Below are 71350 nucleotides of genomic sequence, written 5' to 3' on the forward strand. Positions count from 1 at the left end.
AACAAAGGCAACAACCCTATAACGTGTGGCTTGGCATCACAAGCGGCTTGCCTAGGTGTAACAACTATAGCTTGAGGGGGCTCGCCGTCGGAATGAGCATTCAGCGGCCCAATCTCTGGATCGTCATCAATGTTGTCGGCCATGTTAGTTGGCTCTTCTTCTGTCCTCGTCACTGCTCGAGCCTAGATCAACAGGTAGTGCGGTTGTCAGGCCAGAACGAGTGGTGACAGGCTCTATCACTTCTCTCCTTAACCAACTTGATAGGGTTCCTAGTGGAAGGATTGTTGGTCTCCAATGCTCGAGATTCGAGCTCCTTCTCATAAACTGAAAAACACAAGAAAAGAAAAACTATTAATAATATATACACCAAATTAAAGTGTCATGCAACAAATGTATGCAAAAACGGCATCCATCTCCGGCAACGGTGCCATTTGAAAGAACATGAGAATAGACTCCGACTCTGCAGTGTGTCAACTGGCTAGGAGGATACCTATACCTAGTTGTGTCGTTGGGTCTGTGTCTATCTTCCCTATCAAAAACCTCAACCCACTTCTACTGGCTAGTATAATGGAGTAAAGGATCGATCCCATAGAGATACACTTGCGATGATAATCTAAGAGGGTTGGTTAGCTACCACGCTTTTGGGGTTGAGTTCTACCTAGGCGTAAAATAAAATGGGACTCTATCTATCCTAACCAGTAAGTAACTAAATGTTGAATGCTGTGGAATGTGTTCGTGAAAGTAAGGGTTGGACAACTTATGTGCACGTGAAAAGTGAAACTTTACCCTAAATGGATAGACAAAAGCAAAAAGGAATAACGGACTCACTGGCTAACTGCTACTTGGACTGACAGAAAAAGGTTGAAAAAGCAAAGGACAAACAGAAAAAGCAACTAAAGCAAAAGGTTGTCCTAGACTAGAATGCGACGTTCTCTGCTTCACCAAGCAAACGAAAAATGATCAGCAAACTAAACTTCCATGGATGAATGCTTGAGGTCAAAATCAAACAACTCAGATCTACCCCGAAACATACACTAATACTAGATCTAGCGAAAATCAACATATGCAACCAGGCAATGCAGAAATCAACACATATGCATTCAGATCAGCATGCAAGGTGGCGGGAAACATCAGATCTATGCATTTTAAGGAAAAAAACAACCGATTAAAAACTTAAGAAACTTGAATAAAAACTAGATCTAACTTAACTAAGACGGATCTGAACGCTTGAATAATAGAAATGCATGTAAAGCTACCAGATATATCTACCTAGGCTGAAGGAAAGCAATAAACAGGCTGAAACTCAAATAAAGCCATAAAAGATGTTTCCAACAATGTAGCTTCTAAAATCCAAGTCAAAAGTAAGTAAAACAAGTTCTTAAACTAAGAAAGCATGTAAAATAAAGTATGTAAATAGGGCAGGTAATTCGGTCGGTTCGGTTAGAACCGAACCGACAACACGGTTAACCGAGCATAAAAGTAACCGAGATTGAAGCACCGGAACCGAAACCGAATTGACCTCGGTTCGGTTCGGTTCCTAACCGAATAGGGTCGGTTCGGTTCCGGTTAATCGAACCGGTAAAAAAATGCTGGGAGGAGGGAGCAACTAGTGTGGTGGAGAGGAGGTTGCGGTCGCTGGTCGGGGTAGGCTAGGAGTTGCCGGGCGGTGAGAAGGAGGAGTCGTCGGGCAGTGGGTGTGATGTGGAGGAGGAGGTTGCGTCTGCGTGAACTAAAGAAAATAAGGGCTCTCTCTATTTTTGAATCTTTTACAATAATGAATAAAAGAAAAGATTAGTTTTTTAATAATAATAATTATATAAATATGTAATTGGTCGGTTCTTTCGGTTAACCGATCGGTTATCGGGTAGAACCAATATAACAGATAACCGGTGCGATGCCTTGTTCCCAAAACCGAACTGAACCGTTTATCGGTTCACCGAAATTCAAGATTTTCGGTTCGGTCATCGGTTAACCGACTAACCAATGACCGAATTCCCAGCCCTACATGTAAATATGATGTTCTTCTTCGGATACTGGAACTTCTGAAACTGCGGTGGTATTATGGCTGGAACGGACGTTAGACTCCCTCTCCCGGCAGGTGGCCGAAACTTCAGGTGGGACACTAGCTACGTTAAGCTAAGAGAATGCAGTAAATTTTATCTAAAGGAAAGCATGTAAAGCTATCTAGGAAGTGGTCTAAGCGTGGACAAGGTTTCTTCATTGTTAATCTTCTATTTATAGGGTTGCTTGCTCCAAATCCTAGGGCTGCTCCTTCTCTTGAAATACCGATCTTCCCCTTCTACATAGATCATCATTTGCAACAATTCGATCCTTCTTGTGCTTCAGCTTTATAGCCTGCATCCTGGTTAGTATAGCATTTTTTTACGTTCTTTTCACCTGAATCTCTTCCAACCCTTTCCTCCTGATTAGTACCTCATCCTGCATACTTTACCAACTATTTTTTCAGATATTATCCAATAAAACACATTATACTGACCAGTAACCAAGGCCTAGCGAACTCCGCAACCCGCTGGTTCTGTTGGGGGAGGTCCAACTTCAACGATTCATCGGGTTCAGGCCATTTACGAACCCGATGACCCATCGATTCCAGGCCGACTTCACTAGAGGTATACATAGCCTCAGGATGCATGCCATAATGATTGAAGGTGGATGGAGCTCGAGTTTAGAGAGGGAAAGAAGACCTTAACCCACTTTTGGAAAGAGATATTGAAGACTACAAGTTTAATTCCATCTTAGAGCTAGCACCAAATGGTAGTATGGTTTTTTATCATGTTTTCATTCCACCTGGTAGGCTAGACTATAGGATTGTGCTTAGTTAGTTAGGGTATCTGTAAATATGGTTTCATAAGCATATATATTGAATAATTTTGTTGTTTATTGTCTTTATTTATATGTTTATTACTATCGGGGTGGAGTTAGACTAGGTAAAGAAATATGGCAATGGCTCTAACTTAGGCATCTCTTTAATTCAGGATAGGGATCAAAATAATAGGAATGAAACGGGTAGGATTGATTCTGGATGGATCTTAGATGTCGAATGTGCTTAGAAGCCTATCTCGAGCCTACTATGCATCTTGTAAAGGTGAAGAATAGGTGTTTGAGCCTATGGGACGTGATCAGTCGAATCTAGGTGTTTCAATCGGTGATATGCCGCGTGCGAGTGTAAAGCTACATGATCCTAATGTTAACAAAATATTACTCTCTCCGTCTCACAAGAGTATGCACTATTTTCTTTTTAGTTCGTCCGACAAGAGTTTGTACATTCTAATTTTGGAAATTATATTCTCTCTATTGAGGTGAGACCCTGATATGAGCATATCCCGAGAAATATCCCTCATATCCTATTATTTAGTTTAGCATTGATTTAGCATATCTTTTCTGTATTTACTTAGATATTATTAGATAATGCTTTCTTGTTCGATAAGTTATGACTAGTATTATAAATAGGATCGATCGCTACCATTTTAATTATTGAAGAAATACAATTATCTTTTATCTTTTCGGTCTTTTACTTTTCTGTAATTTACTTTTCCATCTTTGTTCATTTGTTGCTTTACAGAAACTCCTCCATGAACGGACCTTCAATATCTGGAGAATTCTCTCCAATTATCATTGATACGGGTTTCTCTGTATCATACCCATTCTCCACTAACATACTTTAATTACCTTTTCTTTCTGCCATTCTTAATTTACAAATTGTGCATTAAAACTCATATCCAAACAAAAGTGCATACTCTTATGGGACGGAGAAAGTATTAGAAAATAGGATTCATGGGATGATGGGAATGAATAACCCAAAACGAGCTAAGAAAAATCTTCTCTCATTTGTGTTCTCTTATTGTGTTTTGTTTACTTGTTGCACCTTGTACTTTTCCATTTTCAAAACCAAATTTTGTTTGCTTGTTACTTCTAGTTAGATTAACTTGGTTTTAGCAATCATCATTTCCTTGTGGGATTGATACCTTTTGTACTACTTTTTGCCGTTTGCTTGCAATCGAAGTGGTTATAAGGAATTTGATCTGTGTTTTAAGAGAATTAATTGATCACTATTTGACTTAACAAGCACCTCTATTCATAAACAAGAGAATCCTAATTCTAATCATTCCCTAACATAGGTATCTCACAAAGAAATATACACAAATCATATATATCGAGGAGATATTTTAGGCTCCATAATTAACCGATCCTTGAATTATAAAAATCCCATGAAACAAATTTTGAATCTGTGTTGAGACACCCTCGGAAGAAAAAGGTTGCGCTGAAGAAAACTCACTTTCTGTTATATTTCTTAAAATTCGTGCCGAGTCAAATTATGACAAATATTTAGGAACGGAGGGAATAGTAAAATCTAGTTATCAAAATATTAGTTATGATTATCAATTTTGTAATAAAATGATTATCTCAAAAATACGTGACCCTTATTTTTTTTTTAATATTTGTAGTTAATTATTCATATGATTGATGATTTCATCAACATTTAATTAGGGAACATATTTATCATTGAATTTTGAATCTTTCGAGTTGATCATTTTATTTCAAAAATGAAACATAATATTTTTATAACTGGACAATATTTTTTAGTATTTAAAATTATAAAATAAGAATGAAAATATTAAAGAGAAAAAAAGGAATTCAGGTTGTGTTTAATTAGATTTTACAATTTTTTTAGTATTCAAAATTTTTAATACTACTGTTAAATAAGAATGGAAATATTAAAGAAAAAGACAATGTAATGAAGCTGCATTTAATGCCTATAATTGTGTGTTTGATTCACAACAAAATATATTGTACTTTTATGGACAACAGCAGGGGATTAATTTATAGGTTGTTGTTCTCATATAGAGGATTAGGTTTTCGGTAGATCAAATTGCATTCTGTGTATTCTTTAAATGATTTAGATTTACGAAACTTATTGCACAAAGAATGTTTAGTTTCGAAATTAAAGGTCACATTTTTGGTCAATTTACAATATTTGCTATCAACCTTTAATATTATTGACAGTTATGATCAAATTTCTCAAGTGTATAAGAAAAATAATATGTCAGCTTGAAGTAACTGTGAGAATAGTGTGTTCCAAAAACACCAAATGATATTTTATAATTTAAACGAGTACCATATAGTGTGCCTATTAATAATTTAGGAAGAAATCATGCTTGAATGGATCTCCACACCAAACAAATAGATAAAACAAAGTATTATTGATAACAGGAACAAAGTTACATGAGTAAATCATGACATTACATGCTGAATCTAGAATCTATTTATTCAACAACCAACAACAAGAAGAAATCCTAGATCAGCACAAATTGAAACCAGATGAAAAACACATCAAATAGAGGTACTATTAGGAATCCCTCTACCCGTTAATCCCTCATCACTCGTGGGATACAGCAAGGTATAAGGCAGCTTTGCAGGCCCAACTCTGTTCTTCCACTTCTCATCACCATTCATCTCCATGATATTCCTCTCCACGCCACCCAACTCCTTTCCAAACCTCTCAAACGCCGCCAGCGCCTCCTCATCCTTGGTCCACACCGGGGTGTCTCTCTGCCCGAGATATATCTCATCCGAGGTATGCCTCGATAGGATCTCGATCAGGGCAACCCCCAGTAGCGTCTGTAGCCTCGCCGTGATGGTCTTCAAGAAAACCTTGTCGGGGTCCGTCTTCAGCAACTCGTAGTCCTTGCTGCCTGGCTCAGGCATGAACTGTCGGCTCACGGTGGGGCGGTTGGGCATGTACCCGGCATAGGGGTACTGCCCGAAGTTGAGCGCAGCATGCAGCGCAGATGCAATCCATATTATGATGGTGCAGCTGTCGATGAGGTCCTTGCGGGTCTGCATTTTAGGCCACCACGGGGCGTCCTTCTTGTCACCGTGCCCCTCCTCTCGGAGCTCCTTCCACCATGATTGTAGCTCGGTGTCACCCTTCACAGCCTCGTCTGAGGGATAGTAGAGGTTGCAGTAGTCATTCACCCATGTGCTTATAGCCGACCAGATTTGGAGGCCGTCTACTGCGTACGGATAATCCTCCATCACTAGGCGGATTCCATGTGGGGAGTTTGGATCTTCCACAGCCATACCTCTGCAGAGTAATATATCATATGATGAATCAACTTACTACACAAACAAGAATTGGAATAATGATGGTGTTTGATTACTACCTCTTGAGTAGGTCAGCTGGGAGTGCCTGATCCGCGAAATTCCAGTCCTTGTAGATAAAGGAAGACAACTCCATGGCATATCGACCAGGGAAGACAGTCGCCTCAAGAATTCCTCCGGCATTGATCAAGATTTGTCGTGCAAAAGCATTGATGTTCATTGTGTCGCGGAAGTGGGGATAGAGAAGCTTATGAATAGGGTGCATCACACTCAGTTGTCTGTTCGTTGCAATAACCACCGGCTCTATCGCAGCATGAGTATTCAACCTACATATAAGAAACCATATTAAATTTAATTATTAATTGCACCGAATTATATGAAAAAATAATTGGTGAAGATGGTGTGTTAGTTACCAATGGCTGATGAGCTGATGAACTCCAGAATCACTGACTCCAACAAATGCCTTGGCCAGCTGCCAAATCGAACCCTCAACGCCATCTTGAGCAGGAGTGTACACCTGACTCACTGCTCCGTGTTCATCCCCATCCGGATGCGGGAGGCTGAGCTCAATAGCCAAGGGCCTCAAACTCCCATCATTCTGCAAGAAAAGCACAGTCCTTGTAGCGTACATTTTCGTAGTAGTGGTATTGATCCTCCTCAGATACGGCATCAACGAGTCGTGATGGTTTAATATGAACAGCCGGTTCGTCTCCAATGCCTGCAGATCAGTCAGAATCACTGATCATTGCATACCATCAATAGTACTGTGGCAGCAATCATAAATTAGTACAACCCTAAATACCTCTTCAAGAGTGAGCCCATCGACTCCATTCTTGATATGATCCCATGTTATCTTGCTACCCTGGTTCCCATACAGTTGAGTGTCAAGATTGCTCTTGGGAGGAAACTCCTGCAAGTTCATATGTTTAGACAACATCATCATATAAATCAAATCAATGCAACCGTATTGGGATTTGAACATACCTGCAGACGACTAATTATGACAGGGTTCATCCCTGCAACCATCTCTTTGGTAAACTCTTCGTCAGTCCTCCACGCAGTCTTGCTCTCTGTCAAGACATTTTCACATTAGTCAATCATCAAATTCTACTTCTGACTGTGCTTTGGTAATTCAGATTTGAAGATGTACCTTTGATGATATCAGGCATTGGGTACTTGAAGAAGCCCTTAGCATCTCTATGAAAAACATCGTTGAGCAGCTCCATAGGGACATTGTCATATATGTTCTGAAGCAGAGCCCCTTCCGGCAGCTTGAACCCCTCCTCGTAGATCTTAAGGACGTCTTCAAAGCTCTCGAACTCGTTGCTGAGGGTGGCACACAAATCCGTTAACACAGGGAGAAGGAACTGGAAGACGGATTTGAGGCCATAGCCAAGAAAATCAGACATCTTCAGATGCCCAAAACGCTCGTCTCTTGGAACGTAGATGTTCAAGCTCATAATCAATGGGATCCTACTCTCAGTGTTCGGATCTACACATCACAAAGACAAACTCCATTATTCAATCTTCTCACACAATAATAATGCTAATTTATTTATATTGAGAAGGAATTGAATTACATTACCTGTGCGAGTAGGAGGCCTGCCAGTTCTCCCACGACGAGGATAAGGGTACTGAGAGGATCCGCCAAGAACGGGTCGGGCGGAATCCTCACCTCTATCAGGGTCGCCCAAATCATTGTAATAAGCGTAGTCATAGACTCGGTCCCATTCCTTCAACTCTCCAGTGCCATCTCCTCGCAAGACGAGGAGCTCCTCCTCTCTATAGGCCAAAAGTGGAGGCGGGGTTTGGGAAGGGAGATAGGCCTGATTGGCGAAGAAGATGCGGTCGGATTTGTACTTGTCAGAAGGGTAGACCCATGAGTTGCAGACGAAGTGCATGGGGGCATGCTCGTGGCCGGGGACGCCCTCCAGAGTTAGGGTTTTGAGGAAGAACTCGCTGTGGTGGTTGTTCTTGATAAGGAATGCGCCCGGGATTCCGATGTCTATTTCATGATCGAATGTCACCTCGTATGCTGAATCTTCTGGTTTCAGAGATGGGATTTTTGTGATCCATCTTTCTAGCTCTGCTCCTTTTCCCACCTTCCCCTTGTTTCCTGCTTTTTTATTACATCACAAAAACCCTGAGTAAATCTTACATTGTTGCCGCTGACAATAGTGTTTTCTGTAAAAACCGTTGGAATTTTGTAATATGTTCCAATTTCGATGCTGACAAACCAATATTATTTTTATCACGTGGCTATTTTTGGGCCTTATTTAGTTGGTTTAATGGGGACCCCACTCATTATTATTTTACTCCCTTCATCCTAAAAAAAAATGAGTTCGACACGAGTTTTAATGTAGATTAGTAAAATAAGAGAGAGGTAGAGAGAAAAATTAATTAAAATATTGTTATTGGAAAATGAGTTCCACCTCATTAGAGAGAAAAAACTTTTTAAAATTAGAAAATGCATATTCTTGTGGGACGGACTAAAAAGGAAATAGTGTATATTCTTGTGGGACAGAGGGAGTATAAAATACTGTATACTGGTTCTGTCCTTATAAGTATTCTATGAATATGAAAATACAAAGCAAGAAGTGTCTATGTATAAAGATATATAACGTATCTAATTTAATGTAAATTTTATATATTGTACAAACTCCAAATATGATTTGGAACGTTAGAAAATGTCGATAGAAAATGTTAACACAGTGTCACTGGTTGATGCTATCTTGACAATGTGTTGACATCAAAATCTTGAAATTTTACAATGTGTTGACATTGTGTTAAGAAGTTTGGAGTTTGTAAAATATATAGAGTTTACATTTTATCACTACCGTAGCTGATTAATTAAGAGCAAAATATATATAGTACTCCCTTCGTTCCATAAATTTTGTCACACTTTGACCGGGCACAAATTTTAAGAAATGTAATGGAAAGTGAGTTGAAAAAGTTAGTGGAGAGTGGTGGGTCCTACTTTTATATGTATTAGGTTTGAGAATGAGGTAGTGGAATATGAGGTTCCCTGCTCAAAACTGATAAAAAATGAAATGTGACAAATTTTGTAGGACGGACAAAAATAGAAAAATGTGATAAAATTTTAAGGGGCGGAGGGACTATTACACAGTGAAATGTTTTGGCGTTATTAATATTGGTTGGTTGAAAAATCATGAGGAATAAAGTTCATGCATAGACATTGATGTTTACTAACACATATATACAAGCATAACTGAGGGAGAGAAAGCACCTTCAGAGTCGGAATGGACGGAACTGATGAGATGAAGAGTAACGGTTTGACCGACCAATTCGTGAAGACGATCGAGAAGCGATGCTCCTACATCGTTGAAGTCTAGAACACTCTTCCTTGTCAGCACCACTCTTCCTTTTATCTTCTTCACCTCCTCATGATGTTTCCCGTTCCCGTTCAGCGCATTCACTATGCCGTTCAACATCTCTCACTCGAAATAATGAAAAAGTAGTGTTTTGCAATGAACGGATGAATGAAGAAGAATCGGAAGGCGGATGTATTTATAGAGAAGGGTCGATGCGCGCGTTTTTAATCATCAACTACTCATTTTCCATATTTTGGCTCTATTTACAATTTATCTAACCATTTTTATGGGCTGCATGTTTCTGTATATTTTTGTTTTATCCTTTCCCATAAATGCATCGAATTGAATTGATAACGTGTTTGTGGGGCTGCCCCTCCCATAATGTTAGACTTCTAAGGTATATAAAAAATTGCACGAGGTAAATGTATAGAAATGTGTTAAGTAACATATTTCCCAAAAATATCATAATGTTCAAAATTTGATATTTTTGAATAAAAAAGGCAAAAGTATCCTATATATGTGAATTTTTTGAGCGAGGTAAATGTGGTGAAATGTGCATCAGGCCGAATAATTGTTGGTTGTATTCTAGGGTTTGCATGAAAGGATGGCCAATATTTAATTTCAAATATCTAAAAATTGATTCGGAATTATGTTACATTATTTAAAGATTGGGTACTAAGATGTGATTGTTTAAAGGTTGGGATATCTTAAACATTAGGATAATTTCGTATGTTTTCTATATATATGGGTGCAGACTCAAGCTCAATATACATTGGATAAACTAGAGTATTTAAGTAGTAATTTGTTAGTAAATTTCAAAATATATGCAAAATTTTAGTTTTGTATACCAATTTTAAAATTTCCTTGTAAATCATCAAATTGATTGGTTTATTCTAATTTTGCAGTCAAACAATATATAGATTTTGTTGTACTTTTGCATCTAATTATATAACTTGTTGACTTATTTACATGAAACCAAACAATATAACGTTTGCTGCAGCAAAACACCATCTTATTACACTAAGTTGAAAAAAAATCTTGTTTAATTAAATTTTGTATTAAGGCAGGTAATAGTAAATATATTGATTAGTTCAGAATATGTCATTAATAGTTGGTAATTTATGGTATACGGAAGCACAAAAATAGAATTCTATTAAAGTTTAGAAATTCAGAGACAAATAAGTTTATAATAGTGGCACAGAGTACTAATTCATCCGTCGAAAAATAACATTATTTTATGCAAGTGACTTGAGAAAATCTTATTCAATCATTGGCGACGAAGAACATACAAATATACAATATGAAGTGTTGGCTAATGCAAAAGTAGATGAACGAAGAGGATAAAATTAAAAAGTACAGCTAATGTAAAAATGTGTTCTAATTTTATATACTCCATTTTTTGTTTGCTCTATAGGAGTATACTGTATAACTTATGACAAAAATAATATGTATCAATTAAATTTAAATTTAGGGGTATTATATAGTACGTGTATAATTTACATATTATTTATATTTTTTTCATAAAATCCAAGATTGTTGATTTTAATATATGTGATAATATCTCACTGAAAATTATGGCCGGATTTGGTATTATAAAAACAATCGACAAAAATAATTAATGATATGTTATGCATAATGACACGTAATAATAGATACAAAGTGAATATCATTAATTAAAACATGGTATTCCCCCGTCTCCCATTATTTATAAAAATTTTTGCTATTTTGTTCGTCTCTTATTAATTCTCTATATTTTTTTACCATAAATATTAAATATGTTCCATATTCCACTAATTCATTTCACTTATATTTTTTTATAAAACTAATATATAAAACTGAGATTCATATTTCACTGACTTGTTCAACTCACTTTCTCTTACATTTCTTAAAATTCGTGATGGAACTAAAGTCGACAATAGTTAAGGGGTGGAGGAAGTTTACAACACATACACATTTTTCAAATTTTGCACTTTTTGAAATATGAAAATAAATACTAATATTCCTAAATTTGCGATTAGGGTTTCCTCTATATTTTTGGGTGACGGAAAAATGAGTCCACGTGATCTAAAAAGAAAAACAGACTTACATAACAGGGACGAAGTCGAAGTAATAATAGTAGTGGTATTATTATTACTATTACTATTACTATTACTATTACTATTACTTTTATTACTTTTCCAATCCCCTAATATGTTTCATTATGATTTAGCATGGATTTTAGAAAATAGTATAAGAAAAATAAGTTGAAAAAGTTATTAGCAGATTGATACTATATTTCATGGTTAAAATTGGAAAATATTTCACGGATAGAGAAAGTAATAGAATGTGAATAAGAATGAATTAATTTAATGTGAGATCTATTATTAAAAATAATAAAAATAAATTGGAATAATTAATTAATAAATGACGAACAAAAACGAAGGGGTATGAATTTATTATTACCTCAATTTGTTTGACTTACGAAAACAACTGTGAAATTTATCATGGCAGGCCACCACACAATCATTCATTCCCCATACTTTCTGCCTTTCTGGAGATGTATGGATAGTTAAGTATAATACTCTCTGCCTTTCTGGAGATGTATGGATAGTTAAGTATAAACGCAATTAATTACTAGTTGCGACTAATAAATTCTGACAATCTTTATCTCATCTTATCTCATCTCTATCTCTGCAAAATCCGTCGTTCATTAATTTATTTTATCTCCTTACATGCTCAATGTGACAATACTTTATTTGCATTGTGCGCATTTCAAGGATTATTTTATTTTATTACATGGATCAACTTTTACATGTGGAATATTTTCCCGCAATTTTGAGCATTTTATGAATATATTTACGTAAATGCTTTATTAATTCAAATAGAAATCAACATTTCTAACTGCCCATATTAAACGTAAATTAATTATTCCAGTGGTAGCAAGAAGAAATTACTCCCTCTATCCATAATTAATGATTTATTTTTTCTGTCTCTCCGCCTAAATGTTTCGTTTCACTTTTATACTATATTTTGTAAGTGGATCCTACATTCCATCAACTCATTCCACCACATTTTACTATAAAACTCATTCCACCACATTTTACTATAAAATTAATATATAAAAGTAGACTCCATATTCCACTAACTATTTCTATCCAATTATTTTGTTAAGTTAGTTTTTTTTAAAAAATCCGCACTGATAAGATATGAGACATTTAATCACGGATAGAGGAAGACAAAGTACAATTTTAGACTAGTCTTGAAAGCCAAAAGCTACTCCTTATTTAAGTCTTTTAAAATTCTCTATTTACGAAATAATAATATGGTGTTAATAATTAAATAGGTGAACATATTCCAAAAGACTAGTTTGTTAGGAAAGAGAGTTTATTTAGTCTTTAAATTTCACACCAGCTGTTCTCACAACTGATGCGGAAAACGTTAAGTCCACAACAATCAACCCCCCTTTAGGGCAAACGTCCTTGCTGATCATGACCACGTTGGTCACAGTTGGTTCTTTGTCAGGCCATCACTCTGAGTTCTCGTTGCTCACGATGAGTTCTTTGCATGGCCACCACTACGAGTCGGCCTCTAACATACTCATTGGTCGCAACAAGTTCTTTTGCCTTGGATTCCGAGCGATTTGGGCTCTCAATGAAAACACCAATGTTATGGACTAAATAGAAGGACTCGTCCCAAAAGGTTAGTCTATTAGGAGATATAGCTCATTTAGTCTATAAGCCCCATACCGATTGTTCTCACAACCGATATGGGACATTGAATTCTTAGCATATGGTTTCATTATTTTATTGCATGGCTAGTACTATAGAAAGACTATTTAAACAAGTATAACCATTCGATTGGAATAAATATATCTTATGATTGAATATGTATTAAGTTTGATTCATGAGATCAGCGGTGGATCCATGTGGGGTTGGGTGGGGTCGGCCGACCCCACCACCAGCCCCGAAGTGCCGCGGGAAAGTTCCATTCTTGCCCTCCGGCCCCATGATGTTCGAGTCTCCACCACACATCACACAGTGTAGATGATGAGGAGACTAAGCAGAGAGAAAGGAAGGAAGAGAGACAAGGAGACCTTTGGAATCCAACGGCGGCATTGTGGTAGGGAAGGAGGTTATCGGAAAAGAAGAGATAGATATAATTCAGATGAGGCCTTTCAGTTTTATTCCAAAGATAGAGAAATAAAATGGGTTAGTCGCATGCAGTGTGTGAGGAGAGAGAACGGAGATTGGAATACGAAAAGTCTCTAGTCATTATTGTTTTCTCTTTCATATATTTACCTATTGCATAAGAATTGCTCCTTCTGTCTCATAAAAAGAAACTTGGTGAAGAAAAAATAAATTGAATTATTATTAGTGGAGAATGAGACTAACTTTGTAAGATAGAAAAGACTTGCCAAAAAAATTACTGATTGTATAGAACGGACCAAAATAAAAAAAAAAAACTATTTTTGTGGACCGAACACATGCATTAAGAAAGATATATGCCTGCTAGAAAATTTGATTAATACTATTACAAAACGATATATCTAGGATACTAATTGTGAGATAATGACTAGAACTTTATTTTGTTTTATTTTCACCAATTCTCATTCAGTAAAAATATATTCACATCTATTTTAAGTCAATGTAGACATAAATAAATTAAATTAATTTCAAATATATTACTCTCTTTGTACGCTAAAATGTCTCATATTTGACCGACACGGATTTTAAGAAATTGGTTGACTTTATGAAGTAAAGTGATAGAAAAGTTGGTGGAACGTGGAGCTACTTTTATATATTGATTTTATAATAAAATGTGAGTGGAGTGAGTTAGTGGAATGTAAGGTTCACTTACCAAATATGGTAAAGAATGAGACACTTATTGGCAGACGGGCGAAAAAGGAAAAATGGAACATTTAATGGTGGACGGAGGGAGTAGGCTTGCATTAATATGACAATTCTTCTTAAAATGACAACGTGACAACAACGTAGCATGCAATAGTATAAACGCTACAATGCAATATTATAAACGCTACACTGCAGTATACTCCATCCGTCTCACTCTAAGTGAACCATTTTCCTTTTTAGGATGTCCCACTCTAAATGACACATTTCTAAAAATAGAAACATCACTCTCTCTACTTTTTCCCTCTCTCTTACTTTATTCTCTCCACTTAACTCACAAAACAACACTATATAAAATTCTGTGCCGAAATACAAATGCTCCACTTAGAGTGGAACGAATGAAGTATATTATAATGCTATAATGCAATATTATGAACGCTACAAAGCAAAATATTCATACTGCAAACCTAAACAATCTATACTGCAATATTATGAATGTTACAATGCAAAATATCTATAATGCAAACCCAAACAATCAATACTACAATACGTTCATATTGTAGTGTAGCATTTATATTATTGCATTGTAGCGCTTATAATATTGCATGCTACCCTAATGCACCCCTATGTATATATGTCTTTAGAGGTTTGATCATTTGCTAACTCTCCCTAAATTGCTAAGTCGCTAAAAATAATATCATACCAACTACTTTTAATTTTCCATATGATTAAGGTTAGCTTGATGGTATCGTCTAGCACTCCATTCTGTTTGGTAGAATTGGTCATCTCCAAGAACTTATTGATATGTCGGTTCGGGTCCTCAGAGTCCTTCCAAAGAAGGGATTTTGCAACACCATTTGGATTAGTGCAGTCTTCAGCTTGAACGTGTTGGTGTAGACCCTCGTATTCGGGTTTTACAACCGAAATTCTAAATTTCCAAATATTATTTGAAACCAAGTACTTGATAGTGAATCTATGAAATTATTACTCATGTTTGATATTTGGTACAAGATCTATTCTATATACTTGCAGATTTATTTAGTGCTAATAAAAATTACTCCCTCCGTCCCAAGGTATTAGACCAACTTTCCCTTTTGGGATGTCCCAACATATTAGACTCATTTCCTTTTTTAGTAAAAAGCATCTATCTTATTTTATTCTCCACCTACTTTTTTCTCTCTTCTCTCCCCTACTTTTTCCCTCTCTCATACTTTACTCTCTCCACTTTAACTATTTAAATATCAATTCCTTAAATCATGTGCCCAAAAGAAGTGAGTCTAATACTCCGGGACGAAGGGAGTACATCATAGATTCACAGTTGTTTTGATATGTAATAATGGAACTATCATGATGGGGGATCCATGTGCATTCTAACCAATTATAGATGTTCCATGGCAGGCATGTCATGATAATCGTAGTATGTCTCGATTCAATCGATCCAATCCTTTGTCTTCTCTCTGTTAGGAGGGTGGTCGCAGATGTGGTGATTGCGGTCGACGTTTCCTTCACCAGTATCGTTCTTCATCTTTTTCGTCAATATTATGGGTGTGCATTCCAATGTGATCACGGACGGCCGCTCGAAAGGTGACATGATTAGCCCTCGTGTCCGCTAGAACCTTATTCATAATGTTGAGCTCAAATGTTAGGCATGCAAGCACGTCAAAGATCTCGGCCATCCGATTTGAAAGCTCATCTCTAGAAGATTACGACGGCTCAATTATTGGGGGCATGGGCCATGGTGGGTGGGGGTTAAGAACTGTCACACCCCAACCACTCTAACATATATATTTATAATAAAGAAATATCACTTGAAATAAAGTAATTACATATCTATATGCATATACCACTTTTTCCAAATTATTATTCTGTGACAAATCAAGTCTGGTATATGTCCGGGATTTTCAATATGCCAATGATTGACCCGAAGGTCCCAATATGATTTGACCCGTAGGTCCCAATATGATTTGACCCGAAGGTGCTACCATGATTCGACCCGTAGGTCCCAATATGATTTGACCTGAAGGTCCCAATATGATTTGACTCGAAGGTCCCAATATGTCCCCCGTGATTTTCAGATCCAGGGCAAGACCGTCACAGATCCTCTTTAATCCAATGATTCAAAATAATTCCAATACCATATGCAAAACATATCTATTGCACGAATCACATATCCATATCATATTCAACTAAATAATTCGAATATAATATACCATTAGTATATTTATCGTACCAAGCATATACCCCTATCATCACCATCAAACACATAGCAATTAACCATTGACAGGTCTCTAGAGTGCAGTGCAGGTGCGGTGTGATATGTGTCACTCGATCTAACAGGTCCAGAGGATTCGACTAGACTTCAGAGGCTAGAAGATCATGAAACTATCAGAAAGGGGTCGTTGGGTGCACTCTATTCCTTCAAAAACCTCAACCCACTATACTACAACTTAGCACAGGGAAGTAAAGGATCGATCCCACGAGGGCGAAGGTGCTACGAAACTGCATTTGAGGATGTTTTGGGAAAAAAGGGGTTGGCTGCTGCCACGCAATTTTGTGGGTCGAGAACTTAAAACTACTGGTTAAGCAAAACTTTACTCTACCTATTGGGTCTAATAGATCAAAAGAACTTTACTCTACCTACTGGGTCTAAGAACTGAGAACGTACGGAACATACATGACTTAGAGAAACTGAGATATTTTAAAGTTCTAAGACAACTGGAGTAAACTTAACTAGACAGACTTTCCTAATTTGGACAGACAAGCATAAAGCGAAAAGTAAAGACAAATTTCCTTAAACTACCAGGGTCTGGCAAGCATGCAGAAAAGTAAAAAGACAAGCAGATCGTACTGACAGGTCTAGGGGACATGCAGGAAAAGCAAAGTACATGCTGAAAAGTACTGACATAAAGCAGATCTGGTTCTAACTACCAACAACTTCATCTTCTTCGGGAGTCAAACGAGAATAGCAGGTAAAACAGAGTTTTAAACACCATGAAAACAGAGCAAACTTTAGATCTAGACTTAAAACGAGAAATTAAAGCCTAAAATAACAGATCTACGCTACTGGACCTACAGGATGCAGAAACAGAAAGTAAATAGCCATACTCATGCACAACGTAAACATCAAGCACCAAATATGCGAAACTTCAACTCCAAAACACCAAGATTCAACAAAATCCAAACATCTCCATATGCAAATCCCCAGTCTTCATCAACAAACCAACGTATTTCAGCTCCAAACATCCAACAACAAACAAAGAACGAAAGCTAAAAGCAAGAGATAAACATAAACTCAGAGATGTCCAACCAAAAGCAAACATAAACTTCCATAATAACTAGAAATAAGTCTGAATCCAGCAGATCAAGTCAGAAGCTAAAGTTGCGAACTAAAAAACCACAAAGTACTAAACGAAAGCAAATAAGATTGTTTCTTCGCCTTCACAAGGCGGTGTTACACAACAAAATAACGATGACGACGAGAACCACGGTGGCCAGAATCCTCCATGTCCAAGTGCGCAGCAACACGAAATGAAAATTTGAAGTATGGAACTAGAACTAGAGCTAGGAAAGCGTAGAAGTGGTTGTTCACGGTCTGGCTTGTTCTTCAAGGTTGAGCTCCTTATATATGCGAGGCTCTGATCCCTAGGGTATCCCCCCTGGTGATTTGATGCTCTTGCCCTTGAGTAAGACTCTTTAAAATAATCTGCTCTCGCTCCATTCTGTTCCTGTCGCCAACTTTTGATTCTCCCAGGTTCGAACGACGACTTCTGATTTTTGCTTCAATTTCATCTTTTTTGCATCTGCCAGGTCAGGTAACAGCAACTCCTGGGTCCGGCAGATTTACTACGCACCTGAACTCATAAACGCACATTAGCGCCCCAAATGCACAGAATTTTAACCCTAAACCAACGCATGAAACGAGCCTTATCAACCATATAACACATGTAAAAATTAAAAGTGTGGATTATACACACCTGATTATTACAAGTAATTTAACTTAACTTTATATTCCTTTTTCCCGTTCTAAGCCTCTAGATCCAAATTTTCTCTTCTTCTGCATACTCGTCTGAGACTTCTTCTAAATTTCATAATTTTCCTTTCGAACTCATTTCTCTCCATCATTTATCAATGCTTCATTCTTCTTCTTTTTTTTCTAACGTTATTATTTTTATTTATTATTCCCCTCCTCGTTTTATATTACCACTCATATAATAAAAATAATCATCCATCCATACTACACACGCCAATTTGCATGAGATGAAATAGCCATCTCCTCCTCGTTTTCTCTTACACGTGCCCTCATTTCAAACCACTTAACCAACTTAAAAAATATTATTACATAACTTACTTTATAAAAAGGAAATCAAGCTCGCAAATGTAGAAATACATTATCTGCTAAAATAGTAATGGACAAAAAGTCGTACACATATACACAAAAGCGTGTATATATTTTAATTACTTTCATTAATTAAATTTAGTTTAACTATTACTGAATTATGAAAATTTATTTAATATCATTGCTTAATAAATTTCATGTCCATAATATTAATAGACAAAATAATAGCATACAAAAACATAAAAAGATATACATACTTTGGTCAAGGATGTTACAAGATCATGATGGATTATTAATGATACGCGTTCATATCTTATGTCGTACATAATCTGGTATTATAGTGGGCGAGAGGTCGACCAAGTCGGGCTTTGGGAGACGATTTGGAGTATTTAGTGTAAGGGTTTCATAGTTTGCGTGAAAATTAAAAGAGAAAGAATAAGAGATTTATTATAATTCTTTCTTATTTCATAATGAACGAAACAAGAGATATATATAGGACCCTAGGCGGTTCGACACCAAATACGATCCGGGAAAGAACCGTCAAGAAAACCCGGAAAGAAGCTTCTAATTGTGCTCGACTCAATAGGAAATAAAATTACATAAAATAATAAAATAGTCTCCATATCACTTGGGTGGACCTCACGTCCTTTGCGGTCGGCCTGCGTTCGACGCCGGCTGTGTAAGTAGAGATGATGACTGTGATCGGGGCTGTGACGTGATCCACGGCTGCTCTCCATCGAGTCCGTATCACAAGGCGTGACGAAAACAAAACATGAAATAAATTATTACAATACTTGCTGGATCTAGAATCCATTTATTTAACAAGTGGCAACAAGAAGAAATCCCAGACTAGCACGAGTGAAATCAAATTAAAGACATCAAATAGAGATACTATTAGGAATCCCTCTACCCGTTAATCCCTCCTCACTCGTAGGATACAACAAGGTATAAGGCAGCTTGGCAGGCCCAACTCTATTCTTCCACTTCCCATCAACATTCATCTCCACGATCTTCTTTTCCACCCCACTCAACTCCTTCCCAAACCTTTCAAACGCCGCCAACGCCTCTTCATCCTTGGTCCACACCGGGGTGTCCATCTGCCCGAGATATATCTCATCTGAGGCATGCCTCGACAAGATCTCGATCACGGCAACTCCTAGCAACATCTGCAGCCTCGACATAATGGTTTTCAAGAACACTTTGTCAGGGTCAGTCTTCAACAACTCATAGTCCTTGCTGCCAGGCTCGGGCATGAGCTGTCGGCTCACGGTGGGGTGGTTGGGCATGTACCCCCCATAGGGGTACTGCCCGAAGTTGATCGCTGCATGGAGCGCAGATGCAGTCCAAATTATGATGGTGCAACAGTCTATGAGGTCCTTGCGGGTATGCATTTTAGGCCACCACGGGGCATCCTTCTTGTCACCGTGCCCCTTCTCCCGAATCTCCTTCCACCATGATTGTAGCTCAGTGTCTTCCATCACAGCCTCGTCAGAAGGATAGTACACATTGCAGTAGTCATCCACCCATGTGTTTATAGCCGACCAGATTTGGAGGCCGTCCACTGCGTATGGATAGTCCTCCATAACCAAGCGGATTCCGTGTGGGGAGTTTGGATCTTCCACAGCCATGCCTCTGCACAATATACATATCATAACATAAATCAGCTAAATATAACCACGAAGAATTCTAATTATCGATAAATAACTAATCGCTAACACAAACAAACCAAATGCGTACAAGAATTTGAATAATGATAGTGTTTGGTTACTACCTTTTGAGTAGATCAGCCGGGAGTGCCTGATCAGGGAAACTCCAGTCCTTGTATATGAAGGAAGATAGCTCCATGGCATATCGACCAGGGAAGATGATCTCTTCAATAATTCCTCCAGCACTGACCAAGACTTGTCGCGCCAAAGCATTGATGTTCATTGTATCGCGGAAGTGAGGATTCAAAATCTTATGAATGGGATGCATCACGCTCAGCTGTCTGTTCGTTGCAATCACCACCGGCTCTATTGCAGCATGGGTATTCAACCTGCACTTAAATAACCATAAATAACCACCACATCTTTATATCGACAAAAAGTTGTATACTAGTGAAGATGGTATCAAAGTTACCAATGACTGATGAGCTCATGAAGTCCAGAATCACTGACTCCGACATAGGCCTTGGCCAACTGCCAAATTGAACCCTCAACACCGTCTTGTGCGGGAGTGTACACCTGACTCACAGCTCCGTGTTCATCCCCATCCGGATGTGGGAGGCTGAGCTCAATAGCCAAGGGCCTCAAACTCCCGTCGTTCTGCAAGAAAAGCAGAGTCCTTGTGGCGTACATTTTTGTTTTGGTGCTGTTGATCCTCCTCAGATACGGCATCAGCGAGTCGTGATGGTTCAGTATGAATAGTCGGTTTGTTCCCAATGCCTGCGGATAACTTAGAATCATCTCATATCATCTATGGTAATGTTGATGCAACTATAAATTGATACAACCATAAATACCTTCTCAAGAGTGAGCCCATCCACTTTATTCTTGATATGATCCCATGTTATCTTGCTACTTTGGTTCCCATATAGTTGAGTGTCAAGATTGCTCTTGGGAGGAAACTCCTACAAATTTAACAACTTCATATGTTGAGGAGATAACATCATATAGATCATACAAATGCAACATATTTGGGGAATTTCTTTTCTTCTTTCTAAATTCATGGTTGACCAAAGACTTATAGTAACATTGATGGGATTTGAATATACCTGCAGACGACTAATATTGACTGGGTTCTTCCCTGCTACCATTTCTCTAGCAAACTCTTCATCATTCCTCCATGCAGTCTTGTCCGCTGCCACCACATTTTTACACTAGTCATATAAACAAATTCTACTTCTGATTTTGGATGGTGAAACAGATATGAAGGTATACCTTTGATAATATCAGGCATTGGGTACTTGAAGAAGCCCTCATCATCTCTTGGAAGAATCTGCTTGAAAAGCTCTGAAGGCACATTGTTGAATAGGTTCTCAAGGAGAGGCCCTTCCGGCAATTTAAATCCTCCCTCATAAATCTGAAGGACGTCTTCAAAGCTCTTGAACTCGTTGCTAATGGTGGAAGATAAGTCCGTGAGAGTTGGCAGAAGGAACTGGGTAATGGATTTGAGGCCATAACCAAGAAAATCAGACTGCTTCAGATGGCCAAAGCGCTCGTCTCTTGGAACGTAAATATCCAAGCTCATAAGCAGTGGGATCCTACTCTCAGTGTTGGGATCTACATACGACAAAGACCAACTCCATCATTTTGTATTCTTCTTGCACGATAATAATACATGTTTATTTATATTGAGAATGAATTACATTACCTGAGCGAGTAGGAGGCCTGCCAGTTCTGCCCCTACGAGGATAAGGATACTGGGATGATCCACCAAGAACGGGTCGGGCGGACTCCTTACTGATATCAGGATTGCCCAAATCATTGTAATAAGCGTAGTCATAGACTCGATCCCATTCCTTCAACTCTCCGGTTCCATCTCCTCGCAAGATGAGGAGTTCCTCCTCTCTGTATGGCACTAGTGGAGGTGGAGTTTGGGAAGGAAGATAGGCCTGATTAGAAAAGAAGATGCGGTCCGATTTGTACTTGTTAGAAGGGTAGACCCAAGAGTTGCAGACGAAGTGAATGGGGGCGTGCTCGTGGCCGGGGACACCCTCCAGAGTTAGGGTTTTGAGGAAGAATTCAGTGAAGTGGGAGTTCTTTATCAGGAATGCGCCTGGGATTCCGATCTCTTCATCCCAATCGAATGTCACCTCGTACGTTGAATCTCCCGGTTTCAAAGATGGGATTGTTGTGATCCATCTTTCTAGCCCTGCCGCTTTTCCCACCTTTCCCTTCAACTTATTTCCTGCATGTATATTTCAGGTTACTTATTTCCTGTTCGAATCTACTCGTAATACTCCCTCTGTCCCATTAGAAATGAAATGTTTTCCTTTTTGGTCTATCCCATTAAAAATGAAACGTTTCTAAAAATGGAAACAATACCCTCTCTACTTTTTCATCTCTCTTACTTTCTCTTCATTAACTCAGAAAACAGCACTACATAAAATCATGTGCCGAAAAGTAAATGTTGCATATTTAATGAGACGGAGGGAGTATATTCTATTTTGCTCTATGTTACTTGCATCATTTAATTTTTGACAATAACTTTATTCTTTCATATTTTTGACAATAACTTTATTCTTACTAAAGAAATGCTTCAAATATATATATACATACATAACAGAGAGAGAGAGCGCACCTGCATAGACGGAATGGACGGAGCTGATGAGACGCAGAGTGACAGATTGACCAACCAATTCATGAAGATTATCAAGAAGTGATCCCCCAATGTCATTGAAGTCTAGAACATTCTTATTCATCAACACTACTTTTCCTTTAATCTTCTTCCCATCCCCATTTATCCCTGACAACGTATTCACTAAGCCTTTCAACATCTCTCTAGTAGTGTTCTACAAATAAAGGATGAGTGAAGAGAAATCGGAAAGTGAATGTATTTATAGACACGACTAGATGCTCTCTAGTGTATTTAAATACTCATTTTTCATATTTTCGTATATATTCTATACATAGGTAGGAGGTGGTCTTGACTCATGTTTTTGTCAATCATCAAAGACTCTTATCTGCTTTGAAAATTGCGAATAGTAATTTTAGTAACCTATAACATTATTATACTGTAAAGTTATTTAAATAATACTATCACTTTATTCATCAAGAAAAAATGTTACTTTCTTTCCCTAATAAATAGTCTATTTTTCAATTTTGGTTCGTCTATCAAAATTAATCTCATTTCAGTTCATTCATCAAAAGTATCTTTTTTTATATAAAAAATTTAATCACTTTTTTATATTACTCCTTGCATCTATAAAAAAATAAATACTTCATCCGTCTCATAATAGATGTCACACTTTCTTTTTTAGTTTGTCCCATCACATTTTCTTTTTTGGAAAAAAACTTCCTCTCACATTTTCTTTTCTCTCTCCACCTAACAAACAAAACAACATCACCTAAAATCTCGTGTCAGTCCTCAAGTGTGTCATCTATTATGGGACGGAGGGAGTAAGTTTTTTATGTCTGTCCACCAAAATTAATTTCATTTCTATTTATAAAATATTTTTATTACTTTTATTCTCCCTTATCTAATTTACCCACTTTTTATCATTATATTTACTACTTTACAAATTTATATGAAAACTCGTTTCGATTATAAATAAGATTATATTTTTATAGGTGAGAGAGTTTTAACTTTTAACTTTCAAGTCATTGAAGACGAACGTACGATTGATTGAGTGAGGACTAAAACTTAGGCATTCAAATTCGAGAAGGAGCATAGTCGTAGATTACTAACCAATTTCTAATATTGGAACTAACTAAGAATTAACATTAATCATCGATATTTGTATGATTTATGCCATCAACGAATTATACTATTACTGTCACGCACATTACTATTCTCTTCAATATATAACAATGCAAAACACATTTACTATAACCCTTACCCCACTTCATTACTCTATCCATCTCTAACTACAATAATTTGAATTCCTGCTTCACATTACTATTCTCCTCAATATATAACAATGCAAAACACATTTACTATAACCCTTGCCCCACTTCAATAATTTGAATATATCCCTGCTTCATATCTCTCTAACACCAATAATTTGAATCCCAGCTTCACACCAATAATTTGAATCTTCATTTCCTATTACTACTTTTTAGTTATCATTCACTTTATAAAATTGAATAACATTATAAATAACAAAGTTACTACATTAAAAAATCATTAAAAAATATGTTGGTATTAATTGAGTTTAAAAATTACAAATATCAAAAACTAAATTTTCTAAAAAATTACATTAATTATAAACTAAAAAATACATAATTTAAATTTCTATTTTTTTTATTTGAAAAATTAAATTTTAAGTATGAAATATATTAAATAAATTATTTATAATATAAATTCGAATCCAATTATAGAAGAAATTCTTGTTTATGCGGGATCACATTTGCAACCGGCATAACAACATATCCCACACTATCCCCAATCCCCATGCAGTGCCATCCCCCTCCCTGTCTCCATTCCCGGCACTCCCCCCCTCCTCAGCAACGGGAGTCGCATCATATTGTACCTCTTCGCGCGGTGTGGCGCCTAGACAAATGTTCTGCTAATGATGCCCTAATGCAATAGTAGATAGACAAATAGGAAATAAAAAAATACTCCTTTCGTCCTACGGTAAGTATGGTGTATTCCTCTTTGAACCGTCGCAACTAACTTGATGCATTCTTTTATTAGAAAAAAAGAACATTCTATTTCTCATACTTTATTATTTTTCCTACTCTTTCTTTCTATTTTTTTCTCCATCTTACTTTATTTTCTCTTTATTTAATCATTATATAACATTAAAAATGTGTGTAAAAAAAATGTCATATTTACGCAGGACAGAGGAGATTCAACTAGCGTGCGATGCGAGGATCTTATCATGAATTTGGCAAATCTTATCTCAACTCTCAACTACCTACTATTTTAATTAACCTATCTTATTGTTTTTTGGTACTAATAGAGAGTACATTACATGCTCCAAATGCTATAGGATATGAAATGATTGAAATCTGCTAGTATTAATTAGGCGTAGTGTATAGTAAGATAATAATTAAGTGATGGGATATGAAATGATTGAAATCTGCTAGTATTAATTAGGCGTAGTGTATAGTAATATACTCCCTCCATCCGCCATTAGAAGTCTCATTCAATGGCGGCACGGGTTTTAAAAAATGTTAAGAAAAGTGGGTAGAAAAAAGTTAATGGAATAGAGGTCCCACTTGTATATATTAGTTTTAAATTAAATGTGAGTAGAATGAGTTAGGTGGAGGTGAGACCCTAGTACCATTTATGGTAAAAGTGAATCGAGACTCTTATTCGTAGACGGACTAAAATGGAAAAACGAGACTCTTATTCGTGGACAGAGAGAGTAATAATTAAGTGATAGGATATGAAATGATTGAATTCTGCTAGTAGTCCCTCCGTCCCACATAAGTGAGTACAAACTTTTCGGCATGAGATTTAAGAAAATAAGATTTTGTTAGTAAAGTGGAAAGTGAATAAAGTAAGAGAGTTAATAAAGTAGAGAGAAAAAGTAAGAGAGAGAATACCAAAAAAAGAAAATGAGTCACTTATCTTGGAATGTTCCAAAAATGAATATGAGTCGCTTATCTTGGGACGGGGGAGTATTAATTAGGCGTAGAGTATAATAAGATAATTAAGTGAGTAGTTTACAACCTATATCACGAACTTAATTATACTCAAACACACATGCACTGACACTTTGTTTTTTTGACAATTTTCCATTAGACTTTTTGAAATTTGCAAATATATAAAAAATTTCTAATTTTAGCGGTTAGAGTTTTCCCAATTGTTGGGCGAGAAATGACGTAAACACGAACATGGTCCGTAAACGTGGATACCAACATATACTTCATCCGTTTCATAGTAATGGAGGTATTTTTTTTCGGCACGAAGATTAAAAAAAATTGTGTTAGGTGGGTTAAATAAAAGGGAGAGTAAAGTGGAAAATGAAAAAGGTAGAGAGATGAAGAGAGAAAAAAAGTAAAATAGAGTAAAGTATGTTGTTGAAAAATGTGTTGACTTTTATTAAAAAATGAAATGACTTTATTACTATTGAACGTATCAAAATGGCAAAATAACTCTACTATTATGGAATGGAGGGAGGGAGTACAAATTAATTAACGTCGATTGATTTGCAATTAAGCACTAAATTGAAATTTACAATACTCAAAATTTGTTAATTTTATAGAGAAAATTAACCTATAAAATGGGGGCGGGTATTATTAAAATATAAATACATTATTATTACACTTTGTGATTGACATATTTGGTTTTATAACAGCTGTATACTGAAAGATGAAGGCCACCACGCAATCTCTGTATTTCCCATACTTTTCAATATTAATTAATTGAAATTTCCCACGCTGTCTCAGCAAGTTCCCATGCATTTCGATCCCATGCTTAATTAAATAAGCATAACGCAAGTAATTGCGATAATGAAATCTTTATCTTATCTCATCACATCCTTATATCCTTTCATTTATTAATTTTATCTCCTTACATGCTCAATTTCATAATAATATAGTACTTCTTGCTTTTCTAAACCAGTAAATCGTCGCTCTCAAATTATACGACGATAAAATGTATTAGACGTACATTTTATCTTTAATCAAAAGATAAAGGATTTGAATGGCCATAATTATTCTTGCACCGGAAAAAATTACATATATAAACCTAATGTAGAGTAAGTATTAAAGATTTGGTTGAGCATTTTGTTGCAAATAAAAAAACATTAACATCTGATAAAATATCCATTCAACTAATTATTAGTTAAATTTTTATAGGGAAAATTTTTTTTTCCGCGAACTTTGTTAAGATATCAATTTTGGTACGTAACATTTTATAATATCTTTTAAAGTCTATTAACTTCGATATAATATCGTTTGGATTGCTTTTTTATATTTCAAACTTTTTGGCCGAAAAATACCCTCAAGTTCATGAAATGCATTTTCAGTCTATTATTTTCTTTTCTTTATAAAAATATTTAATTTATCTCTTTTTTCCCTTTATTAAAAAGAGAGAATGAAAAATGGAGAAGAAAAGAGAAAAAAAAGGAAGGAGGGAAGAAAGGGGAAACAAAATAAGAGAGATAAATTAAATATTTTAATAAAGAAAATAGATCAAATAGATGAAATTCCTTTTATGGGTTTGGAGATATTTTTATCGAAAAAAGTTTGAAACAGTGAAAAAGGAGCTCAAACAATATTATATCAAAGTTAATGAACTTTAAAAGATATTTTCAAACGTTATGGATCAAAATTGATACATTAGCAAAATTTGCAGACAAAAAAAAATGTTTCTTCAATTTTTTAAGAACAGATGAAATCGGGGGTGGATCCCCTGCTATGATTTAAATCACAGCACAGAATGTTGTGCTTAAGACGCAAGAGTTAAGGAACAAAACGCAGCCTCCTTTCTCATTCCCTTATTTTAATATTTTTCATCCTTTTCTTTCCCTCTTTTAACAATATATCAATTCATGTTTTTACACTTTAATTGAAAAATATTATAAAATGAGTCCTATAAAATATAAGTATCATTCATGAAATAAAATATTTATCTCAAAAGTATGTTCATAACTACATTTAACAGTTTCAGATTTTGCGTAAAAACCAGTAATTGACCGAGAGAAAAAAAATTAAGAATAGCATATTTTTGAGCTAAATATTCATTATTTAAAATACAAAAGAAGAATAAAAATATTAAAAAAGAGAATGCTGAGAAAGCTATTAAATCTGAAATATTAGTTGTAGTGTAAAAACAAGAATTGATATATTGTTAAAAGAGAGAAAGAAAAGGATGAAAAATATTAAAATAAGGGAATGAGGAAAGGTGGCTGCGTTTTGTTCCTTAACTCTCGCGTATTATGCACTGCATTCTGTGTTGTGATATAAATCACAGTAGGGGATCCACCCCCGATAAAGTCGGTAGTTTTGAATGCATCAAGTGATCAAACAAAAATAATCAAATTTCACTTTATACATCATAAATTCATCATTCTTTTAAGTAGTAGCTAGCGTTATTTATGTTGCCTTATGGCGGCAACAATAAATAGTAATAATTTACTTATATAACCTTGAAAACAAAAAATTGCCCAAAATCGAATCTAACTCAATGATTATATCAAATAAAATTACATTATATTATTACATATAATTTGATATATTTCTTGTAAAAATAGAATATTAAATTAAAAATATTTATGTGAAATTTAAAATTTTGTATTGTTTTTAGAGAGAGAAATCGATTTCCATAATGAGTTTGAGAAGAATAACAGTTTGAAATCTTATATTCAAATGTCAAAACCTATCCTTTTAATCTAAAAGTTAAGAAAAATGAGATTAGTGGTAGCCATAAGATCGCACAATTATGTGGTACGGATTGAGTTATTAGTTTTCATGAAACAGCATGCATCTAGTTAAGATAGCTGATCCTCAGTTAGTCTTGTCGTTCTTTGATACTCCCTCCGTTCCATAAAGATTGTCCCAGTTCATTTTTTGCTCTAGTTTTGCAAAAATAATAAATAGGTAAAGTTGAAAGAGAGCAAAATAAAAGAAAGAATAATGTAGGTAAGACTATTCTCTACATTATTCTCTCTTTTACTTTACTTTCTCTCTATTTTAACTATTTATTATTATTTTTGCAAAACGAGTGTGAAAAAGGAATGAGACAATCTTTCTGAGACGGAGGGAGTAATTACAAACGATTTACCTTAGCATAATAGTGGAATTGGTTAACAAAAGTAACTCTATTCTTGTCTATTATCTGAACATCCAAGTTGGAAATGACCTTGAAGAGGAAATATATGATACAAACCCAAAAGGTATATAATAGTAGGAAAAAATAAAATAAGAGATTAAGATAAATGAATCAGCATATAACGACCCAAAAAGGAGCATGACTCAACTACAATGGAACAAATACATCATTATGCAATATTTTCAACGTGATCTTCCTCTCAAAAAAAAAATATGTTTCACATAATCATTCAGCAAATGAATCAGCCTGAATAGCAGAGGCATTTACCGAGAAGAATAACAGAAACATGTTTGAGTGATCAATCAATATGCGTAAAATAGAAGGGCCCTTTGTCATTCAGAGAAATAGTTGCATTTCCTCTCTTTCTAGTAGAAATACAAAGTAATAGACCACATCAAAATCATAGGCAAGAAGACGGAATCTCCAGTCCAAAGTGGCCATAACCTATACATTCTCAACGACAGATAGCCAAGCTTCTTTCTGGCTATCGCGCAAATAACAGGCACACACAACAAAAAAGTTGTTTTGACATTATCATGTATAACAAAATACAATGGAGATTTACACACTAATTTTACAAACAAGACAACTAAGAAAATGCAGGGCCAGAGAAATCAAATCAGAATCAAAGAATATCTTTTGCTAGCCTCACTGGTTTGTCTTTCAAAAATGCTATCTCACTGCTTGCTGTGGTAATAAGATGGTGGTCTATTTCCTCCTCTTCGCTTTCTCCTGTTGCATATGCTGCACCATTGTCGCCACCATCTTCTGTTTACAAAATACAACGTATGCAAATAGTTATTAGGGAAATTCAGCCTGATCAACAAAAGAGACGCAGTTGATCTAATCAAGTCACATATATTAAAAGAGCCGCAGCAATGACAAGTCTATTTGACACCTAGATAACATGTCAATCTACTCTATTAGTAACTTTGATAATAATCAGCTTGTAAGCATATCAACTGTTCGAAACCGTGTTAAGGGCTTTGACTCTTTCCTCTATAGTAATTAAAACTTCAAGAAAAATGAGATTTACCTAACCAACAAACACAAATATCAATAAACTTTACTTTGACCCTGTCATTATAGATGTGGAAAAAGAGGCAAGACTTATCCTCTAGAACCTGTATTGAATCACAATATTCGAATACACAAAAGGGCATCGGACAGCAGCTGTTAAAGGATCTAATAAGCCAAACATAAATTGCTACCAATTACCATTTGTAATATGTACATGACTAAAAACGACTACCTTTTAGCTAGGTTGTTCATCACTAATTCGAGAAAGGATTTAAAAGCTATCAAAGATATGAAAAGTAAAATTTCTCTAATGAATGCTTGAACAAGAAATCAGATATAGTCCGATGTTAGTTGTACATGATTAATAACAAGCTGAAGATGCAGGATTTGTCTATTTCTCCTAATTAGATAATGCTGTATTTATTTTCATTCCCGCAGCATGGGAGTAGCCCAGGATTTTCAGACATTTCAATCTCATTACCAATAAATGATGAACTGCGTGATAAAGCTTATATATATCATCTAGTGCAATCTTATAAAACTTGCCTGAACACATTTCAACATCAGGAAGATTTGCCACTTGAGTAGCCTGGATACTTTCAGGCAGCAGACAGTTGCAGAAAGAGCCTGAAATTAGACAATATGATGTGAGAGGGGGATGCAGAAGGGGTGTATACAGCATTTGAAAGTAAAATATAAAGGTGTTTGTTTTAAAAGAAACTTAATTGGGTTGCCTAAGATCAAAAGCTTATTACATGCAATCCTATTTAACTCTTACCCATCCGCGCCAATCGATTAACCCACCCAGGTATAGATTTTCCAGTGAGTCGCTGACAAACTTCATCAGTGAAATGATTGCAATTCTTAGAAATTAGATTGTATGTATCACCATGATAGTCATTGGAGAGATGTTCCATAAATGACCTAAATTCTGAACGAGACATGTCAGTGCTTCCCAAATGGATTGCACGTCTAAAGAGAAAACCAGGGCAACCTCTGGGTTCAACCTCAAACACTCCACTTGTTGGGTACTCATGAGCTCCAAATCCATATTCCAGGCCATGCGCTATTTTATAAAATTGAGAAAAAAAATATAACTGGGTGATTAATTACATTCGGAAGAGAAATTCGGAAGAGAAATTATCTAAGAGAATATCACATAAAAATGACAAAACTAACAGTTCAAGAAGTCATACAAATGACATGTCATATCCAGTTCAAGATAAAAAAAAGGCGGACAATATTATCATTGGCATGAGTGCTAAATTCATTCAAGATAATCTCTATCGGCCCTATTCTATTCTTTTGCCTATGTCATATATGACTCCTGGTTATTATGTACTCTTTGGCTACATACGGAAAAAAAAGGAAACAAGATCGATTCGATTGGTCGATTGGTTAAATTATTGATGTTGCAATTTAATTAGCTAATTGACAGATTTTATTCTTATTTTATTAACACTGTTAAGAGTAGACTGTAGAGGTAAGGATCACTTAGAAGATTAGTGAATAGTTTGAGCGTCTAATGGAACCACCATTATTGCTTTCCCATGTAGTTCTTCATTCCTTTATATGATCTGGTTACCAGAGAAAGAGATTATACTTTGCTCCTCGTGCGGATCAACCCTTACTTGCTATTGACTACATTTGTAGTAGGCTAAGATAATTAGAAATATTTTTGGCCATGTAACCCTTGAACAACGGATAAATGCGCATGTCAATAGACCTTTGAGGATACAATCCACATTCCATTTTATGCTTTCATAAACCAAGTCAAAAAATAACTAAGATATTAAGAGGGAAGCAAATATTGACTTGGCCATGTTCTCTGATAAAAATAAAGGAATTCATGAGGATGAAGATTAATGGATTTGAAGTCTTTATCTCAAAACATGTTGTTCATTCAAAGTACAAAATCCTTTCCTTTCATCGAAAGTTACATAATACCTGATCAGGCATGAATTTGAATTTTAAAAGGTTTTATAATAAGTTAGTTGGAGATAAAATCGGAAAGTGTTCCAATATTGATAATACATTGACCTACTTGTATCTAATTCACTCTAAATGACACAAGTGATCTAATTATCCAACCCAGATGATGAAGCAACTATCTTAAATCACACTAAGGGAAATAATTCATGGCTTACATGTTTTTGAGGGTACAAACAAGAATCGTGGATGATTAAATATCATACTGCCTTTGTTTCAATTTCATGTCATTCTAATAATAAGGAGAAAGTTGGAAGAAATGCAAGTAAAATGGGTGTCTTATCTTAATGTCTACAAGTTATTCATAACTGGAAACAATAGATAGCCAGAAAGTGGATGAATGTTATTTATCAATCTTAAGGTTCTAAGAAGGACACAGAGCTTTCTTTCAATATACAGAACAAGAAGCTGAAATTATGTAGTGCATACTGCATAGGTAAAGCACAAAAATTTACCATGTCTTTGTTCACTCCTATAGCCTAATATCTCATCTTTGTAACTACCATGCAGTGCACATGTGGAAAGTTTACAGATAAACTCTGCTTTCTGAAATTATATTTAAACTGCCCACATGCCATGGCTCATGCCCTCTCTATTAAACCACACTAATACCAGACTACCAGAGAACTTTCGTTGTTATTTATCAACGCAAAGGTCCAGGAGACAGGAAACGCCGCTTAGAATTTAAATCTATTCATGGTCGCTAGCCACTGGAAATAAGATAGGAGATTATAGTAAGTCTAGGAGTTGAAGTGACATTATCAACTACTCCCTCCGTCCCCCATTATGTGGGGCCCAATTTTCCATTTTGGTCCGTCCCTTATTAATTGTCCCATATCACTTTTACTCCTTTTGGTAATGGACCCACATTCCACTAACTCAATTTCACTCACATTTTATTATAAAACTAATATACTAAAGTAGGACCAAGTCCCACATACCAAAGTGGGACACATATTGGGTGAGAGAGGGAGTAATTAGGATGCTTTGGCATACAATTTGGTGGAATTTCCAAGGTTGTGGAAGAATCCTATTGCACAATGCAGGCTCACCAGTTCTCTTCATGAATAATGATAACAAATTACATGCAGAAAAAGCTTGAACCATATTCTATCAGATGCAGAACCACCAGATAGAAACATTAAGTTGACGCGTACTTACAGCAAGCGAAACTGCTTTGATCAAATCAAACAATGCTCATTTAATCTGGAATTCTATTGCAAAGAAATCAAGCCTACTGTGGCCTATGTAGAATGAGTATAAGTAAATTCCTTAAGAAATCAGAACCACCTAACATGCAATTAGAAAGACAAAACATGAGAAAACTCTCAGTTAGCTGTCGGGTCAAATCATTAGATAATACAAACTTCATCTATAAGCCTATCATATATTTAAGGTGTTGTAAAAAATAGAGCGAACGATATCAATTAACATCAGCAAAAATGACATAAAAATAGTAAAATACAAGCATTTGACCTAGTCTAGCAGTGAATATTCATTTTCTATTGTCATTGTCCAACTAAAACAGGAAAACGCAAGGTATCATATCATTACCACTTAGCTTGCACAGGAGATGAATAAATCTTTGGATAAATGTCCCAATCCATGGGAAAACTATGCTGCTACTGTTTTTGGCTAAGTTAACATTGTTTCCTATTGATAGCAGATTAACCAATTGGTACCGGCGTTACAAAGTATGTAGACCAATGCAAACACAAAGACATGATGAGGTGCTCTGTCATTAAGCATATTAGAAAAAAATGAGGCTTGGTTGATTATACCTTCTATGCCGGAATGAAAAACCCCGCATCCAACCCAATAAAGGTAGTTGTTTATAGGAGTGAGATCATATACATTTAGGTAAAGTGGCGCATGACTTTTATCCGAGATTTTCTGCTCCCTGGGTGAACTATCTGAGCTCGTAGAAATCGGAAACAATCGCATTGTATCAATCCCCTCAACCACACCAAAAATGCTCCAGACTATACGTATATCAATATATATATCTACACTTGTTTGCTAAATCTCAAGAGCTCAGCATCCTAGAGTTCCACAATCCCTGGGGAAAGAGAAAATTAGGGATGCAATTACGTTAGGTCATCAGCAAATTCAGTTGAACAATTGCAAATAAATTACACAAAAATTACTAGTTTCATGCAATAAACAGATCAGTAATGTTGGAGAGACAGACTTCGATTCACAACCCTAAAAAAGAAATTACGAACAATCAAAATGATGATTGGGCGATTTGTAAGCCTAGGCTAATGTTGTTACATTTCACATACCTTCAATGGAACCACACATGCCAGTGTGTGAATTCGTAATCACATACAGATGTATATCTGAAAATCTAGAGAGAGAATCTACAGAAGAATTGAAGGGTAATTCGTCGCAGATATGAATTCCGAATGATTACATTCATGAGGGATAGAGAAAGAACTGATTTATTAAAAAGGTTTTATTTAATGAAAAATGGAGGAATGATTAGTGCTATTACTATTTTAATTTACTCTATTATCTCCTCTAAAAATTAGAACTTTTGAACAATAAAGATTTAAATATAAAAATTAATAAAGTAAAAGAAATATAAAAAAATATTTTATTAAAAAATAGTACCTCATTAAATAAAACAATAAATAACAACCTTAAAGCTTCATTTGTTAAATATTACTATGTGTATATCTTATTTTAAATGTATGTTTTGGTACATAAAGTATATGGTGCAAGGATCCTCTTATAATGCTATAAGCATTATAAGAGAAGTTTTATACAATATACATGTATAAAAGAGGATTTGTAGAGATATTTAAAAGAATGCTATTTTAAATGAAAAATTATACTACTAATTTATTTAAAACTATTTTTGTCTATGAATTTATACATTAACAATAGGCAATTTCATATTTAAATGTATTTCGTTTATGCATTTACTTACTATGTAAATGAAAAGGCAAAATATAATTAAGTGGAAAAGTGAAATGTTTTTTGGTTTTTATGATAAATCAGGGAGGTAAAGAGGTTTTGGAAAATGATCTAATAACGACTATGTGGCACAATTACATGCATTGTACAACAACAATAAGATGGCATTCGGTTGTCATAACTAATAATCATGAGACTATCCATCTAGGATTAAGTTGTGGGATTATTTTAGTTGGGGGAAGGGCTATGACTAATTATCATGAGACTATCCATCTAGGATTAAGTTGAGGGGGTGAATCTTATGAACCAAACATGATACATATTTAATCATGAGATTTAGTCTTGCCAACCGAATACCCCCTAAGAATATTCATGCACTGACCTATACTATAAACAAACCTAGCGAACTAACATTTCTGCAGCGCAGCCTCTTTAGCTTTCAGCTTCGCCTTTGGATCGGATCTGAAGGAGAACTAGTTTTCTAGAGTTAAATAGTGAATTTTTATTAAAAGCGGAAGAATGATGGTTGATTGTATAGGAAAATGGAGAATTTTGTTGAAAAATCGGTTATTTTGTGTAGTAGAAGAAGTATGGTTTGAAGGGGACGGAGGTGAAGATAGAGACACATAGGTTAAGCATGGGATCAAATGAAAATTCTAAATATTGTATAAACTCAAAAACTATGATCTGGATAATTGAAAAATGTCAACAGATCACAAAAAAACATCAACAGGAAAATGTCAACAGAATTCAACGGTAGTCAATGATTGATGTTGTGCTGATATTGTGTTGATACTCTATTGACATTAAAATTTTGAAATTTTACGTTGTGTGTTGATACTCTGTTGACATTAAAATTTTGAAATTTTACGTTGTGTTGATACTCTGTTGACATTAAAATTTTGAAATTTTACGATGTGTTGATATTGTATTGAAATTGTGTTGAAGCTGTGTTTAGGAGTTTTGAGTTTGTACAGTATATAAGTTTGCATTTTATCACTACCCCATAAGATTAACCCGATAGTGGTGGTATATATTCCCAAGCTAAATTAGTCATTTCTTTATTTGAGTCATTTCTTTTCTAGCAAGAGTTCTAAATCACCAAGCTAAGTGAGTCATTTTTTGTAGTCAATCTCTTTTTCCTCTTACTTTTTTCAGCTTTATTTATTTTATCTATTTTACTTTATTCGTTCTATTTAACTATCGAAACTTTATTTGCTTATACTCAAGCCAAAAAGTATGTCTTGTTTTGTGAGGACGGAATAATACTTTCTATTGTACGGAGTAAGATTTAAATTGTAAAATATGCAATAAATTTCTCTGACACTTTCACATTTACACATTAATTTTTTTAGAAAAATGTTTTGGAGACATAATATCTAACACATAATGAGGTTAAAGTAGTAATTATGCATTATATTTTATTTTTAATTAAAATTATTGTGTGTCTATATACTCCATTGCCCTTGCATTTATGATTATCTATATATATGAGTATTAATTAAGATCTCAATGCTTAATTACACAAGATATAAATGGAAGTAGTTGGGACCTACTTTCAATTTTACCACTCTTGAGTCTTAACTCTTTTTTAAAAAATTCACTTGGACGCTTGAAAATATGAAAAATGAAAGAAAAGAAGGATAAGGAAAAATTTATCACTTTGACCATTCTTTTTTTCGTTAATTAATAATGAAAAACTAATAAACTGATAATTTAAAATTTACTAAATTTTTGAATGTTTATGTAATTTTATAAAATAGTAGTATTAAATTTAAAACTATGTTCACCATATCCATCAACTAAATTAACGTATTCTTTTAAAAATTTATTCACAATTTATTCTTTCTTTATCTCATTAATTTTTTCATTAATTTTTGGTATGTTATGTTGAATCTCAATAAAGAGTACTCCAATAACAGTTATTTAAATATTTTAAATCAGTTATTTAAAATTTATCATGTGTTTTTAACTCAATTATTTAATATTTTAAATATTATTTAATATTTTCTGTTTTTCTTTTTATGATATTAGATAAACTTTGCAAGATTAAAAATTTGCTTGTTCATACTAATTAAGTTTATGATTTTGATTTTAATTCATTACTTTTTAAAATTGCAATATAACTAAATCCTTTGGTATTGTAACGTTGCATCAAAACTCCGACAAAAAGTTACATATTCTTAACTAATCTATTTAGCATTTTAAAGTCATATAATTAATATTTTCTCCTTTTTTCTAAAATATTAGTAGAATTTTAAGGCTTGATTCACTATTTCATTGAGTATACTAAATTTGATATATGACATATAAATACTAATTGAGTTTACTGTTTTATTTTAAGAATATCGTAAGATTAATTTCACTTTTAAAATTTTTAACAATTTTTAATTTAAAAGTTATAATCAATTTCCAATGTATACCGTGCTTTTTTACATTCTTAAATCTAACTCCAATATCTCAAACTCAAATTTAAAAGAAAAACTACAATCATTCTAGAATAAATCACAAAACCCTATATAAATCAGACTATAACTCCTCCAATGCATAATGTGTTTTTGCACATTCATAATTTTAATTTCTCATAATAATAACTAAAATAGTATAAAGAATTGTAAAAAATTTACAAGTTTTATCATCGTTGAATTAAAAGGAATATAAAAAGTTTGAAAATGCCAAAAAGATAGAATTATTAAGTTTATTTGAATTTAATATGAAGAAAAATTGTAATAATATATTATAGATTATGATTAATAAGAAAATTATAAAAAGAAACTCTATGGAGTATTAAAACTATTTCATATTTGTTTATTGAAAATTACCTTATAAATTTGGTATTGATAAATAAAATTTAAATTTAATATTAAATTTTTTGACAGAAAACTTTTTATTGAAAGAAAACGTTTTGCGTTCAAAAATTGATAACGCATTTATTTTATACACAAGTTAAAATTATTAATATTAGATAAGTAAATATTTTTTTTAATATTCCAATCTTGTCGTATGTATATATCCAAAGAAGTGTATTGATATGTGTTAAGAATTTTATATCATGTGAAACAATCATAATCTAATGGTTTAAATTTACTTAATATAGCATTAGGGTAAATTAGTCATGATATAAAATATAACTATGTCAAAGTGACATAGGGGTATTATATCATGGAGACATTATGTCTCTAAATCACTACTCATTTTTTAATTTGCTATCTACGCAATTTATTTATATATTTATTTCATTCTTTGTGTGATATTGATTTGCGAAGAAAAACACTTGAGTTAAAAAAAGTATATAAATAAAAAGAAAAGTAGAAAAATAGTGATGACTAATGACCATTCGTTCGTTGCAACTGAAATTTGTGGTTGGTTGTACCAATTATGGACGCAATTTCCGTCTGCAATCGGAATCCAGTTTCTCTCTCACACCTCTCTTCCTTCTCTGCTTTCAACTACACTAACTCTCCCCTCTTTCGCCTCAAACTCTCTCCTTCTTCTTCATCTACACTGCGCTGCAGTTATAATGGCGGCAAAATTGGCGATGCGAATGATGATGAGCCGCTCACCCTTTCTCGGGCCTATGGCGTGCTCGGACTCACCCCTCAGTGCTCCTCCGCACAAATCAAAGCTGCTTTTCGAGTCAAAGTAATCATCTCCTCTTTTTCTCCATTTCCGTGATTTGCTTTTGTAATTGAGGTTCGACAATTTTGTGCCTTTTCTCGATTTTCTTTCTCACTCGGTAATGTGAAAATTGCAGGTGAAGCAGTTTCATCCGGATGTGATGGGAGATGCTCAAGCATCGGATACGATGATTCGCCTTGTGATTCAAGCATACGAGGTCATTGATTAGTATTTTGTTTCGTATTTTCATCATTTGAGTTTATGCAGATGATTTCGTAGTATCTGATTGATTTGAGAATAAAATTGACGATGCATTTTTAGGGCATTTATTGGCTTGAAATGGCTCTTGTAAAATAATCGATGTGAGGATTTCAATTTATGTTTGAGCTTGAGCTGTTCTGTACACTAATATACACCTACACAGCTACACTTATGCTTTCTTCAATCAGCAAAATGGAGCCTGCATTTTTCAGTTCCTACTGTTCATTTTTAGGCCTTCTGCTGCATATGTGGCACTCTCTCCTAACCAACATAATTTGCTATATCAAACAGATTTTATCCAACTACAGCAAATCAGAAATTATTGAAAGGTAAAGGGCACACTCTAATGCTTCTCCTTCTTTTGCATTAGATTAGATCATTAGGTGATGGTGTGACTTTGTTCTACACAATTATAGGAACAAGAGACTTCAGTTTACCATACTCTCTAGTGTATGTTATGGTGACACATCGTGTATCCGTAGTTCGATAAGAATGTTGCATGGTCATTTATCACATAAGGTTGTTGGTTATGAATCTTATGATATATGCCATAATCTCTTATGCTCGGTTGATCCACCCAACACTTCACATCTGCAGGGAATGTATGGATCCGTTTGACCAACCAGAGTGTGAGGCGTATGATGTCTTTATCAATGAGGTTCTTTGCATGGGGAAAAGTACAAACTCTTTGATTGTTTCTTATTGATCCAAAATTATACTAGTAGTATTGAGGATATGGGATGTAAAATGTCTAAAACTCCACCTGTGTAAAGGACTGAAATGCATATGATTTTTGGAAAAATGTCACTTATATAGTGAATCCTTGTAACAAAGAGTCCTTGTTAGCGAAACAATCCATATGATGATTTAGCAATAGCATGAAGAATTGGTTCCTTAAATTCACTCTCATTTCAAAATATGCAGGTTGTCCATATTCATGTGTAAGTACAGCCCCACATGCTTTTAGAATTTCTTCAGAAACAGGGACTGCACGTGCAACATCTCAAGGTTGGTTTGCCACCTTTACTTTTGGACCAGTATAACACTTTTGGTCGAACTTTATTCACGGACGAGAGAATGTGATAAGAGTAGGAAAGGAAAAGCAACTACAGAATGGAACTATCGTATTATTCTCAATTTGAGTGTGATCTATATATGAGGTAGGACTATAAGATTCAGTGGATTTTTGCTGATAGAGTTTGTTTGTCAGGGCATGCTGGAGACTATCAAGTTCAACGTGCAGTCGGTCAGTGTCCAAGGAGTTGTATGCATTATGTCACTCCATCACAGAGAATTATTCTAGAGGAGCTTCTTGACAGGTATATATTGCCTATATGGGTTAACCTGAATTATTCTTCTTTGTGAAAATTAGTCATTCTTTAATGCGAATTCTTGCAGCATCCTCAACATGCCATATGATACATCAGCGGAGGCTGAGTTCCTTTACTCTCTCATTGTTAAAGCCCGATACGAGAATAATCGATATCAAAGTCCTAAGAAGAATCCCAAGGTCTCAAGCAAGCATGTAGATTGGCTCTAAACATAGCTCAATGGCTAGATTAAGAAATCCAATGAATGTCACTGTTGGTTTTTAGCAGATGTGAATTCATATAATTATATAAACAGTTGTTGTTTACTTTTTTGGGCACTGTACAGATTCTACTTAACCTTCATGTATCAATGTACCTATTTTGAATAAAATTTAATTCCAATATTATAATTATATCTTTATTATGAAAACAAGTGTTAGTAAAAACGTGTTTTTGTTTGACTTAGATGAGAGGAACAATTAAATTTGAACTCCAAATCCCTCTTCTCATAAAAGTAGAGTACTATAAAACGAGAAATTGCTCTGATTGATGGGCTTCAATGGACAGTAAAAATGTGTTTTTACTCTTACTTTACCTATAAAAAATTACAGTACTTATTTTAATTTATAAGAATAATATAGCAATTTAAAAGATCAACAATTTTCACTATTTTACATAACACATTTTATGTCCAATAATATTGAATTAATTATTCGACACGTGGCAGTTGACACAACATTTTTCACGAGAGATTCGGTGACGGGGCAGTAAAGTTGCAGCCGTGGCACTGCATGACTAAATTGATGCTCTGCTCTACTTCTCTTTTCTTCTTCATTTCAACACTCACTAACTCACTCACTCACTCTTTCCCCCTTTCTCTCTCTACGAGGACATCAATTTCCAGCTTAATTTGGGCGGAATCAATCTCACCTGACTGGTAACGATTCTCTTCCTTCTTCATCTTCACACTTACTCGATTAACAATTCTCTTAGTTTTGTGCTTTTCATTCCAACCTACCTAAAATCTAATTACGTAACAATATTGCCTAATTTATATCTAAAATAATCATAAGGTAAATGAAGATTAGTCTGCGAATTTCATGAGTTGCGATTGCTGCTAATGTTTTTGTAATTTACTTTTATCTTCGAGTTTCATGAATTGCCCCCCAGATTCATCTATTTTTAATTTTGAAAAGTGAGATGAAATCATGTAGTATTGTGTTAGGTGTAGATTAGGAATTGGAAGGTGGAAGAAAAGCAAATTCCTCCTCCTGAGCTCTAGTTCCCTCAACTCATCTCTATAAATTGTACTGATAATAAATTCTGGTTACTTGCAAGGTAGAAATATTCCAAGAGACTAATTCAGTGTGTTTGCACTTATACCTAACTTCGTAATATCATGTAGAAAATGATCCATTTTGTTTCATCAACACTGTTGCGTTATATGGTACTATGATAATGGATCTTGTTTGTCAATGCTAAATATATTACTTGTTGAGTCTTATCTCTACTGAGTCACTATTTCAAACTCAAATGGTAGACTACTGAGGTTAGCACAATTTTCACAATTTTTTGGGCATCTCTACAAGTTCCATTTAGGATAAATTTCCTTAAATACACAGATTATGGCGTATATAGTTCTTTTTGGTTTATTATTGCATCTAATTAGTGAAACCGAGATATCCAATTTCTGCAGGTTGAGAAATAGAAAGTATGCCTTATATTTTGCTGACAGATGATCAGCATTTTCTTCTATACCTGGTCATGGGAGCCTATTTTGCCCCGGATCTCAAGGGAGGAAATCCCCAAAAGTCTGCTTTGCAAAGGCATGCTGAAGGCCTCGAACAATACCTTGCAAATGACTTAGCAGGCTCACAGATAAACACTAGAGTAATGGAGAATGTGTATTACTATGTGCTGAGAAAAGCTGACCCATCCGTTGTTGTTAAGCAGTCTATGCTGCTTCAGTATATTCATGGTAGTGTTCCGGCTGTAGTGGAAGGTTCTGAGACATACCCTCAGTTTGACGATCTCTTTCCTCCCATGCTGCACCACCGATCTCACAGTAGAGATCAACATGGCACCATTGATAACATTGTCTTCGTAAGCAACCCCAAAATGAATTACCTAGAGCCATGTGATCTCGAAAGATTTAAGAGGCTCACTGGGTTAGAAGATTTCCATCTGGATTTGGAGAGTCTAGTTCCACACGAAACAGTGGATGACAGGGCTTTATGTAATAACAAAGTGCAAGAGACATCAGAGATAGATGGTACAATGCCAAGCGACAATGGTAAACATCTGGATTGCATTCCGGGCACTGAGACAAGTCCTGATGGTAATGAACCATCTGTTTCTACAATGCATTTTAGCTATTCTTCTTATGATGTTTAATACTTACCTCGTGGCATGCGGTTTCACAGTGCTATCGCAAGTCAAGGCTAGTTCTGGGGAAGAAATCGATCAGGGAATGTTATTCCTTCCTTCATGCCCTACTAAGGAAGAATGGAGCAACCTTGTTTCTTCAACTAACGGTGGTTTTGCTGTTACTGGAAGTGCTGCAAGAGGCCATCTCGGACCAGTTCTAGGACTTATCGACATTGGGGAAGCAGAGGACTCCTATCTGTTTCGTGTTTCTCTTCCCGGAGTAAAAAGGGATGCAAGTAAGTTCCAGTTCTAAGGATCCATGACATTACATTCCTGGCATAATTTGAGCATTCATAGTTAAATATATGTAGCGATCAGGTAAATTATTTAAGAAAAGCCTATTCTATCTATACATGTAAGTTTTCTGTTTGGACATGTTAAATCTCTTAAATCTTGTCCCACCTCGACTTAGTGATAATCCTATCTAATCTATATAAGTGTGGATAACCCTCCCCCCTTATAAGGCTTTAAATTGTCTGTTTGGTCATGTTAAATCTTTTAAATCTTGTCCCACATCGACTTGGTGGGATGAGTGACCATTTCTAATAGGTCATTTTAATGTGGAAAAAGCTTGTTTTAACCTTGCTTCTTTCCCTTTGCTAATCGTCATGTTCAATTTTAGTGACAGGATTTGTTTCTCCACACTCCTGTCATGTTTAGCTTTAGTAACATGAAACCTAACACGATACATTGCAGAGGACTTTAGCTGTGAAGTTGAGAGTGATGGCACGGTGATCATAAAAGGAGTGACAGTGACCGGTGAAAGAACAGTGGAGAAATGGTCTCAAGTATTTGAGATGCGAAGTCAGAATCTTTGCCCGCCTGGCCCCTTCTGCATCTCTTTCAAGCTGCCTGGCCCAGTTGACCCTCAGCAATTCCACGGGACTTTTGCCACAGACGGGATTCTTGAGGGGATAGCACTGAAAGCACTGAGATACACTACCTAGATTGACTTGTGTCTTCTCTCCTCATCACTAGCTTCCGTATATATGACTTGTGGATTGCCATTTTAGGAAGCCATCATTTCGCAGTCTTGGATCAATGTTTTATGCCCCTACCCTAACCCATATCTTACTACAGCTTAGTAGTGTTGGACAATCCTTGCTTGAATCTTATGTGACTGTGTCTGCATTTCTTTTAGTTGTGGGGATTTCATATTCTAATGTACTGAAAACGGCAATTAGTACAGTTGCATCCCCAAATTCTCTTATTTTTCTTGGTATGCGATTCGTTTTCAAAGATCACGTATAGTGCTTGTGAGATGCAGTCAAACTAGCAAGTGCAAAGATACATTACATAATGTTGAACTATAACCTTGCAAACTAAGAATAAGTGTCTAATTATGTAGCATACATAATATTTTTATATATTTTTTTTGGTAAAACAACAGCATATCTCTTTGGTTTTTCTTCCAAATCTAAAATAGACGCAATCATCTATCGAGCTAGTAAGCCAAGCTGCAGATGCGCCATTACTTGCCTACCTATATGCTTGTGGCAACCGATAACCGCTCATCACTATTTTGTCAGCAAACATTTTGCCCGTCTTCGGCATCACATGCCAATGCAATGTTAAGTTAAACTCTTTGCCCCGCAGATTGCTCCCCTGCGAACAAGTGAAATTTCTAAATATTACGGATAGAGTAGTACCAAACAAGAAAAACCACCATATAAATCATCACTCACTTGATCAACGAACCGATATTTGTTAGATGTATGGATCCAAAACTTTGCATTCTCTCTGGAAGGTATTATACCATCCCATAGGGAGATCTGTCATAGTACATTCAAATTCATTAGCAAAGCACATCAAGAAAGATTTTAAATAAGGAACATATGAAACACTTGATTGTCAATAAAGAATAACATAACCAAGTATACTAACTTCAAGATTTCATATGGAACTCAATACTGGTCATAAAATCTAGCTCGTACAGATTATGGTCAATGAGAAATTTAGATAGTAGATTGATCTGGATGCAATTCATTAAAGAACGGCAATATGTGTTATTGAAATGGTAAAGAGTTTAAATGACTCCCATGACCTAGATGGAGAACTACTTCCCATGTATTTGGATCAATCTCTAATGTAGAAAGGGCATATGTTAACTTCTATAAGCAAAAGAAAAAGGAACCGTGCTCAGATTCAACTTCAGTTATTTTGTGAGTATATCAGAACTTCAATAAAAAAAAGGAACTAAATATGGCCGAGGTCTTGAGGAGTTCATGCATCGATAGAAAGAAGCACGTGTTCATCATAATCACTATGTGTAGCACATCACATATACAACCAACCACATTTGGTTTTTGGTTGGGAAAAAGGATAAGCTGCAAAAGTTTTGTATGGAGAAGCTACTTTTGGAAAATTAAACCATAGACTAACATTAGGAAAAAGAAACAATACATCAAATTAACAGTGACATAAGCACATCCACTTTAACAAGAATTGGATGACAGCTGGATACTAGAGAATTCTACTGAACGCCATAAATATAATTGTGTAAAAATACTCAGGTGAAAGGCACACATGATCTACCAATACCATGGGCAAATAATGAAAATATGTGTATAGCTGGATTTATGGATCCACAAACCTGGTTAAGTGCATTTTTGGGGGTTCCATACTCCGCAGCAAGAAATACAAACACCTGCAAAATATTTGAAGATTAAGTAGTGGAAACTTATTTTGCTACTCCTTTTGATTCTTAAACCCTGACAATAAATAGGAGGTGCAAAGTAAACACCTTTTCAACACCAGTTCAATTCAAAATTACATACAGTGGCATGATCATTCAGATAGATTCTAGATTAGTTGCATTTTCATAGTAAACATCTTTGGATAATCATAACACAACTGTTCTCATGATGTTCCATTTTTGTGCCACTGAAAACTGAGTTGACCACATATATTATTATGCTTGCAATCTGAATTACGAGACAATGAGACAAAAAATATGAATACCAACACAACATCAGAGGACAATATGACGAAAAGCAAACAAGTTCAACGATAAAAGAGTTCAAAAAGACCTCTTCTGGACACTAAAAAACACCAAGATCATAGCATACACAGAAGACACTACAGTAATGTAGAGACAACTGTGTGATCATGCTAACATACCTGCTTTGTGTTCCACGTGAACAATGACTCTAAATTTGCTGATATATTCAGTGACAGGCTAACCTGCATAATTTAAAAACTCATTGGACAATTATGTATGAACTTCCATCCAGAATCACTTTCGCTTTGTTGCTTCACAAAATCGAAAAATCAGATGCCCACAACTTTGTGTGTAAGACTGTAAGTTGAAATTAATTGTGATATTTAGTGCATCAATAATAAGGGCACAAACTTTGAAATTGGTCATGTGTTTGCTATGCCAATTGAGAACACAGGCAACAAATCCCCTACAGTAGATAGGAAAAGAATTGAAAATGGAAAAAAAAAAATTAAAGAGGAAATCTAAGAGAGACAACAAAAGATAAAAAAAATAAAATTCAATTCCCTTTGGTTGAAGCTCAAAGAAAGGAAGGCTGGCTTCAAGGCTGTTTTCTGAGAAGCAGCGAGATAGATAATTTTAATTCATTCTAATACTCTGAGAAGTTCAGTTCAGTTCATAATCACATAAATAACAAACGATGCATTCTATTGCAATTTACATAAAGAAATTCAAAAATCCATCAAAGTTGCAGAAATAGCAGGCAAAATTAGCACAGCACATCAAACAGAAGGAGAGAAAATGGAATTACCTCATCATCGCCAGCAGATTTCTTCTGAAACCAATTGATATTCACGACCTAAAAATCCAGAAAAATCAAATATCAAAACAGTTAAATTAGCTTAGCAGACGCAATAGTGAATATAGGAGTGCTCGGTAAATATACAGCGAGCGCACTTGGACTTGGGCGTTCGGAGACAGAGAATTGAAGTTGTCGGAGACGGAGGCTATGGCGCACATTAGCGCGAGGAGGGTGATAGCGAACGTTAGCAAAACATTGGCTCTCTGCGCAAAAGAGTGCATTGTTTCTGTTTCTGTTGCTTCTCAAAATCAACACTATAACTAAAACTAAAACTCGCTCTATAAATTAGGGTTTGCTAATGCAGACGACTCCGTGTACTGAATTCGGTAAATTTAGACATTTCTCTCGAGAAATATAAAATTGCATTTATTTTTAATGAGTTAAATGAAAAAAAAAATAAAAATCGTAAATGATACTCCCTCCGTCCCCGATTAAGAGTCACACTTTTCTATTTCGGTCCGTCCCCAATTAAGAGTCACACTTCATTTTTACCATAAATAGTAAGTAAGACACACATTCCACTAACTCAATTCACTCACATTTTATTATAAAACCAATATATAAAATGGGTACTACATTCCACTAACTTTTTCAACCAACTTTTCTTTACTTTTCTTAAAATCTGTGTCTGGTCAAAGTGTGATTCCAAATCGGGGATGAAGAGAGTAGAATTAAAGAAATAATTAAAGAAAAATAAAATAAGAGAGAAAAAAAAACATACTTACTCCCTCCGTCCACGAATAGGAGTTCCGTTTTTTTATTTTGGTCCATTCACAAATAGGAGTCTCGGTTCATAGCTACCAAAGCCTACATTCCACTAACTCATTCCACTCATATATCATTTAAACTAATATATACAAATGAGGTTTCTATTTCACTAACTTTCTTCCACTCACTTTTTTTATCATTTCTTAAAATCTGTGCCAGATAGAAATGAGACTCTTATTCGTGGACGGAGAGAGTATATATTAAGAAAAGATAATAAAATAAGAGATACGATTGATTTTTGCCCAAAGTAAAAAAAGAATTAAGTCATTTACTTCATTTTTTGAATTCAATATTCAACAATTATGTTACAAGTGCTATGCGTCATCTCTAAAAAGCAGAGTATTATTTCATTCAAACGGGTCTATAATATAGACAAGAAAACATTGAGATAAATAAATTCAAAAGTTACAAGATTAAAAATAATTTTACATCCAACAATCTTTTTCACACACACTCAACAGAGTTTTCGCCAAACCATATTATAAATGTAAGCACAAATTTTGGAAAATTCAAGCCGGAATAGGTGGGGTCTCCTTCTGAAAGAAGTTAAACAGTTTGGCGAGGCCAAGCCAAAAATGTTGGAGACAGAAAGAAACACATTTTTTATAAATCTCAAAAATGGAGCCATCCTCTTCCCTGATTTCGCCATGCATATACTGGTACAGCACTTCAAATATTGATAACAATCCGAAGACGGTATAGAGGAAAAGGGCAGCCTCTTGGGGGAACACGGCGGCTGCGAGGCTCGCAACGGCCGCGTAGCCAGACCAGACCAAGAAACGCTCTGCGTGTGCAGCAAAGCGGCCCTGGCCCGGGGACCGTATGCGTAGCAGCACAACGTGGAGCACGTAGTAGATGAGGAAGCTCGAGAGAGCGATGAGCATTGTTGTTGGATGCGTGGTGAGTGGGTTTTGCGCCGGATCGGTGGCGTGGTACTTCAATTGAAGGAAGGCGATGAGTTGAGTGACGATGGAGGTAGTGAGTTGGTGGAATGAGTCGCCGAACTCGGACATTGAAGTGTTGTTGATTGTAATTATAACTTGATCAACAAATTAAAGTGGAGGGTTATTTATAATGGGCGGATCTACGTGGAGGGGTTGATGGGGCATTAATTTGCCTCTCCTTAGATTGTATCAATGGCATTTTTCTTCACATATAAAATCCTTTAAATGTCCCATCTCCTTCTACTACAAAATTTGTCTATATATATATTTTTGTCCCTCCTCACGTCCTAAGCCGTTCGGACATGATATATCTGAGGCTGGTCGTATGTATACCTAAGAATAAGAATAATAAATTAATAAATAAACCTAACGCATATGTAATTTTACATGTTAACTCTTACACAATACAAATTGATTATAGATTAGTTACAATTCCATAGTAAAACATCTTTGGATAACCATAACACAAATGGTTTCATGATGTTCCATTTTTGTGCCACTGAAAACTGACCACATCTATTATTATGCTTGCAATCTGAATCTACGAGGCACCTGAGACAAAAAAAAATATGAATACCAACACACCATCTATGGACAATACGACGAAAAGCAAGTCAACAATAAAAGAGTTCACAAAAAACCTCTTCTGGACACTAAAATACACGAAGATTATAGCATACTCAGAAAACACTACAGTAATTAATGTAGAGACTAAACTGTGTGATCATACTAACATACCTGCTTTGTGTTTCACGTGAACAATGACTCTAAATTGCTGATATATTCAGTGACAGGCTAACCTGCACAATGTAAAAAACTCATTGGACAATTATTTGGTATGAACTTCCATCCAGAATCACTTTCACTTTGTTGCTTCACAAAATCGGAAAATCAGATGCACACAACTTTGTGTGTAAGACTGTAAGTTGAAATTAATTTGTGATATTTAGTGCATCAATAATAAGGGCACAAACTTTGAAATTGGTCATGTGTTTGCTATGCCAATTGAGAACACAGGCAACGAATCCCCTACAGTAGATAGGAAAAGAATTGAAAATGGAAAAAAATTAAAGAGGAAATCTAAGAGAGACAACAAAAGATAAAAAAAATAAAAAATGCAATTCCCTTTGGTTGAAGCTCAAAGAAAGGTAGGAAGGCTTCAAGGCCGTTTTCTGAGAAGCAGCGAGATAGATAATTTTCATTCATTCTATTATGACGGACGCAGAAATTGAAACTCGAGGGGTCGAATATAAGTTTGTTGAGGAGTTTTGAGTTTATACAATATATAAGTTTGCATTTTATCACTACCCTATATATATATAGGGAGTAATCAAATGCTAACTAATTCCCAATCCAGAACCCAGAACTTCAACATTATGTTGGAAATTTCTCAACATATAGATATAACTTTATTAACATAACATGTAAATTTAAATCGCAAAACAAAGATATAATTTTATCAACACAAATCTATTGAGAAAGTTTTGCCTTTGTGTTGATAATTTCAATACATAATATTGAGATAATTCTGGGTTCTGGATTAGAAGGTTGGTTTCATTTTAACGCGACCCTATATATATATATATTTTTATATATATAATATTTAATTTATTATTTAAAAACTGTGAAGAGTAATGTGCATAAGAAGCCCAGCCCATTAAGCAAGAAATAAAGCAAAGAAGAAATGAGAGAGTAGAGTTCAAACTCTTGAACTAGCCGTTAGAAGAGTAGTTGAAAATTCTGTTTTAGCTTCTTTTCCCTTTTCTTGTTTTTCCTTTGGTTAGTAGAAGTTAGTTACGGGGAGTATATAGTCTGTTGATTGAGATGTGTAACACAAGTTTTTCCCTTCACTACTGAATAAGATTTCACTCTCTTTTTCCCCAAATCTCTGATCCCTAAATTCTCATCTTCAAACATTCTTCTTCGTCAGAAATCTTTCCCAAATCATAACAATTTGGCGTCGTCTGTGGGAACGGCTGAAGAAGGAATCGATTGAAGAAATGGTTGCTTGATTGGAAGCGGAGCGATTTACCGGCAAGAACGATTTTGGTTTGTGGCGCATGAAGATGAAGGCCATGTTGATCCAGCAAGATCTATCTGCAGCTCTGGAGAAGCAAGCAGATGCGAAGGCCGGAGAGGAGCCTGATGAGAAGGCGAAAAGCAAGCTCGCTGAAATTCACGCTAAGGCACATAGCGTGGTTATCTTATGCCTTGGTGATAAGGTATTAAGGGAAGTCTCAAAAGAAACTACGGCTGCTGGGATCTTGACCAAATTGGAAAGCTTGTATATGACAAAGTCTCTGGCTAATCGGTTGTGTATGAAGCAGAGGCTGTATTCTTACCGTTTCTTGGAAGATCGAGGGATCAGTGAGCAACTAGAGGAGTTCAACAAGGCAGTAGATGATCTTGAGAACATCGATGTTCAAACTGATGATGAAGATAAAGAGATTATGCTGTTGAATGCTCTGCCAAAGAGCTACGACCACCTCAGAAATGCCATGGTGTATGGGAGGGAGAAGACAATCACCCTCACAGAGGTGCAGTCAGCCCTACGTGCTAAGGAGCTACAAAATGGATCTGTGAAGTCTCAAGAAAATGTTCCAGAAAGCCTCTATGTAAAGAAGGCCAAGAAGCTAAAATTCAAGAAGAAAATTGATGAACCGAAGCCTACTGCTCCAGATCATAAAGAGACTAGATCTTGCCACTGATGTAAAGTGGAAAGTGGTTTGAGTGGGGTGTGGATTATGGACTCTGGTTGCAGTTTTCATATGTGCCCCAATAAGTCCTGGTTCTATGATATGAGAGAAGCTAGTGGCTCTGTGTTGTTAGGGAACAATCATGTATGCAATGTTAGGGGGATTGATATGGTGAAGCTCAAAATGCATGATGGGTCAATCAAGATGCTAAGTGAAGTTAGGTATATCCCGGAAGTCAAAAGAAATTTAGTGTCTCTGGGAGCTCTGGAACTAAAGGGATATACATTCACTTCATCTGGTGGCAAGATGGTAGTCAAGAAGGGGCAGCTGACTGTGATGGAGGCTGAAAGAAGGAACAACCTTTACTATCTTCTAGCTGAGGCAGTAAGTGGTGACTCAAACTCAGTATCAATTGATGATTTGAAGTTATGGCATGAGAGGTTGGGGCACCCAGCAGAAGGGAGCTTGAAAGAATTGATAAAATCTGGCATTATCCCAGGAGATACATCTTCAAATCTTGGTCCATGTGAGCACTGTGTTCTTGGAAAGGCAAAGAGGACTCCATTCCCTACAAGTATCCACTATTCAAATTCTCCTTTAGAATATGTTCATTCAGATCTATGGGGGCCTGCACCTGTTAATACTCTAGGTGGAGGAAGATACTACATGAGTATTATTGATGACTATAGTAAGAAGGTTTGGGTGTATATCTTAAAGGAGAAATCTGAAGCTTTTGAGAAATTTAAATATTGCTGTAAGGAAGTGGAGACTGAAAAGGGGACTAAGGTTAGATGCTTGAGAACTGACAACGGCCTTGAGTATCTATCCAAGGAATTTGATGTGTTCTGTAAAGAGAATGGGGTAAAAAGGCACAGAACTGTTCCTGGCACTCCACAACAAAATGGAGTGGCTGAGCGTATGAATAGAACTCTCATGGAAAGAGTGAGGTGTATGTTGTTTGCTTGTGGGTTAGGCAAGAGATTCTGGGGTGAGGCAGTCTCAACTGCTACATATTTGATCAACAAGTGTCCCTCTACTAGTTTGAAGGGTGCCACACCTGATTTTAGATGGTATGGAGGGCATAGAGATTACTCTAAAATCAGAACATTTGGGTGTAAGTGTTTTGCACATATTAAGCAGGGGAAACTGGAAGCTCGGGCCCTCAAGTGTGTGATGCTTGGCTATCAAAAGGGAGTAAAGGGATATAGGCTGTGGTGTGTTGAAGAAGGCAAGCAGAAAGTTGTGATTAGTAGAGATGTAACCTTTGTTGAGCACCTCATGCCATACCTAAAGTCAGTGGAAGATGGGAGGAAAAGTACTTCTCAAGTTGAGGTGGAGCCTGACCAGTTTCTGGAGTCTCATGTGTCTGATGAGGAGAGTAATTTTGACAAGCCTGTAGAAGCTGACCCTGATGCAGAGGGAGAAAGTGATCCAAAAACTGAAGATTTGAGCAATTATCAGCTTGCAAGGGATATAACTCGAAGAGAAAACAGAAGAAGACTTGCAAGGTATGCTGAAGCTGGTGTCATCTCTTATGCTCTGTGTACAGCTGAAGCAATGGAGTGCTCTGAACCTTCTACCTATAGTGAAGCTGTGGGATGTAGTGACAGCAAGAAATGGATCAAGGCTATGAATGATGAAATAGATTCCTTGATCAGAAATAAGACCTGGTTGTTGGTGGAAAGGGCTGAGTTTATGAAGTTAGTAAGTTGCAAGTGGTTGTTTAAGAAGAAGGTGGAGTCAGTGGGGACTGACAGTGTGAGGTATAAGGCACGGTTGGTAGCAAGGGGGTTCACCCAAGAAGAAGGAGTGGATTACAACGAAGTTTTTGCTCCAGTAGTCAAGCATGCCTCTATAAGGATTCTTTTGGCAGTGGTGAATCAAAGAAATTGGGAGATGCAGCAGCTTGATGTAAAGACTGCATTTCTACATGGAGATCTTGAAGAATCTATCTATATGTTCTAGCCTGAAGGGTATGTGAAGAAGGGTGAAGAGAACAAAGTGTCTCTACTCAAGAAAAGTCTATATGGACTCAAGCAGAGCCCAAGGCAATGGAACAGAAAATTTGATGCACATATGACAGAGAATGGTTTCACAAGATCTAAGTATGATGATTGTGTCTACATAAAGAAAAAGGAGGGAGTTCCAGTAGCATATCTACTGATTTATGATTTATGTAGATGATATTCTGATTGCAGGCCCATCCAAACATGAAGTGCAGATTGTGAAAGATGAGCTAAACCAAAGCTTTGAGATGAAGGATCTAGGAGAAGCAAAGAGGATCTTAGGCATGGATATTATAAGAAATAGAGAGAAGGGTACTCTTTGGCTATCTCAAGCAGATTATGTGGGCAAAGTGTTAAAGAGATTCAACATGATCAATGTGAAGCCTGCTGCAACACCTATTGCCCAGCACTTCAAGCTCTCAAAGGCTCAAGTTCCAGGTAGTGTGGAGGAATCTAAGGAAATGGAATCTATCCCATATGCAAATATCATTGGCAGTCTTATGTATGCCATGATTTGTACTCGGCCTGATATATCCCATGCTGTTAGCATCACAAGCAGATACATGTCTGATTTTGGAAGGGAGCACTGGAGTGCTTTGAAGTGGATGCTAAGGTATCTGAGGGGTGCTGGAAACTTTGGTATTCTATACAAGGGTTGTGATGAATCTGAGACAGAAATTCTACAAGGCTTTTGTGATGCAGATTATGCAACCAATCTTGATAACAGGAAATCACAAACCGGTTATGTCTTCACCATGTTTGGATCAACCATAAGTTGGAAATCCTCACTGCAGAGTGTTGTAGCACTTTCTACTACAGAGGCTGAATACATAGCTCTAACATCAGCTGTTAAAGAAAGCTTTTGGATTAAGGGGATGGCAGCTGAGTTTGAGGTGGACCAAGATGCAGTGACTATACATTGTGACAGCAGCAGTGCCTTGTGTCTTGCTCGACACCAGGTGTTTCATGAGCGTAGCAAGCACATTGATGTGCAGCTACACTTCATCAGAGATGAGGTGGAGAAGGGAAATGCAAAGGTAGTTAAGATTAGCACTTTGCATAACCCGGCAGACATGCTTACAAAGGCTCTTCCAAAAGAGAAGTTTGAGCATTGTAAGGAGTTGATAAATGTGTGTGCTATGGTCTGAGCTGCTTGTGCAAGGTGGAGAATTGTGAAGAGTAATGTGCATAAGAAGCCCAACCCATTAAGCAAGAAATAAAGCAAAGAAGAAAGGAGAGAGTAGAGTTCAAACTCTTGAACTAGCCGTTAGAAGAGTAGTTGAAAATTCTGTTTTAGCTTCTTTTCCCTTTTCTTGTTTTTCCTTTGGTTAGTAGAAGTTAGTTACGGGGAGTATATAGTCTGTTGATTGAGATGTGTAACACAAGTTTTTCCCTTCACTACTGAATAAGATTTCACTTTCTTTTTCCCCAAATCTTTGATCCCTAAATTCTCATCTTCAAACATTCTTCTTCGTCAGAAATCTTTCCCAAATCATAACAAAAACTATGACTCTCTTCACTCCTGATTTGAAATCTTTTATTTTTTAGCTACAATGGTAAATAACAGAATCTGATTCCCATTTAAAAATAATAGAGTATTAATTAATTAATTAATTAATAATAATAATAATAATAATAATAATAATAATAATAGTTTTGCAAATCCTTACAATATAAGGTCTATTTATTGTTTTTAACTTTTAATAATAGTAAAATGAGACTTCTCTTAGCGGACATACATAAATGATAAAACAATTTCTTATTTGCGGGTGGAGGTTGTAAAATTTTAGTTGTTTATCTTCTAACTTAAATATGTATTTATAAGACATTTTAAATATTTTTAAATAATCATTTGATGATTTATCATAAATTAGAATAAAATAAAATAGAATGAAACTATTGTTTATAAAATGATATTATAAACATAACTATCCTTAATTAATCTATAATCAAATCTACTATATTTAATAGAGGCAGCCCACATACTTATGGCCCATATCATTAATAAAAATGTGTCTTCTTCTTCCTCAGTGAGAATCTGTATTCGGTTCTTCTTCCTGGCTTCCCCTCTTCATCCCCTCCTATGATCTTCCCAATGATTCTCCCTCACTCCTTTTATTTTCCAGCAAATTCTACTGTGTGAGGTCAAGACAAAGCTGCGTGGGGTCGGAAGGTGAAGTTGTAGAGGGTCGGAGGTCTAGGAATGAACTTTCCGGCGGCGCTCTCGTCTGACGACGGTGGGGTCGGTCGACCCCACCCAACCCCACCTGGGTCCGTCTGTGATTCTAATACTCTGAGAAGTTCAGTTCATAATCACATAAATAACAAACGGTGCATTCTATTGCAAATGTTGATTGCAAATGAGAAGTTGTCGAAGTTGACGCACATTAGCGCGAGGAGGGTGATTGCGAACGTCAGCAAAACATTGGCTCTCTGTGCAAAAGAGTGCATTATTTGTGTTTGTGTTTGTGTTTGTGTTTCTGTTTGTTGCTTCTCAAAATCAACACTAAAACTAAAACTCGCTCTATAATTTAGGAGTTTGCTATTGCAGACGACTCCATGTACTGAATTCGGTAAATTTAGACATTTCTCTCGAGAGGAGTATAAAATTGCATTAATATTTAATAGGTTAAATGACAAAAATAAAATCGTAAACACGAAATTTTATGTAACTTTATTTCGTGTGTTAAGTGGATAGAGTAAAGTAAGAGAAAGTGAATAAGATAGAGATAAAAGGTGTTTCCATTTTGAATAATAGGTCAATTTGATTGAGACAAATCAAAGAGGGAAGTGAGTCATCTTCAATAGGACAGAGGGAGAATTAACGAAATAAATAAAGAAAAAGAAAATAAGAAAAAAAAACATACTGTTATATATTAAGAAAAGATAATAAAATAAGAGATATTATTGATTTTTGCACAAAGTAAAAAAAGAATTAAGTCATTTACTCCATTTTTTAAATTCAATATTCAACAATTATGTTACACAAGTTTTTGTGAGCATAACGAGTCAATATCTGGATCCACATCTAAATATTGATTAAGTTAACCACATGTGTTTTAAAGATGTATCATCTCTAAAAACCTGAGTATTATTTCATTCAAACGGGTCTATAATATACACCAGAAAACATTGAGATAAATAAATCCAAAAAGTACAAAATTAAAAATAATTTTACATCCAACAATCTTTTTCACACACACTCAACAGAGTTTTCACCAAAACATATTATAAAAGTCCATGTAAAGAAAGCACTAATTTTGGAAAATTCAAGTCGGGATAGGTGGGGTCTCCCTCTGAAAGAATTTAGGCAATTTGCCTAAATGTTGGAAACAGAAACAAACACATATTTTACAAATCTCAAACATGGAGCCATCATCTTCCCTGATTTCGCCGTGCATATACTGATACAGCACTTCAAATGCTGATAGCAATCCAAATATGGTGTAGAGGAAAGGGGCAGCCTCTTCGGGGAACACGGCGGCTGTGAGGCTCGCAACGGCCGCGTAGCCAGACCAGGCCAAGAAACGCTCCGCGTGTGCAGCAAAGCGGCCCTGCCCCGGGGACCGTAGCAGCACGACGTGGAGCACGTAGTAGATGAAGAGGCTCGAGAGTGCGACGAGCATTGTTGTTGGGTGCGTGGTGAGTGGGTTTTGCGCCGGATCGGTGGCGTGGTACTTCAGTTGAAGGAAGGCGACGAGCTGAGTGATGATGGAGGTTGTGAGTTGGTGGAATGAGTCGCCGAACTCTGACATTGAAGTGTTGTTGATTGTAATTACTAATTATAACTGGATCAACAAATTAAAGTGGAGGGTTATTTATAATGGGCTGATCTACGTGGACGGTGGTGGGACATTTATTTCAATGACATGTTTCTGCATATTTAAAATTATATTTTTAATTCTCCTTTAGATGTCTCTTCGCCTATTACAAAATTTGTTTATTAAATGCCTCTTCGCCTTACTACAAAATTTGTTTATAAATACATTTTTGATAAGATGCTCGGCAACGATAAATCTGGGGCTGGTCATATGTATAGCTAAGAATAAGAATAATAAATTAATTAATACACCTAACGCATGTGTAATTACATAATAACCCTTACACAATACACCATTACAACAAATCTATTGAAACATCACTGTTATCGCTTTCCTCCATCTGTTTAACTTAATCAGCAATTTATTATGGTTGTATGAGATGGGGCTGAATGAGATGGTTAAAATTCTAAATTTACATTTTACTAGTTTATTATTGTTTAACTCGCAATTTATTATTGTACCAATCATTCCCTGTTGAGCTGCACGCATGAAATACCATGTCAACATAGAAATATATCAACCACATCATCTGTAACGATCCGCCCTTCTAGGGTATAATAAATACGGCGATCGCTACCTTGGCGGACTTAAATGCAACAAGAACATAGGCTAGGCTTTCATTTAAAGGGATTTGACCAAAGTAATTAATGAACTATTTAGGCAATAAGACGACGGCTTAAGCAAGAAAAACCAATGATGAATAGATATCATAATTTATGCTAAAAAAGGCAAGGGTTTAATATAATCCAAAACGCATCATGTCTCAATATTTTAAACCAAAAGGAATAAGTTCAAACTCAAACAAACGATAATAAGTTTCATGTTTCAGCGGAAGCATCCAAGAGAAAGGTGAAGCCATGTATGAAGACACAACTACACTCGGAGTTTCAAATGATCATGTTATTCAATTAACTTGGTCAGCACCGCCAACCGCTCGTCGCCGCTCAACCTGCACATAGGGAAAATCCATGCAGGACTGAGTACTTTAACATACTCAGTGGACTCATGCCAAAACATTTTAATAGATATGCCATCCTTACCATAGTGAACTCGAATTTACAGTTATAAAAGAATATCATCGAGTATCACAAAATAATTTCATAGACTGGCCAGTCAAACAATTCTCCCATTTTCTCAACAATCAACAATTCCATAGTGCGACGAAAGTGTGGCCACACTATTCGCCCACGAGACCGGCCGACTAGGAAGGACGGCTCCCGATCCCAATTGTGTACACTAGCCTGATAGGGTTTGCGGCCCTACTCAGACCCGAATTCGTTTATATAGCCCTATAGCCTAATGGAGCGGACTCACAAACTAGGCATCAGGCACACAACATAATCAAAACAATCACATGCACGACATAACGTTTTAAACCACCCTTATAACACCATAATCATTATTTTGGTAATAAAAGAGTTTAGTGAATAAAGCCCATGAGTGTTCTTCAACACATCTCACACGCACACACACGAACACACACACGCGTATATCGATGCACACACACACGCACATCACTTCATATTCATCAATTATTTCCCCTTTTCGCTCAATCTATATGCATGAGGATTCAAGAACACAGATTTATCGGTTAGATGAAAAAAGATTAATATAAAAATACATTTTCTCGATAGAACGAACGGTAGAAACAAAGTAGAATCTTGATTCTTCAATAATTCTTGAGGCTTCAACTTGAATTCTTCTCAAAAGATGAAGAAATCTTGGAGAAAAGTAGAAAAAAATTTGGGAGGGAGTGGGAGAGAAAGTGGCGTGAATTGAGAGAGAGAGGGAGGCGTGATTTTGAGAATTAGGTTTAGGGTTTCTCCCTTATTTATAGAGTGCAAAATATAATATCTTTAATTAAATAAATTAAAGATTTGAGAAGATTTGGAGGAGTAGTTGGCGTGATTTTTGAGGAGGAATAAGGAGAATTTCGAAATCTAGACTATTTAATTAGCCTATGATTTTATTTGGTATTTTACGGAGTAGAATAAAATATCACAGAGCATAATAAAAATACTAATTTCCCCAATAGAAATAGGGAAATGGCGTGAATTATGTTTCCTCCACAAGGAATCAATTTCAAATCTTAATTAAAATAGGATATGACAAGATCTTTTTAGATATGGTAAGATATGCTAGAATATTTAAGTTTATTCATGGAAGAGAATAAATAAGGGATCAAATAATAAAATAATCCCTTCTCCCATAAATAGGAGATTTTCGAAAATCTCCATGTGTAGGCATAGGGGTCGAAAATTTCATGGAGAAAATAAGGAATAATCGGACTTTGGATTTAATTTGGATAAATATCCCAAGCGAATAATTAAATCCACGAAAAATAGAATTCCTTTCCAATAAATAGAAGTGGTCGAAAATTCCAATTAAATAATGATGCTCCTATTTAATCTCACTCATCCCTTAGGAAATAATTCACCACAATATTATTTCACCCCGCATCAAATATTCACACGGTCACATCACAAATTCAACCCCTTTTTATTATTCCACCTCCAAGTCACATTCTCCACATTATTGACTATTCAATAGTCACGTCATATAATCAACAAGTTTGACTATTCAACTCAATCTCAACTCAAAATCGCAATTAGGTCACAAAAAACCATGCAATAAATCACTCATCATTTAATCCACATACTTCATAGCATTAAAAGCATTAAATGCAATAAATTTTATGTCTCGAAAATTAGGGTTCGAAAAAGTGGGGTGTTACATCATCCCCTGTTGAGCTGCGTACATGGAATACCATGTCAGCATAGAAATATCAAAGAAAGATAGGGAATCCCTAATTAAATACTCTATCCATTCTCATAATAAGAGTTACAGTACATTTTACTATTTTGGTCTGTCTCACAATAAGAGTGCATTTCATTTTTACCATAAAAAATAAATAGACCGCATATTCCACTAACTCACTTCACTCGCATTCTATTATAAAATCAATATAAAAGTGGACCTCATATCATCATCAATACGCTCGGATTTTGCACTGTTTTAAGGCCTTTATTGGGTCAATTTTTGATGTCAAAGTTGCAATACATGTCCATTATTCATACATTTTGTCTATTTTAATATTTTGACGTGTTTTATGAAAAATGTGCAAAATAAAGCCTAAAAAGATAGGAGTAGCAAAAGGTCGATATCTGAAGTCTAGAGCATTCGAGCCAGCCAGCGGCTGCCAGTACCCATCGACTATTGAAGTTGCACCTGTCCATCTCGGAATTTGTGCCCAAAAAGAGGAACACATCCAGCAACCACAGGAACTGCCGAAAGTTGGACCGAAAGAGTCAGAGGATTCAAAACGGTCAACTGCAATCGGATGGCGTGATATTTTACCTAATTTCTTTCCAAGTCTTACCTAACTAGATTAGAAGATTTTTCATATCATGATACATGACTTGAGGCAATAAATACCCCTCAAAGCTTCATCAAAAGAAGAACATTTTACTGCATTATTCTACGCCTGAAAAAATATTTAGGGTTCCTTCCATTGTTCATCATCCACGCACATGCTCGTCCCATCTGCGCCAATAGGCGTCGAGAGAGCATCGTCCGCCCACACCCAAGCTCGTCCTGTCAGTGCCAGCCGACACGGCTTATGACACGCAATAGGAGCCGCCCGGCACGACGGTGGGATTAATTAGGCACAGAGGTTAACCAAATTAATATTATCGTATACAGGTGCATATAGTGTGAGTGCCACTATACCCCCAAAACGGCTTCATAATTTATTTAGATGTACACATTAATAATTAAGATACTTGGTCCAGCTGTAATCACGACTTTCTTCTGCAATTAGCACAGGTCGTCAATCGACACCTATTGATGCCACATTTATTTTCTTATAGTTTCTTTCATTTGCATCATTTTAGCTTGTTAAAAATATTTTAATAGAATTGAAACTTACACGGTTCACACATATTTATTCTTTTTATTTTTCAAATCTTCAAAAGAATTTTTTATATCTTCATCATCTTAGCATGTTTTAAAATATTCTAATGTATTATAACTCCATATGTTTTTAATAATAAAAATAAATAAATAATATTTAATCGCTCTTATTTTATTTCATTACTTACTTTACTCTCTATTTATTTTTCCTACTCTATTCCCCTCACCTACTTTTCAACACAGTTTCCTAGGGCATCCGCATCGCGTCTCGATGCGGTCCCTATCTCCTCTCAACGAGACGAGACCGCATCGAGACGGCGATGCGGCATGCATCTCGTCCCGAAGAGACGAGCCGTCTCGTCGCGTGTCGCGTCCCGAAGAGGTTGGCCTCGAGCTGGCGAGACACGTGCCTTGGCGACGTGGCGTGCTCCGGTTCGTGCGTGACGCCCACTCGTCGGCCCGCGAGTGGGCGTCGTTTATATCCGTTTAAAATATTTTTTTTGTTTCTTTTTTTTAAAATCAGGAAAATTCGAAAATAAAATAAATTAAAATATTGTAATTTTTAATTTATATATTTTTTAATATTGTAATAAAAATCAAAAGTTAAAAAATTAAAATTAAAATTAAAAATACTCCATAGGATTTCAATGATGTATTTTTCGTATTTTCGGATGTTGTAGTTTTTGTGGTTTTTAATGATTTAATGAATTATTAGTATTAATTTAATATTTCAATGAAATATTAATTGAATTTGTTGGAATAAAAATAAAAAATGAAATTGAATGAATAGTTAAGGGATGAGATGGTTAAGAGATGGAGGGATGCAGGTGTTGTCTCTTAGTTAAGAGATGAGGTGAAAAGTACAGTGGGACCCATGAATAGTGAAGAGATGAGACGGTTAAGAGACGGATAAGAGACAGAGATGCGGATGGCCTTAATCTCCACATCCAAAAATTTTGACTCAACTTAGTTGGTACGGATGGAGTAATATTCTTAAGTAGATGTATTAGAGCACTCACATCCATGCTCCTGGCAAAGAGCATGGATGTGGGCCCGGACCCACTTTTATTCATTTTTTACTCCATGTTCTTCCGCAAAAGCACAACACCTACATCCATGCTCTACCGCAAGAGCATGCTCAAGGGTCTCATCATTCTATTATTCAATTTAAATACTTCAATTATAAAAAACATTTCCACAATATTAAAATGCATTAAAAATACCCGAAATATGATTAAATATTACTAAAAAATAAAAATTACATAATTACATAATTAAATTCATAAAATTTTAAAAACCCACTACTCGTCGCCGAATTCCGCCCAAATGTGTTGGATTAGGTCTTCTTGTAGCTCAATGTGGTTTTGGTATCGCGCATTGTGTGTCTTCTTTCGATCATATCGCGCACCGTCCTATGCACACCTCGGCGTGGGGCAGACCGACGCAAAAAATTTTGAGGCATAGGATTCCAATTGACTCACCCACATGCAAATACTCGTCAAAGAGGTCAGCCGTTTGCCCGGTAGCAAGTTGTCGAAGGGCACAAGTACACTTTTGCAACGCCGAGAGACTTTGCCGATCAATTGCGTCTCTACGTGATTGGAAGTATTCAACATGGGCGGATAATGTGTTGACAATATGCATAAACAAGTGTTTTGACATGCGGAAACGGGGCTGGAAGTAATTTTTCGGAAACCGCAGCTCGTCGGAAAAATAGTCGTCAACGAGCTTTTCGTGGGCTCCCTCCCGGTCACAAGGGATGTAGCGGCGATTTGATCTCGTTGGTTGAGGAGGTGGGGCTGGGGGCAATGGCGACGACATAGACGACATGATATTGTTGATAGTATTCTTGTTTTTCGTGCTCCGCTTCCTCAATGATAACGTTCAAATCCATTTTTGAATTTAGAGATTGTTTGAGTGAAAGAGGAGATGGAGCAGACATGCTCACGGTTCGTAAATCGGCGGTTCCGGTTCGGAACCGCCGGATTCGGAAAATGTGGAACCGGAACCGAACCGTGAGGCTATTTCACGGTTCCGGTTCCGGTTTGGAACCGCCGGTTTTCCGGCGGTTTTTAACGGTTTTTCACGGTTCCGAACCGCCGGTTTCCGGCGATTTTTCGCGGTTCCGGCTCGATTTCACGGTTTTCCGACGGTTTTTCACGGTTCCGGCACGGTTTCGGTTCGTCAAATTTGAAACCGGAACCGGCCCACGGTTCAAAATATGGCGGTTCCGGTTCAAGAAAAAGTCACGGTTCCGGTTCGGAACCGGAACCGGCCCACGGTTCAAAATATGGCGGTTCCGGTTCAAGAAAAAGTCACGGTTCCGGTTCGGAACCGGAACCGGCGGTTACGGTTCCGCGGTTAACTGCCGGAACCGAAAACCTTGGGCATCTCTAGATGGAGGTGAGTTTTATGCAAAAATATGAGAGAAGTATGAGTGAGAGATAATTTGATGAAAAATGGATGATGAATATGTGTATTTATACATTATTTTGAGATTAAATTCTTTTAAAAAATTCAAAAAAATGGTAATAAAACGGTTATATTTTTAGGTAAGTTAAGTCAAGGGAGAGTAAAGTGGAAAATGAAAAAGGTAGAGAGATGAAGAGAGAATAAAGTAGTTGTGAAAAAATGTGTTGACTTTTACTAAAAAGAGAAACGACTCTATTATTATGGAACGTATCAAAATAGCAAAATGACTCTATTAGAGCATCTCCAATGGTCGGTGAGCAATTGGCTAGCCGATTCCCGGAGCTGGCCGGTTCGCTCGCCGAACCATTGTGGGCGGCGAGCCTAATTTCGGCGAGATAATCGGCGAGCGCTGGCCGATGCGCTTGGCGATCAGCGAGCAATCGGCCAGCAGATTTTTTTTTAATTTAATTTCCGAAACACTATATATACGCGATTTAAACATCATTTTCATTTGCACCGCTTGTTTTAACGAGCTTTCTCTCTCTCTGAATTTCTGTACAAGAGCAATAATGCAATATGAGTAACGCGGGTGGTGGTGGTGGTAGTGGTGGGGATGCTGAGGAGGAGTTCGAACGGCAAGTGTTGGAACAGTTAGAGGCCTATACGACCCGCGAGGCAGAGCGGCTGTTAGAAAGGGCCTTGCAGTGATTGATCGGGATCACATAGCAGTGATTGATCGGGATGACGTAGCTGCATATCAACGGTTATATGACGACTACCAGAGCAGCCGCGGTTTGGGGAAAACCTCTTCAGACGGCGTTTTAGGATGAGCAGGGCGCTGTTTATGCGTATCGTTGACGCTTTGGAGCGTCGATATCTGTGTTTCCGCTTCAGGCACGATGCGGCTGGCAGACCCAGCCACTCAGCTATTCAAAAGTGCACTGCGGCAATCATGCAGTTGGCCTACGGAGGCGCGACAGACATGTGGGACGAGTACCTCCACATCGGTGAGACGACTGCCCTGGATTGTCTGAAGTATTTCTGTCAGGGCGTCGTTGAAATATTCGGTGATGAGTATATTCGAAAACCTACCCCCGGAGACTATCAGGATCTGCTGAGATACACGGGGAGAAGCATGGTTTCCCGGGGATGTTAGGCAACATAGATTGTATGCATTGGGAGTGGAAGAACTGTCCCGCTGCCTGGAAGGGGTTCTACACCACCGGTTACAAGGGAAAGAATCCCACGATGATCCTCGAGGCCGTAGCTGATTACCGGCTGTGGATTTGGCATGCATATTTTGGGGTAGCCGGGTCGAACAACGACCTCAACTCGTCGCTCCTTTTCAACGAGCAGTGCCAGAGCGTCGGTCCGGCCATCAGTTTTGTTGCCAACGGCAACCGGCATGATATGGGCTACTACTTGGCGGATGAGATATAACCTAGGTGGCCCGTCTTTGTGAAGACGATCAGATGCGCAAATGAGGATAGGAAGGCCTACTTTGCGGAACAACAGGAGTCGGCGCGCAAGGATGTGGAGCGCGCATTTGGTGTGCTCCAGGCTTGATGGGCGGCAGTTAAGGGTCCAACGCGTTTGTGGCATGTCGACTGCATTGCTGATATAATGTACGCATGTATTATCATGCACAACAGGATTGTCAGAGATAAAGGTGTACAACTGACTAGTTGGGCCAACGACGATAATGAAGCCGGTCCTCCGTAAATTTAGTTGTTTTTTACTCCCTCCGTCCCGCTTAAGATGACACGTTTTCCTTTTTAGTTTGTCCCAACTAAGATGACACCTTTCCTTTTTTAGTAACTTTCTCTCTCCAATTAATACACTCAACCACTTTTTCTCACTCCTATTAAAATATCTATATTTCTTTATCTCTCTTCTTTAATACTTACACTCACATTTTCTCTCTCCAATTAAACACTTTAACCAATAATTCCTAAAACCCCGTGCCGGCTAAGCAATGTGTCATCTTAGCCGGGACGGAGGGAGTATTTTTTATTGTTGTAGCTAGCCTATTGCTTGTCCAGTTGCTTGTCCTGATCATGTGGAAGAAGGAGTTTGTGGCTAGCCTATTGCTATTGGAGATGCTCAGAATAAGAATAGGTTAGCCATAGGCCAGCCATAAGCTAGCCACAAACTCCTCCTGCCACATCATCAGGACAAGCAATAGGCTAGCCATAAGCCATCAAAATTATAAAAAACAAATAAATTACAATCACGCAAAATACGGAATTAAATTTACGACACAGATATGGAAAAGTGCAATAATTTTATTTAAATTAAAAAAAAGTACATTAAAAAATTACATAATAATAAAAAAAACCCTCCAGCTTCCACACACGGGCCTCGCCTCACTTCTTGTCGCCGCCGTCGCCGCTACGTGCGCTAGCCGCCATTGCGGCCCCCTACTCTGGAGGAGATCAAAATGAAGCCCCTTCTTCACAGGGTCAGTTGTCGCATTCCATTCACCTATGATTTTCCACATGTCCATCTGTGTTTGTAGACGCGCAAGGCGGGAGAGCTCGGCTGGAGGAGAGTCGTTCTTGTTCTCCATTTCGCGATATTGTTCTTGTACAGAAATTCAGAGAGAGAAAAACTCGTTAAAACAAGCGGTGCAAATGAAAATGACGTTCAAATCGCGTATATATAGTATTTCAGAAAATAAATAAAAATAAATAAAAAATGCGTTGGCCGATCGCTCGCCGATCGCCAGCCTACAATGGGGACAAGCGGATCGGCGAGCGCTTCGGCCAGCGCCCGGGAATCGGCGAGCGCTCGCCGCTTACAATGGTTCGACGAGCTGACCGGCCAGCGCCGGGAATCGGCTAGCCGGTCGCTCGCCGACCATTGGAGATGCTCTTACTATGAAACGGAGGGAGTATATTTTGTATTATTTTTTATTTTTAAAAAAAAAACGAAAATTCCAACGGAAATGTCGTTGGCCGATCACTGCACGCCATGTCACCGTGCTCTTCGGCACGGCGGTGCTCGATGCATCGAGCAGGGCCGTGCCGTGGGCAAGAGCACAGCGGCGAGCAGGGTGCTCGCAGCGCCGTCGGCACGGTGCCTGCTCGAGGCAAAGACCACCTATGCAGGTGCTCTTACACAATAAACAAACCCCTTCTTCACAGGGTCAGTTGTCGCCTTCCATTCATTTACGATTTTCCACATGTCCATCTGTGTTTGTAGACGCGCAAGGCGGGAGAGCTCGGCTGGAGGAGAGTCGTTGTTGTTCTCCATTTCGCAATATTGCTCTTGTACAAAAATTCAGAGAGAGAGAAACTCGTTAAAACAAGCGGTGCAAATGAAAATTACGTTCAAATCGCGTATATATAGTATTTCAGAAATTAAATAAAAATAAATAAAAAATGCGCTGGCCGATCGCCAGCCGACAATGGGGGCGAGCGGATCGGCGAGCGCTTCGGCCAGCACCCGGGAATCGGCGAGCGCTCGCTGATTCCACGCTCGCCGCTTACAATGGTTCGACGAGCTGACCGGCCAGCGCCGGGAATCGACTAGCCGGTCGCTCGCCGACCATTGGAGATGCTCTTACTATGAAACGGAGGGAGTATATTTTGTATTATTTTTTATTTTTTTTAAAAAAAATGAAAATTCCAACGGAAATGTCGTTGGCCGATCACTGCACGCCATGTCACCGTGCTCTTCGGCACGGCGGTGCTCGATGCATCGAGCAGGGCCGTGCCGTGGGCAAGAGCACAGCGGCGAGCAGGGTGCTCGCAGCGCCGTCGGCACGGTGCCTGCTCGAGGCAAAGACCACCTATGCAGGTGCTCTTATACAATAAACAAACCCAACAAAAATAAAACACAAACTGACACTCACAGAAAGCAACCATCCCAAGCGAACGAATCCAGCATGTGAACGAAACCAAATAAATCGGAGCGTTTCGTCACTCACACTCCCTATATTTAAACTCATAGCACATATGAATTGTCGTGTTGTCTCATTATCCAAGTACTGGATTTTGTCACACTGATCATTTTAGTAGTATTTTGTTTAGAACTTTAAAGATCGAATCTTTTGTTTTATCTAAGTACGTATTTTAAAAGTCTAGCATATCTGCTTAAAAATTAATTAAGGGTATCAGTAGTACGATCGATTTCCCTGGAATAAAATCTATGTTTATGCCATAATTTAACTTCCTACTGCTTCCTACAGAATCGACTATAACATTTTATAGACACAACACAAATTTTTATTTTTATTTTTATTTTATATTTCCAATACATGTTGTCCACAATGAGTAGCGATGTCGAATAAAGAAACCCAACAAAAAGAGAACACAAACTGACACTCACAGACCAAATCCAGCATGTGAACAAAACCAAATAGTAAATGGGAACGTTTCATCACTCGCACTATCTGTGTCAAAATTGAACAATTCATCCAAAATAAAGCTGTAAAAGAAATAATGCAACAATCAATAACATTTTTTGTTGTTTCTGGGCGTCCGTACATATTATTGAAAGCTGTCACGGGCAATGCTTGACCATGTCCAACAACACACATAACAACTTATCATTCAATCAAATATGAATATCCATTTTTCCTCCTCCATGCTCAAAACTCACAAACAAGAACTAATAAACCCTCAACTGCTTCATAACATCAACACACATGATAAAATACAATCGATGATAAAACTAATGATGGCAACAAAAAACTACCACTAAATTAAGATTAAAACCCCCCAAATTTTTTTTACATAATACTACAACTATCAGTATTCTCATCACTAAACATATGAGCATACCCCCCTGAGGCCGGCGGTGGTGCTCCGTAAGGACCGTAACCGTAGCCCATCGGTTGTGGCGGACCACCATAGCCCATGTGCGCAGGCGGCGGCGGCCTTGCATAAGCCATGGGGTGATGATAGGCCCCTTCATGGCCAGGCTGATTCATCTGATTCATCATCATCATCTGAGCCATGTATTGTTGCTGCTGCTGGCTGTATGGATTCCCCTGTCCACCCCCCGGGAACCCCCCACCGTTGTTCATCGGCGCAAGCCCCATCATCTCCATATTCCTGCCTCCACCACCACCAACACCACCTCCTTTATGATTCCCTTTCATCTCATTGAAAGCCTGCTGCTGCTGATTATGATGCTTCTGTTTGCCTCCATGTAAATTATCCCCTGTTTTCTTGCTCCATCCATTTATTCCATCATCATCATTCTTCCCCTTTTTACCATCTCCCAACTCAAATCCCTCTTTCTTCTTGCTACTCTTCTCCGGTTTCCCCTTCTTCTTCCCACCAGCCTTGTTCAACATTCCCTTGATGAACATATCAATCCCACCGCCGCCGCCGCCGCCCTTCTTCTTCTCCTTCCCCCCCTCTTTACCACCGCCTTTTTCGCCCTTACTCGGCTTCTTCCCACCACCGCCACCAACAGCCCCTTTCACGGGCGGCTTACCATGAAATTCCCCAAATTCATCCTCGAAATCGTCATCCTCCTCATCAAACTCATCCAAATCATCATCGTCGTAATCATCTTCACCATCGTCCTCCGGCAACTCGAATCTGACCGATTTGTGGTCCTTCGCCGGAACCTTCTCAACTCCTTTCTTAAAAGGAAGTTGCTGAACGGATCCATTCTTCTGATTATTATTCTTATTCAAATTCTCAATCTGGAATTTCTTAAGCTGGTCGAGCGAGATCGGAAACGGCGTCGTTCCGGCGCCCTTCTGCGGGCCCCAGAGCTCGGCGTGCTTCCCCGCCTTCTCAAGCTTCTCGATTAGGCTCGCCGGATCTGCATTTCCCGACACCGTCACCTTCCCCTGCTCCGAATCTATACTCACCTTATACACTCCTGCAATTTTCAAACTATCTTCATTTTTCGCCCAAATTCGGCAACTCAATTAATCAAAACTAGACTGAACTTACCTTCGACCTTCTGCAGCTTCTTCTTCACCTTGTGCATACAGCCCTCGCAGTGAATGTTCACTCTCAAAACACATGTCTGCATTTACCAGCAACGAATTCAGATTAAACAGCTCCAATTTTACGAGGTTTGAGTTGAGAAAAGATTAAAATTGAAGGAGAATTGAAAACAAACTGTACCTGGACCTTCAGCAAATCCTGTTTACTCATGGTGAACAGAGAAGAAATCTTATCTTAAAAGAGAAATTTGTATGGCGACTCAGTCTTGAAGCAAGAGAATGATTGAAATACAATCCAGTGGAAGAGATATTTATGAACTTATATTAGCAAGCAACACAGAGAGAGAAGGCGGTTTGTATATTGTTTGTGAATTTAAAAAACAATGTAGCAGAAGCAGCAGTGTACAATCCTGGTTTTATCATTTCATTTTCATATTTATATTTAGAATTATTTTTTATAAATACTCCAGTTAACTTGTGAATACGGTGCAAACATAGGTCGTCCCATTAGAAATGAAACATTTATCTTTCCGCATAAAATTTTATATATTGTTATTCTATGAGTTAATAAGGAGAGAATAACATAAAAGAAATGAAAAAGAAAGATAATAGGTTTTAATTTTAGAAAATATTTTAATTTTATTGAAATAATTAAAAAAGAAAAATATTTCATTTTTAATGAGATAGAAGGTGTATTAAAGATGATACTGGAGTGTTTTATTTCAAATGTCAATTCCGTAGTACTTTACGTGACAAAATTTTTTGAACTATATATAAGTATATTTTATGTATTTATATATTGAAAATAAAATTTAATTATTATGACATAAAAGTAAGAATAGTTTTTAAGAATAATCCGCACATTTAAATGGACCAGAAGTAGTACTATCTTCGTCCCACAAGAAGCACTCTTTCTTTTTTAGTCCGTCTAATAAAAATATACACTTTCAATTTTAGAAATTCATTTCTCTCTAATAAGGTGGGATCTATTTTCCATTAACAATATTTTAATTACTTTTTTTTTCTTTATCTCTTACTTATTTCATCAATTTTGCATTAAAATTCGTGTCGAATCCAAAATACTACTCCCTTCGTCCCATAAAAGTTGAGTCGTATTCCTTTTTAGTCCGTCCCATAAAAGTTGAGTTATTTCCTTTTTTAACAAAAGACAAAACATCCAATCACTCTTACTTTATTCCATCATTTACTTTACTCTCTCTTATTTTTCCTATTTTTTTCATCTCTTCAATTTATTTAATATAAATTCTTAATCTTCGTGCCCAAAAGTTTTGTCTCAACTTTTATGGGACGGAGAGAGTATATTTTTTGGTGACGGAATGAGTATTACCTATTTCAGTTTCCTCGAGTATAAATACATGTTTATCTATGTTGTGGGGTGGTTTAACATTTTTTTAATATTTTAAAACATTTGGGATATTTTCTTTTCATTCAAGGGGTCTGTTTCACTTTTGTGCAGAGACACATGGCGACATATAAATGATTTGGAGAGATATCATATAATAAGAGATTCAGATCATACTTACCCACTATAAATTGCAAAAAAAGTATTTCATTAATTTAATGAAACACGTAGATCAGATAATGCCAGCGAGTTATTCCCATAATAAAATATGGAGTATAGTATAGTTAGCCACTCGTTCATATCACATACCGCTTACGGCTTACACGATGCTACTTAATCATTAGTAGTACTAGTATTTTGTAATTGCACCTTTTAAAGTAGTATACTTTTAATTTATGAAATTAAAGATGGGTTTCAACGATTTTGTGGCACCAACTTCCGACAATCAATTATCAATTCCCAAAATCAAAAACATCTAGACTAAATTTCTTGCAAATTCACTAAAAGGTAGCTAAAATTTCGCTTGATAGATAGTCATATGCATCTACAATCTTTAGACAGTAATGTTAAGTCACATTAAAATGTTTCAACACTACAATAAAGTAGATGCAATAGAGGAAGAAGACGTGTTCGGATGAGAAGGAAGACACAAACAAACGTAACAATATATTTGAATCACGTTCTTGGATTCGAGAATACATCGCATTGATAGGATTATCGAGCATTATTTGCAAATATAATTGTGGTCGACGACAATATTAATTAAAAATTCAAGCATGTCTACGTATCTAAATAATTTGTGAGACTTATATTCTCTTTCCGTTTCTGGCCATTTCATAACACAATATGACGACTACCTCATTGTAAAGAAAATTATAAGCGAAATGTGTATTCACACTTTTCCACCTCTTATCACATATATTTATCCTCTGAAAGAAAGAGGTGAAAAGTGGAGAAATACTACCAATTAATGGGTGGAAATGGGCCATATATAGAAAATGCATCCTCGTGACTAATATGAATAAGATCCATCGATACATTAATGTGAACCAAACTATGACCCAAGTTAAGGATAAGATGTGACACTACATAATTGACCATGCGGTATCATTTATTGGTGCTCGTATA

General features: G+C 36.6%; 7 protein-coding genes across 8 annotated transcripts; 2 read left to right on the forward strand and 5 right to left on the reverse strand.

Annotated features, from left to right (window-relative positions):
- Nucleotides 1-5234: 5234 nt before the first annotated feature.
- LOC125201157 (putative linoleate 9S-lipoxygenase 5) lies at nucleotides 5235-9572 on the reverse strand. Its single transcript, XM_048099126.2, has 8 exons — nucleotides 9368-9572; nucleotides 7706-8236; nucleotides 7271-7612; nucleotides 7105-7190; nucleotides 6923-7030; nucleotides 6534-6838; nucleotides 6183-6446; nucleotides 5235-6103 (listed from the first exon to the last, which is right to left on the reverse strand). The coding sequence occupies exons 1-8, from the start codon at nucleotides 9570-9572 to the stop codon at nucleotides 5350-5352; spliced, it is 2595 nt and encodes an 864-aa protein (XP_047955083.1). The 3' UTR covers nucleotides 5235-5349.
- Nucleotides 9573-19035: 9463 nt separating this feature from the next.
- LOC125201156 (putative linoleate 9S-lipoxygenase 5) lies at nucleotides 19036-23125 on the reverse strand. Its single transcript, XM_048099124.2, has 8 exons — nucleotides 22896-23125; nucleotides 21966-22502; nucleotides 21533-21874; nucleotides 21367-21452; nucleotides 21115-21222; nucleotides 20733-21037; nucleotides 20386-20649; nucleotides 19036-20246 (listed from the first exon to the last, which is right to left on the reverse strand). The coding sequence occupies exons 1-8, from the start codon at nucleotides 23089-23091 to the stop codon at nucleotides 19493-19495; spliced, it is 2592 nt and encodes an 863-aa protein (XP_047955081.1). The 5' UTR covers nucleotides 23092-23125; the 3' UTR covers nucleotides 19036-19492.
- Nucleotides 23126-29347: 6222 nt separating this feature from the next.
- LOC125201870 (deSI-like protein At4g17486) lies at nucleotides 29348-34490 on the reverse strand. The gene is made up of 5 exons (XM_048100161.2): nucleotides 34334-34490; nucleotides 33830-34107; nucleotides 30838-31125; nucleotides 30606-30686; nucleotides 29348-29807 (listed from the first exon to the last, which is right to left on the reverse strand). The coding sequence occupies exons 2-5, from the start codon at nucleotides 33990-33992 to the stop codon at nucleotides 29665-29667; spliced, it is 675 nt and encodes a 224-aa protein (XP_047956118.1). The 5' UTR covers nucleotides 33993-34107; nucleotides 34334-34490; the 3' UTR covers nucleotides 29348-29664.
- Nucleotides 34491-38286: 3796 nt separating this feature from the next.
- Nucleotides 38287-40572, forward strand: LOC125213683 (Chaperone DnaJ-domain superfamily protein). Its single transcript, XM_048114356.2, has 7 exons — nucleotides 38287-38612; nucleotides 38725-38805; nucleotides 39141-39178; nucleotides 39447-39526; nucleotides 39774-39857; nucleotides 40060-40168; nucleotides 40248-40572. Exons 1-7 carry the CDS (start codon nucleotides 38349-38351, stop codon nucleotides 40387-40389), a joined length of 798 nt encoding a protein of 265 aa, XP_047970313.1. The 5' UTR covers nucleotides 38287-38348; the 3' UTR covers nucleotides 40390-40572.
- Nucleotides 40573-40963: 391 nt separating this feature from the next.
- On the forward strand, nucleotides 40964-43796 carry LOC125200804 (increased DNA methylation 2). Its single transcript, XM_048098575.2, has 4 exons — nucleotides 40964-41096; nucleotides 41856-42497; nucleotides 42583-42822; nucleotides 43283-43796. The coding sequence occupies exons 2-4, from the start codon at nucleotides 41873-41875 to the stop codon at nucleotides 43531-43533; spliced, it is 1116 nt and encodes a 371-aa protein (XP_047954532.2). The 5' UTR covers nucleotides 40964-41096; nucleotides 41856-41872; the 3' UTR covers nucleotides 43534-43796.
- An 82-nt stretch (nucleotides 43797-43878) lies between these two features.
- LOC125200805 (signal peptidase complex subunit 3B-like) lies at nucleotides 43879-46710 on the reverse strand. The gene is made up of 6 exons (XM_048098577.2): nucleotides 46482-46710; nucleotides 46336-46383; nucleotides 45707-45769; nucleotides 45180-45233; nucleotides 44272-44358; nucleotides 43879-44191 (listed from the first exon to the last, which is right to left on the reverse strand). The coding sequence occupies exons 1-6, from the start codon at nucleotides 46605-46607 to the stop codon at nucleotides 44066-44068; spliced, it is 504 nt and encodes a 167-aa protein (XP_047954534.1). The 5' UTR covers nucleotides 46608-46710; the 3' UTR covers nucleotides 43879-44065.
- A 20763-nt stretch (nucleotides 46711-67473) lies between these two features.
- On the reverse strand, nucleotides 67474-69237 carry LOC125202801 (uncharacterized). 2 transcript variants are annotated; one of them, XM_048101275.2, is made up of 3 exons: nucleotides 69047-69237; nucleotides 68864-68939; nucleotides 67474-68789 (listed from the first exon to the last, which is right to left on the reverse strand). In XM_048101275.2, exons 1-3 carry the CDS (start codon nucleotides 69068-69070, stop codon nucleotides 67681-67683), a joined length of 1209 nt encoding a protein of 402 aa, XP_047957232.1. In that variant the 5' UTR covers nucleotides 69071-69237; the 3' UTR covers nucleotides 67474-67680. The 2 variants fall into 2 exon arrangements, with proteins under 2 accessions (XP_047957232.1, XP_047957231.1); XM_048101274.2 differs by having other exon boundaries at nucleotides 69041-69237.
- Between the last annotated feature and the right edge of the window lie 2113 nt (nucleotides 69238-71350).

The sequence above is a fragment of the Salvia hispanica genome, chromosome 2 (genome assembly GCF_029641045.1).
Source record: "Salvia hispanica isolate PSC_SH4W2 chromosome 2, Shi_PSC_v1, whole genome shotgun sequence".
NCBI classification, from domain to species: domain Eukaryota; kingdom Viridiplantae; phylum Streptophyta; class Magnoliopsida; order Lamiales; family Lamiaceae; genus Salvia; species Salvia hispanica.

Coding starts and splice junctions, on each gene's coding strand:
- LOC125200804 (XM_048098575.2), top strand. CDS start 41,873: ATGCCTTATATTTTGCTGACAGATGATCAGCATTTTCTTCTATACCTG. Junction 42,498..42,582: donor CACTGAGACAAGTCCTGATG/GTAATGAACCAT, acceptor GCGGTTTCACAG/TGCTATCGCAAGTCAAGGCT. Junction 42,823..43,282: donor CGGAGTAAAAAGGGATGCAA/GTAAGTTCCAGT, acceptor GATACATTGCAG/AGGACTTTAGCTGTGAAGTT.
- LOC125200805 (XM_048098577.2), bottom strand. CDS start 46,607: ATGCACTCTTTTGCGCAGAGAGCCAATGTTTTGCTAACGTTCGCTATC. Junction 45,770..46,335: donor AATCTGCTGGCGATGATGAG/GTAATTCCATTT, acceptor TAAATTATGCAG/GTTAGCCTGTCACTGAATAT. Junction 44,359..45,179: donor CCAAAAATGCACTTAACCAG/GTTTGTGGATCC, acceptor GTACTATGACAG/ATCTCCCTATGGGATGGTAT.
- LOC125201156 (XM_048099124.2), bottom strand. CDS start 23,091: ATGTTGAAAGGCTTAGTGAATACGTTGTCAGGGATAAATGGGGATGGG. Junction 22,503..22,895: donor CGTCCATTCCGTCTATGCAG/GTGCGCTCTCTC, acceptor ATATACATGCAG/GAAATAAGTTGAAGGGAAAG. Junction 21,038..21,114: donor ATGGGCTCACTCTTGAGAAG/GTATTTATGGTT, acceptor AGTTATCCGCAG/GCATTGGGAACAAACCGACT.
- LOC125201870 (XM_048100161.2), bottom strand. CDS start 33,992: ATGCGATTGTTTCCGATTTCTACGAGCTCAGATAGTTCACCCAGGGAG. Junction 31,126..33,829: donor TTTTCATTCCGGCATAGAAG/GTATAATCAACC, acceptor TTTATAAAATAG/CGCATGGCCTGGAATATGGA. Junction 29,808..30,605: donor TGATGTTGAAATGTGTTCAG/GCAAGTTTTATA, acceptor TTTTGTAAACAG/AAGATGGTGGCGACAATGGT.
- LOC125201157 (XM_048099126.2), bottom strand. CDS start 9,572: ATGTTGAACGGCATAGTGAATGCGCTGAACGGGAACGGGAAACATCAT. Junction 7,191..7,270: donor AATGCCTGATATCATCAAAG/GTACATCTTCAA, acceptor ATGTCTTGACAG/AGAGCAAGACTGCGTGGAGG. Junction 6,447..6,533: donor CATCAGCTCATCAGCCATTG/GTAACTAACACA, acceptor TCTTATATGTAG/GTTGAATACTCATGCTGCGA.
- LOC125213683 (XM_048114356.2), top strand. CDS start 38,349: ATGGACGCAATTTCCGTCTGCAATCGGAATCCAGTTTCTCTCTCACAC. Junction 38,613..38,724: donor AAGCTGCTTTTCGAGTCAAA/GTAATCATCTCC, acceptor TGAAAATTGCAG/GTGAAGCAGTTTCATCCGGA. Junction 39,179..39,446: donor AAATCAGAAATTATTGAAAG/GTAAAGGGCACA, acceptor TCACATCTGCAG/GGAATGTATGGATCCGTTTG.
- LOC125202801 (XM_048101274.2), bottom strand. CDS start 69,070: ATGAGTAAACAGGATTTGCTGAAGGTCCAG. Junction 68,940..69,040: donor AGGATTTGCTGAAGGTCCAG/GTACAGTTTGTT, acceptor TGGTAAATGCAG/ACATGTGTTTTGAGAGTGAA. Junction 68,790..68,863: donor GAAGCTGCAGAAGGTCGAAG/GTAAGTTCAGTC, acceptor TGAAAATTGCAG/GAGTGTATAAGGTGAGTATA.